Genomic DNA, 60,948 nt, shown 5'->3' on the forward strand with positions numbered 1-60,948 from the left:
ATTGTTTTGGGTTTTCCTTTTTTGCACATATAATTGCGATTGGAATGGCCTTGAGGGGTCCTTGCGCGAGTTATGGAATGATGAATTCGCCGATCAATTGCATAGTTATGTTCATTATTCAACCATTTCTTCTTGATATTGCATTTTCTATGTTGTTTTTCTTGTTTTGCATCCGAGATGTTTTCCTCAATTGTTTGAAAACGTGCGTGTACTCACTCCTGCAGCATCTTGCTAGGCAAGATGGCTGTATATGTAAATAAAGTGAAGGATATCTATCGCATATATATATATATCATCTCCGCGCATTGACTAATGACCGCCTTTTCCTTGGTTGTGAACGCGCCTTCGTAAATTTGGGTCTGGAAATGTTTTCACTTCTTCGGAGGCAGCACAGAGCATGCTCCTTCTCGCAGTGTTTCATATTCACCGCGAAGAGATGGAACCAGTGTATTTTGTTTATTGGGACGTATTTTGGAAGGTGACCACGTTGATCTACTTGAAACTTTCTCAAATCTTCTTAAACGGGAATGCACGAACATTTGGGACAAACGTCGTATCTGCGGTGTCTTATTATTAGGCAAGAAATTAAGTACACGGTGATCCGAAAAGCGGAGGCGCACGGAGATTTGTTTTCGAAGGCCACAGTACCTAGTGCGTTGAAAACACTTTTTTTTTTCATTTAGCTTAACCTGTAAGCTGACTTACACCTGCGCGTGCGTCCGCCGTTGAGATTAAGGGACCAGTGAGGGACCAATATGTTAAGATCGGACAACGATACAGGCTTGTGTGAGCGGAGTTCACCTTACAAAGAATATTCTCTTCTGTACAGCCTGCAACGGACTTCCAACTACGCACGCATGCAACTTCAGTTATTTCAAAGGGCTGGAGCCTTGAAGCTGTCACACATGTCTTTTTTTGCGTAAGTGTTTGAATTAACGCGTCTATTACATTACATACTTTTGCTCAATTTCGTAGCTTGCTCTATAGTTGACGTAGACCAATTATTTTTTGGCCGTGGTGCACTGTACCCCGGAAGCAGCTACCGAAGTTGTGTTTCTCCTGGCTTAGGTGCCTTATTTCGCAGTTGCACCAACCTGCACCGATGGCCTGGTATCACTCCAGGAATCCCGATTATATATTGCAAACTTTCGCCAAGCAGAAATTTCTTTGGAGTTCAAAAAAAAAACAATATTTACTTCTTCGTCACGTACGTATCCGGTCTGTGAATCCAACGGAGGGCTTTCATTATCTCCTGCTTTCACGTCACTGTGGCAGGAAGCATTGCCGCCTCACTAGACGTGACGTCTAGCGGCACCGGAAGCTACTTCAGGCGTCTCAACGCTACAGTTTCCTCGCGAATAGCTGGATTGCAACTGTAGCGCAGTCGGACGCGTACAGCATCAGAACAAGACACAAAGCTGAACGGAATCGCCTCGGTTTCTTTGCTGAAACAAGATGCGTGAGTACATGTAAATTGCCCACAGGTTTCATCGCATAAAGGTCAGCTTTAGTTGCGCAAAAATTAACGAAATGAAATTATGGGGTTTTACGTGCCAGAACCGCGATCTCGTTATGAGGCACGCCATAGTGGGGCAATCTGGGTTACTTTTGATCACCTAGGGTTCTTTAACGTGCAAACGTGCACCTAAGTCTAAGTATCCGGGTATTCTTTCGCATTCAGCCTCCACCGAAAGGGGGCCACCGTGGCTGGGATTGGATCCCTCGACGTCGTGCTTAGCAGCGCAACACCAAAGCCACTAAGCAACCACGGCGGATAAACATTAACATAAGAGTCACAAAAGAGCCAAGGTTATTTCAAATTATTTCACTATTGCCTGTAGCGTGAGAATCGTTTGCAGACCGCGGACGAGCCTTTGAGCATTTGCCCAACGTTTCCCCTCTGACGTGCCCTAGCGGAGCATCTACACTGCTCCCTGAACAACTTGTTGAGTCGGTTCGGAACGGTTCCTCAAATAAGTTCCGGCTCGTGTTCGGTTCCAAGACGTCGGAAAAAAATAACGGTTCGGTTCATTTCTGGTTCAGCTGAAACTAACGGTTGAGATACGATTTTCATTTCAGTTACGCTTAAGTTGGACACCTTCCGTGGAACGCACGAAATATATACAGAAAACGAACATTCAGTAATTATTTGCAACGACCATAACTAAACCAGAAACGTTAAAGTTATCTCGTACACCACCAATAAATGGACCCGATCTTCAGTGAATGGGGACTCGATTTCAAATATAGTTATCTAGCACACTGAGAAATGTATCGGACATCGGCCGACTCACGTTTTCAAGCACTTGCGTGAAGAAATTTTTCACAATGGTTGTAACTTATCCACGCACATTAAACTTCGCATGAGTATTGGCCGTAACGTTCCATTCCTTTTCACTACACTTATACTTGGCTGCAGTGACAGCGGCCCGTGGGCAGCCGGCTAAATTTAGCATTGTTCGTACAACGTACTCAATCAAAACGCCGCAGTCCGTTTGAATTCGTAATTTAATGCGACAGGCGTAAATTATACAAACAGTTTGTTCTTCGCCTACACATTACAGACAGCCTGCCCCTTACTTTAATCGAATATGAACAACGCGTATTGCTCAGTTAACCGATGACACGGGAGAAACCCAATACTAATATCTCATAACACATTGAAATAAGTTGAAAATGAATTTGTGTACGTAATTATTTCCAGAACCGGCCTAAAAAACGTATGTCAACGTAACGGCAGCTATCACTTTGAATGCATGGAGGACTGGAGGACTGAATGCATGGAGACATGGAGAACGCTACTCAAGGTTTCCATTGAGTCACGTGGTTAGTCTGAACCATGCGACTGCGCCGCAGAAGCCTTGTCGGCGCCCCATTGTTCAGACGGATAAGCGGCATCTCCACGACCTTGGCACGTGCCTGTGTAGTATACGGTCTAACTATTCGGTGAGGCTTTTTACACAAAAGAGCAGGCTTCGTCGTCGGGGACGGACAGGCCTCGAGAACAAAGAGATCGTCTTCCGTTTTTATTTTCCATCTCGTCCGCACGCACCGCGCACACGCTCTCCTGTACACCTCGTCTTCGTCGCCTGCCTCCATGCCCCGCCCCGCGTAGCAGACGGCGCTACTTCAGCGCTTAATACAAGCGTTTCAAACCATTGACAGGGATGACAAAATGTCGAGTTGGCCTATACGAAGTGATGAATCTTCTAGCATCATCTCAACTCGGCGTGCATTTTTCGAACACCCCTCTCAGTTTCCTTTGCTTGCTTTTAAATTGACGGCACCTGCGCAGTTGCAGTGAAGTTAATATTTTCTTGCAGTTCCTTGTTGGATTCGATGACAGCTATGTTTGCATTGGGAGTTTGTGTGATGTCGTCCTTCATTTAATGCGAAACCACTGCCCTGGTAAAAAAAAAAAAAGTTGCGGCCTGCAGCGTCCGGCGGTCTGCAATGTGAGCGAACCTTACCAGGGGGCGAAAACTCCCTATACCTCCCTTGGGAAACTCGGTCCCATTTCAATACGGGGCGGCAGCGCCGCTTCCACCACTGGAAGTTGCCGGATATCCAATAGAACATAGTTCAGAAAGAAAACAATGCCTCCATGACGTCACTGATGAGGTCAGAGAGTAGAGGGAGAGGGCGCGCCACCGGCAGGAGGAGGCTTGCCACAAAGCCCTCCTTTCCCACTTCGCATGTAAGCGGGCTCTGTTATTACACCTCGTCATTTCATTTAATTAGTCGCTTTGAAATTCCTAACTTGTGGTTAAGTTTAGGGCTGCAGTTCAACTAATCCACAGATATAGTGGTGGGTAGTATAAAGAAAATTACTTCCTGGCACCATCAATCGTAAATTTTGCTCGTGTGTTGTGAAGCGGATCAACTAAAGCTCGCCGGTTTCTCAGTCAGCCAAAACATAACACATGTAAAAGTTGAACGTCTTTGTTTTTATTTACGTATACCACACTGGAAAAAGACTGACCTCCACGCAGTGTGAAAGCGTCAAACTGCAGAAACAATTTTCATTTACAACTGAAATTTATCCACAATGAGCGAACGCAGATTCCAGAAGAGTCAAACCAATGCGCAAATTAACCATCACGGGCTGGTCACACGGAACTTGAATATCACGTATGTTATAACGGCGACACATTTTGTGGCTTACAGAAAGAAGGTAAAGTACAATACATGTATTTCATTGACGTTGTGAGAAGTAAAGACCCACAGAACTTTAAACTGGCTACATGCATCTGCATGAACAAGAAGTAGCCTATAATTGATCTCATTATTGGAACTACATGCCGAATGAGCAAGCATATTTCTATACCGCTTACTAGCGCATATAATCTGCCAGTCATCACGGTTTGCGTCATATTCATATATACAAAAAAGCACGGTGAATATTAGGACACTGTTTTGACACAACAGCTACGCAAGAAACCAACAATTCACAAAAGAAAAACTTAATAGCACTCTTTATCGCAAAGGGGATTACCAGTTCGCACTTAATTAGCATTAAATGCTCTATGCTTTTAACTGGTGTTGTTAAATACATTTTTGCCGGAAAAACAAATAAAATTGAGCCTCACCTACATTACAGGTCCTCAAAAACTTCCACACACCGAAGCTGTGCCTAAAGCACGGTAACGGAGCGTATGGCACCGTCTATGCTCCAAAATTCAGATAAAATAGAGAGCTTCAACCTTCTTCAGTACGATGTCTTAGTAATGGTGCCCAGGAAGACCTGGGGCAGAAGAAACTTAACTCACCCGGCCGAATATGCACAATGCTCTCTGGAGCTCCCTGCACGTCGATCGCCACATTAGCCTCTTCACAGTTGTAATTATCCGTGATCCCCCACGAAACCACTGCAGCTTCTGGATGTATGGATGGACGTTATGAGCGTCCCCTTTGGAACGGGGCAGTGTGTTGCGCCACCAAGCTGTTGCTATTATACTGCCTAATGTCCTACCTAGGTAAAAAAAGAAAAAAAGAAAAAAAATAATGGAGAAAGAAACGCACGACGAATTACCATAACCAACTTTTCTGACTCCCCGTTGTCAAATTTGCTTTTGTACGCCTTCGTTTTTTGTCGTTTCCCGACTTTTCTTCCATCAACCTTCCAATCTCTATTGCGGACACAGACGTTTACTTTTCCCCTGCTCTCGCTGAACCCAAAGGCTTCAAGGAGACCAGTGGTGCCTAAATCGACCATTGGGCCTAATAAAACATGCTCCATCGTTTCCCTAGCTTTACCACCGCAAGCGCATGCTTCTTCTTCATTCTTATATCTCGCTTCATAGGTGCATGTTCTAAGGCATCCTGATCTCGCTTCGAAAGGTAATCAGCTTTTCTTTGAGTTATCATAAATTGTTTATTTCCTCATTTCGTTTGTCCCTTTTAAGTAGTTACTTATGGCAGGTTTCTTTTTCATTGCCGCCACCCATGAGATTATTTCAGCCTCTCTGACTTTCCGCTCGGCGTTCTTTGTTGCTGTGATGCAAATCTTACAGGCCGCACACTTGCTGGTGAGTGCCCAGTGCGAGGCGTCCCACTGACCGTTGGTTTCCATCGAGTCCGGCTTGTACCCCGGATTTGAAGCAAGCAACCACATTTCCAAATGTAAGTCCTGGAACCATTACGCCTTTCCACATATCCTGGAGCACCTCGTACCTATTGTATCCCCATAGCGTTCTGCGCTGCATTGTGGCTCCATTTCTATTCCCCCTTACTGTTACTGTTTTTTCCCTCTGTTTCCATTTATCTATTGGCTTCGTTTATCCATATACCAAGGTATTTATATTCTCTTACCCGAGGTATTTCCTGGCCCTGTAATGCCACTGTCTGTTCACTGTTTTCATTGAATACCATAACACCTGATTTTCTAACAGTAAATTTCATACCTAAATTGTTGGCTTCCTGTCCAGAGTTATTCGCCAGGCGTTGCAAATCACTTTGCTTGTTAGCTAGAAACACAATGTCGTCGGCCTAAAATAAACCTGGAAGCTGCTACTCTAGTACTGTACCCACCTATTCGTATTAAATCCGATATTACTTCCTTCCAGCGCCCTCTCTATCCTCACCATGTACATCATAAACAGCAGTCGGGATAAAGGGCACCCCTGCCTCAATCCCTTGTTGATAACAACTTTCTCCTCGCTCCTCATCCCTTCCCATTCAACGCAAACGGTATTTTCTAGGTAAATCTCTCTCGAAAGTTGTAGACAATGGTCACCTAAGCCTTCTTCCAGAATATCTCACAAAATGTTGCGGTCTACGTTGTCGTAGACTCCTTTTCGGGGGAAGGTGGGGGGGGGGGGTTCAACCAACGCCACCTAGAGAAAATTCTTCCAGGCCGGGGTGCTCCTACATGTGGCCGCGTGACCATACGCCATGTGCACGGGGCCTTGGTTGCCTTGGTCCCCGGCGCGGCGGCGGCAGCAGTGGCATGCTTGAACGTGCGTCCACGGTGCCGTCAAACGCACGTGGTCGCTTCAAAACGTGGTTGTTTGCTTGAAACTTTATTTCTGTGCGTGAATCGGCAACGGCGACTGACATCGGTGTTGATCGCGTGTTATGTGTACCGAACAGGCTAGTGCAGAATTAGAGGAAACTGCGAAATGCCTGGGAAGTGTTGTGTGCGGCGGTGCAATGGCAATTACAAGACAGACCCCAAGGTGCACGTCTTCTCGTTCCCTAAAACCGACGAAGTAAGAAAAGCGTGGATACGTGCCATTCCGCGCGAAAGCGTGGTTGTGTCAGCTAACTCCAGGGTAAGAAATTTTGAATGCTTATTAGTTTCTGAGGAGGTTGCTACTACCGTTGGTTTGCAAGCCTTGCTTACGACTCCTTTGTAGCACGTAAAGGCTAATTGCGTCACACATAGCCCGCGATGCCAAGTAACCGCACTTTTGCTAGGATATATTTACTTTGTTTAGGTGTGCGAGCGTCACTTTAGAGCCGAAGACATCGTTCGAGAAACAAGCTATATTGACGAAGTCACCGGCCTCACAGTGACAGCGTCGCTCTCATGTTTACGGCTTCGACCTGGTGCCGTACCGACGGTATTTCCCGATTGCCCAAGCTACCTGTCCTCCAGAGAAGGGACTAGACGAGAGGACCCAGAGAGCAAGCGGATGCGCTTAGACTCCGGTACCCTTGAGAAAGTGCTTGCGGAGTCCATTATCACTGCCGAAAATGAGGTCGAAGCAGACAAGCTTTGTGATTTGAAAGAATTGGCAAACTTCGTTCGCGGCAAGCAGCTGACATTTTGGTATGACATCGAACGCAATGAACACGTCAGTTTGGCTCAGATTTGTAACGATAAGTCTTCTTGGATTAAATACTTTGTTGTTACAAAAGCAGACCCAACTCTAACAGTAAATATCGCAAAAGCACCAGTGAAGCGGCTCAGCTACAAACTGCTAGTTCCATCGGTGGTCGACAGCAAACGATGGCTGCTGGAGTTGCTTGACGGAGTCGAGGGGTTCGACAGTGCCGTGGGTTCAAGTTCTGAAAACTCAGATATGGACATCTGCGAGGCTGTCGTTTCTTTTCTGAGCAGAATATGTGCAACATAAGGAGACGTTAACTTCCCGGCCATTCAACTGCTCACCGAGCAAGGGCAGCTGATGTCAACAAGAAAAGAACGACGCCGCTAATATGTTGACTTCATGGTGTACTGCTGCATACTTTTTACAATATCGCCCTATTCATACAAGTACATGCGCAGTCACGGGAGCATCATCATGCCACAACCAAGGACCATTCGGTCAATATGTTCATAATTCATGATGAACCCGCAATTGGAGCATCAAGACGGTATATTCCTCCGCTACATGACCAAGAAGATATCCGAGTTGAATGAGCAGCAAAGTTACGTGAGCTAAAGGTCCAAAACCAGCGCCAAGTGGCCACGGAACTGACACTCCAACTGCTCAGCGATGAGGAGCCTTCAGACTTTGACGTCTGTGAAAAGGGACACACGAGTGGAGTGGTGCAGAAATATGTGCTGTTGTGCAGCACAAACATTCTCCTAAAAAATTTCTGATGGCGATTGAATGACAAGGTGTCTGACCCGGACAACAAGACTATAAAAGCGGAAGCTGCAAACTCTAACGAATAAGTTAATAGAACGCCGGTGCCTGTAGAAAACACCTGTCTCTCTACTTTCTATTTCTGCCTAATTTTATTCAGAGTACTACACGCGTAGCCGAAAGAAAGAAGTCAGCCAAGCGCCCAACTATTATGCGGACTTGTGCTGAAGCCTTCCTACCCTTCCGCCGTAGCCTGCCTCGTCCGGCTTACGTCACGGTGGCAGTCCTCCGCCTTGAGCCAGTGTAGGTGGCGTTGGTTCGCCCCCCCCCCCCCAAACCCCAGCCCTAGCTACGCCAATGTGACAGTTCTTCGCTTCTTCAAAGCGTGGGCACTCCTTTATAATGTCGTCGATGGTCAAGCACTCCATGTTGTCGAGAAATTTAAAGGCGTCATCAGTGATACCTTTAAAGGGGCCCTGAATCACTTTTTATCGAAATGGAGAAAGGATTTCGAGTGAAAATAGGCTCTTTCAGAAATACTTTGCCACAAACAGTACTTCAATGCGTACAGCAGAAGCGGAGATTTGCCAATAAAACATGGCCTCCGCTGTGCTCCCGTTCCTTCTTTATTGACTTGCACTGCGAAGGTTACGGCGCACTGGGGCGTGCCCACAACGTTCCGCCTTCTAAATGTCACCGTGACGCGCTGTTCAAATTTCATTTTGAAAAACTGGAGGACGCTTAAGCTTCGCCTTCAAGAGTGGGACGCGACAGCGTTCCCGTCGACCCGCCAAGGGGTATAAGACAATGCGCTACGGCACAGCGATCACTTACGATGCGCCCCGCATCGGACTTAGCGCCCACCTATCACGCGGTGAGCGTCGAGCAACGCAGCGTTCGGCGCGGCAACGAAACGTGCGCCTGAGCGAACGGAACGAACCAAAGAACTCGGTGTCTCGGAGGGGAAACGATCTACGCCAGCCAAACGTCGCGATCGGCACGGGCAGAGAGATAGATAGTAATCTAAAGAAAGGACCGGGAGCACGGCGAAGCGTCGTCAGGGGAGAGGGAGTCCCGCGACGCGCCTGGCAGCGGTCCCAATGCGCGCGCGGCGCGCCTCCTGTCGGGGCAGCGCCGTACATTGAGAGGAGGGGGTCTTCTGTGTTTGCCGCAAGATGGCTCTGCGTGTGCGGAAAGCGCAGAAGAAATGCAGCGGAAACGCACTTCGCAACTCGTGTAATTGTGACTTCTTTACGTTACATGTTCATAATTACCGATATACACCGCAGTATAACTTTCCACGGCTCGTTTCGAAGGCAACACCGCATTCACTAGAGGCGCGTTTGCACCGCTTGGAAGCATCGAACTCGTGGCTGAGTGGTAGCGTCTCCGCCTCACACTCCGGAGACCCTGGTTCGATTCCCACCGGGCCAATCTTGGAAGTTGCTTTTTATTTATGAAGCGCCTGCCGTGATTTATTGCTCACGGTCAACGCCGCAAACGCCGACACCGACGCCGACGACACCGGCTTTTCTGCGACACGAGCTCCTTAACGCTATCGCGTTAAAATTGACGTGGACTCCCCGACTTCCGCCTTTGGTGCGTGTACGGCGCGCTAAACATGAGCCAAACGCGATTGTCCTCAGTGAGCCGCAGTGCGCTTAGCCAGTGGACTCGTGGCGGCACCCCACGGTGACCGCGGTATCTACGCCATGTAGCCGACCGCAGCTTCATGTCAGATATCGGCCAATAGCAGCCGTCTAAGGCAATAACGAAATAGTGCGTCCGACGACGAAATAGTGCGACTAGAAGAGAGTGAGGACAGGACCTTCTTTTGAAATGAGAGCGTTTGAGGGAACGGTGGCTTCGCGATCCGCTTGCGAGCTACGCGCACCGCATACGACAGCAAAACTTGGCTGAGATGTTTACAGCAGCGTATGCTATTCGCGGAACACGTTATTTCACCAAGCCCGAGGGGTTGTTCAGAGCCTCTTAAAGAATGTGGCTGACTTTGTCAGCTCGGGGCGTCTTGTTGCCTACCCGCCGACAGACCTCGAATGTACACAACGTACACTTCAGTAGATGTTTGGGCACAGCACGAAAGTTCCTTCATGGCGGCTCACTGGCGCCCTACTGGCTTCCCGAAGAGCCCCTGCAGTTTCTGTCTGCAGGTGTCCCAACTGGTCGATTCCTCCTCATGTGTTTGGAACCAAGCACGGGCCGATGCCTTGGGCCAATAGGTAGCGTCAGCCGGCATGATAGCCGGGTCCCACCAGTTATTCTTGCTGGCTCGCTCGTACTTGCTTAACCAGTCATAGACGATGGCGTCTGTTATAACTCAACTGTTATGACTGCTACCGGGGGGAACGGCATCCCGCCGGACGGCCAGGAGCATAGTAACGCCCACACAAGAACGGGAACACTGAGCCCGTTTATTCAGTGACAGCCATTTGTTCCGACGTTCTCAAGCCGCTCCGGCACGTGCGATGACGTCCGTATCGCGCCACGGCGAACGCGGTTTCTACCGTCTTCGTTGTCGTTTTCACTTTGCAGCAGCGTCAGTAGCGGAGAAGGTGCCAGTCTTGGAGTTGGGTCAAGAAAACCGATGTTGTGGTAGCCGAGGCTAAGACAGCGGGCATCGTCGTATCGTCTACAAGATGTCCGCTGTGAATTTCCGTGGTGTAATTGTGCTGTACTCCGCTCATCCACCAAAATGTTACGGGCAGATCCGCAGTCAAGGGGCTTTATTTACACTATTTGCAAGGAAGCTAAAAGCTGGTCCACAACAACAAAAATAGTGAACAGCTAAGATGATGATGATGTTGATATTCCTAAAGTAGTATTCGTACCCACCCTGGGAGATTGGTCAAGAATTGGGCACCTGCAATTTTACATAATATTTTAGGAAACTACATGGGCAAGTTGCTAATCAAAACAAACAGATGAATAAATTTCCTAAACAGTACAATTTATCATAGCAATGCATTGATTTAACACTTGAATATCACTAAGAAAATTCTAAAACTAGGAAGTTAAAATTATATTCGTTTTCTTGACTGAATGAAACCACAAGCAGCATCAAAGACGTCCCATTGGCTAAAACCCAGTACTGAGGCACTGAAAGTTAGTAGCTTTTCTGATGTTAACATTACCCCTAATTTAGCAAGCGGAATTTTAATAATTATTTTTCATAGTAATTGATATCGGCGACATATTAAAAGATAGTGTTCTATGGATTCTATTTCTAGACAGAATTGAAACAAGGGCGATATCAGCAGATCAACCCTGTGTAAGTATATGTTTAACGGGGGGACACGGCAGCGTAATCTGGTCATCATTACTTCCGCTTTTCTTGATGGACACCACTGTATTTTCCACGTTAATTTTAGGTGCCGAAATTCAGTCCATGGTGTTTTTGTTTCATTGATATGTCAACAGAATAAATGTTTTCCATATCTAAGCTCTGTTATTTGTGACACTACTGTAAAAGCCGATATTATTGTTTCATTCATAAATGCTCGCGCTGATGAATCGGTCATTTCATTTATATGTAATCCACAGTGACCCAGCCTTTCTGAAGCACCTTATTCCTGTTTACAACCTATATCACTCACCAATATTAGTTTTACATGATGCAGTGGTGGAGGAGCTAATGTTAGGAACGTCTTTAGGGCTGGGGAATCGGATGAAGCTGTAAGCGAAGCACAGACGGACAAAGAATCTGTTATATTAACCACACTACACGTATTCAAAGGAAGTTTCCGCAGCGCTAGAATAATTGCCAAGAGCTCAGCTTCAAAGACAGGAGTGAAAAATGGCAGTCTCAAGGAAAGTGACCAGCCAAGCGAAAGCAAGAAAAGCCTGCGCCCGCTTTGTCGTCATTCACGGATGCGTATGTGGCTATCGTGCTGTTTTTGTGCATATGCAAGGTAATCTTTCAGCCGGTCATTTAAGAGCCTGACTGACTGAAACATAGGGTTCTTGGGGAAAATGCCAGTGAATTCAACCTTAACATTCTGATTTCAATCAGATGATGGAATTACGTCTCGAATGTTCACGTTTCGGCTATGTAATTGCTTTTGTACAATAACAATCTGTAGAGTGTGAAAATGTGATCAATGAGCAAGAAAGAAGGAATTTGTATCATTGATAAAGACGTATTCAGATCGTCTAAGCGAAGCGCTACAAAATTTTAGAAATGTTTGGCTCGTTGAGAAATCTGCAGGGCAATGTGGGCAGGCGCACTTCCTAATAAAAACATTGTTCATCACAATCCTTAAAAAAATAAATTGGTTTTACGTGCCAAAACCACAATCTGATTATGAGGCACGCCGTAGGGGGAGGCTCCGGAAGTACGGACCTCCTAGGGTTCTTTAACGTAAAGTTAAGTCTAAGTACACGGGTGTTTTTTGCATTTCGCCCCCATCGGAATGTGGCCGCCATGGCCGGGATTCGATCTCGCGACCTCGTGCTTAGCAGTCCAACACCATAGCAACTCAGCCACCACGGTGGGTACCCACAAATATAGGGAGTCCCAGACAAAGGCGCAAGGCTTCACGCTCCGAAAGAACCAGAGGCTTAGTTTTAAAATCAGGGCTGCCTGAGAACAATATACAGCTGAATTCCAATACTGGGCGCACGTACACTTTGTATATCTTTATCAGAGAGTCACTACGTAGCCCATATTTTCGGTTGCTCAGTCTGCACAATAAACCTAAAGCAAGTTGTGTCTTAGATGCTACATTTTCTGTGTGGACTGCAGTTGAGTTCTATATCATAAATGTTTCCCAAATATTTAAGAGATTCAAACAGACACCACTTTGTTTCCGCGTGTCCCCTATGCACCTCAGCATCTTCAGGACAACTGGCTAATAACAATATGCTCTTGAGATGATAAGTGAATATTCATTTCCCCTATATTTTCACGCTTTCTATGTGGTTGCTTCCTTAGTACGTGTCCTCAGAGAACTGAAAGTAGCACCCGCTTTATATTTTGTGGAAATATTAAAGACAGATTATACCTCGTGTATGTGCAATATTCAATGCGCATATTTAATTTCTCACGACGTTGCAGGAGCGTTATACGCACCCTTTTCGGGTGTCATGACGAAACGAACTGCGACACCGAGTTTAGAATTGACGTAATGAAGTCCACGCCATATGAGTCGTATGCAGGTGTATGATGGGCGGCATTTTAGAGTTTGTGATTTAACTGCATGGAATTGAAGTTCTTTTTATAAGTGGTCGAGATAAACTGCTGTGCTTGAAACTGAGATGAGATTCTGCAAGAGTCTTCAAGTCTACTATTCTTTCTTTGATTTTCTTTTTCTTCCTCTTGAGTGAAGGAAACGCATGCCAGCTGGAAGATTCCGGAAGTGAAGGCACAACAGACGTTTGGAGCTGACGTTGTGGCTGACAGAGAAAGGAGCGGCTTTTATTTATTAGGGCCTGGCAAGCAACAAATTATACAAAATGTCGTTGGTCGTCATAATAAAGCGAACATTTCATTGCCAGTTTTGCGGGTGCCATCTGCTGTCTTGTCGACTACTACCTGCCAACTGCTCCCTATGCATTACCTGTGTCGTGTGTGGCGCGGGGCAATCAGAGGCAGGAAATGAGAAAGAGGGCAACAGAAACAGCCGACTATGGAGGTCATTTGCAACATTCCAAACCACGACGTGTCCATCCCCTCGGTGAATGAACAGGCTCGCCACGCTCACACTCGCGAAACTGAAACTGACCACGCGATGTCCCAAACGGGCACCCTCTCACTGCCGAGGACGTGTAGTGCACATGTGGGTAGCGGGTTTCGAGCGTGTGTATCACTGGAGTCGATAGTATACATATGCCAGAAATACTGTTCTTATCTGAAAAATAACCTACATATCGACTTATTCAAAGAGCTTTACAGTAAATAAGAAATATTGTTTTTCTGCGCATCTGTTCTTGTTCAGATACCCTGAAGGCCCTTGCGGGCATTACAAAGGGGTGGGGGGGTTAACAACAAGATATTTCAAACACAATGGGGGGGGGGGGAGCAATATAGAACACCGTAGTGTAGATCACCGGACACAACAAAAAATAAAGAAGAAGAAAAAAAGAAAGAAATGCATACGTGATGAAAAAGAAAAATTCGGTACAAAGCTGTAAAGGCACTTACAATGGGTCAAAAGCACAAAATTCTGTTTTTACTCGACATGCATATTTAAACTTAAAACAAGTCATGATCATGTATAGAAGCAATTGCTTTTGGCAGCTTGTTCCAGTGATAAATAGCAAGAAAGAGCGGTGATTGTCGAAGGAGATTCGTGCGCGCAAACATGGGACGCGCTTTGAAGGTATGGTCGAGGCGGGCGAAAATTCGTTGCGGGGCTTTGATATGGGATGCAGTAAAGGATGACGGGGTATGATGCAATCTGGGCAAGCAGGAAAGCAGTGCTAACTGTCGTCATTTTTTCTAGAGAGGGTAATTGGAGGGACTCTTTGATAGCCGTGATGCTGGATGTTCTAGAGTAAGTCTCAGTTATGAAACGTGCTGCTTTATTTTGTAAAGATTCACGCTTGTTTATTAGGTATGTCTGATTTGATTCCATATTATAGAAGCGTATTCCATCTTTGAATGAACTAGAGCTGTGTAAGCTAATAGTTTAATTGACTGATTTGCTACACACAAATTTCGCCTAATGAATCCAAGTGTTTTATTTGCTTTCCAAACTATTTCATCAATGTGATCATTGCGTGGAAGGTTAGAAGTTAAATGGACGCCCAAATATTTTAACGTAGACAAATTCTCTATGCACATGTTCATAAAATATGAACTTAACTCAACGTTACTGGCTCTGGTAAATATCATTGTTTTTGTTTTAGAAACATTTATTCCCATTTGCCATTGCTCGCACCAAAGTGAAATTATGTTTTGCTCTGCCTGTAAGATATTAGTATCTTCAGAGGTAATAATTTTTCTGTAAAGAACGCAGTCATCTGCAGACAATCGAACTGTTGAGGTCAAGCTGTTACTGATGTCATTGATGTAAATTGAGAATAAAATTGACCCAAGTACGGAGCTTTGAAGAACGCCAGATTTAACTTGTGCTAAAGCGGACAATTGATCCCTTGCGGAAACAAATTGTTAGCGATTGGCCCAATAAATTGTGTGTCTTTAGCGAAGTACTGATTCAGTTTCGGTCTAGCGTACGTCTTGTCTTGCGTGCGGGTTGTTCTCGTGTAAGCACCTCTAGCGCTAGGCACAAATGTCTCAATCCTATAACTGCTTATGTCGTAAGCTGCAGAAAGGCATGATAATCTCCCCGGTTGTCTCCGGTCTACAGCTTGTCGGAGACCAGACACTCAGTGCTCGAAAACGTCGTACATGAGAACAAACAAAATATTGATGGAGAGAAACTGTGGCGCATTGAGAGAAGTCTGTAAATACTCGTGGGCTGGGATTACACTCACTTGGATAAATATTCAAAAACCCACTCGTGATTAGTAAAGATTCAGAAATTGCACAATGCGGAGCATAGGTACCGCTTGAGTGTTTCCATAATATGTGAACAGTCGCTGCGAAAAAAAGGGACAGTCTATCAAGGACCGGGCTGTAGCCGGTGTTCCATGTTGCGGTGAATTAAAACACACACCGGGGAAAGGACAGGAAATTGCGATGACAAGTGCTGTCCTTGTCCCGGCGTGCGCTGTAATTCACAGCAACAATATGTCAAGCTGAAACGAAAAATGTAGCTTGGTTTATATGTTTTGATTGTCGGGGTGATTTCAAAGTGTAGCAGATAAATGTACAGCATAACATATATTATGTGAAATGTGTAGGTTTCTTTATTTATAGTACGACGTGTCCATGGTAACGGGTCGTTTTATTTCTTCTCGTTTCGCAGAAATCACTGAACTAAGCACAGAAAGTCTGGAAAGTCAGTGAACTGAGAACACGTGTAGCGAAAACACCCTTTAGTCAAATACCCAAGTCGAGCGATGCTTAATATATATTCTTGAGAATTAAGGGTGCGGGTAAGATGCAGCAAGTGTGGTTCGAATTAGGCACCATATACAGGCCGATCAGTGACGCAACAACCGGGGGGAGGGAGAAAAATTGTGGGTTGCAACCCCACCCTCCTCCACCCCCTTTACGGAACTTACAGCCGGGGTTAAGCGAGCGAGAAGTAGCTACAGAAGCTTCCATTGATGTTTTCAGGTTGGGTTGCAGAAAATAGCATCTCTTCCTCTTCACAATCTCTCTCTCTCTCTCTTTTCATGGCAGCTTAAAGAAACGGTCTTGCTTAAACATAGCGTAGAGGAGAAAATTTGATGTAGAGGAGGTAAATTTTGATGTGGCATTTGTATGAAATTGCGTCGCGAAAACAATACAAAATATTCGCCGCTCTGCAGGGTGGTACAGCCTTAATGTGGCAACTCAGTTCTGCGCAAGCCTGCCAGGCGGAAGATGGTTCATGAAATATGAAATGGTCATCTACCCGACTATTGAAAAAAACCTGCCTTTGTAGTTAGACAAGCGGACAGGCCCGAAACCTCGGATTCAGTCCACCGGCCGGGTTAGGCCAGGTACAATTTTCGGACAGGTAAGATTACTAGCTAGCGCATTATGGGTCAGGGTTATACGTGGCGTTTCTGCTAAGACATGAAGTAATTATAGAAAATTGCCCGTGGCAGATAGCACAATTCTAGTCATTGAGTTCGTCAGCTCTAAGAAGCGGACATTTTTTGCCCAAGAAATGAAAATGCTTAATCAACTAACAAAAATGCAATAATTAAGTTTTTAACTAATTACCTGCAGTCACATATTCTAGTTTGCAAATTGTAGCTCATGAGGCTAAGGTATATCTACTTCAATATAATTATGTCCATGACATCATTTTCGAGATATGCACCATGAAAGTTGCTGTATAAATCCAATGTGGTTCCACTTATAGTTTCTAACAAAACTCCGGTTTATTCATTAAAGCACAAAAGTATCTGGGTCGCCAAAGTATTCCCACGCAAAGTTCTGTAATTATTATCTTGAAACTGGTGTCATCCTGACTATCCGTTCCAACTGTATCTACCTTACGATCTCCCAGGTTACAATTTGTAAATTGCGATATGTGCGATATATGCTATTCGTTGAAAACTTCATTAGTGAATTTTCGTTAATCAGTCGATTATGCATTTCGATTTCTCGTCAGAATAATGTCCGCCTGTTTGGGTCATCCAGCTCAAGGATTATAATTGTGCTATCTGCCACCCATGATTTTTAAAAGTTACTTAATATCTTCACAGGAACACACCGTACATGAACTCCTACAAGCGCACTTGATCGATCAGGCTGCGTACCGTTTCCTCCAAACTATCCTCGCCTTGAACCTTGCTTCCTCTAGCAGTAAATCATGAATGCAACAAGCAGCATAACTAACAGGTGTTACAAGAGTGTAGGTAAATTTTGTTAGCACCGGAGCAACCTCTTAATAAAGGCCGTTATTAGAAACGTATAACGATAACTGAGGACTCGCTTGCCTCATTTGCACGCAACTCATAATCGGATCACCCCTGCTCTAAACCATCCATCTTCCTGCTCAAGCTGCACTTTCAACGTCCCAAATGAGAGGGGGGGGGGGGGAATTAAAAATGAAGTGCCATTCTACTCTATGAAGCTGGATGACCAGCGGAGCTGTACAAGTTGTAATAAATATGTTGAGTAAAAATGAGACACATAGCACAATAAATTTCGTTTTTTCACGATTTTTTGCTGTTTTAATAAATTGCATACTCAATGCTTTTTTGAAAGAGATAAGTTGGCATCCATCTGAATTGTAGCACGAATCCACAACGGATACCTGTACGGGTTTCTCAGAAAGAGAGCCTCGTAGTTGAAGTAAAACTCGTCCTGGTCCGGAAGTTTTTCTTCAACTACGAGGCTTTCTCAGAAGCCCGTATGAGTTTTCTTTGTAGCTTCGGGCTACAATTCAGGTGGATGCCAACTTTTCCCTTTGGTATACTTTACTCCACCTTGTGGGCTTCCACAGAACTGATTTGCCTCGATGCTTTTTTTTTATTTCAATCTTCTTTTGTTTGCTTTTTTTTCGCATTGAATATTTGGTCACCGATGTCTGTATCGCTTTATGATCGCTATGATATGCGGCCAGTGGCTCTGTGACGACACTATAAAGGGTATAGGCCAATGTGAGCTCTATACACGACCGATGACGGATCGTGGCGACACTGAGGTTTGTGTAACATTGAATGCCGAATCTTTCCAAGAGAAATGCCACGAACCACTTCCCGACAGGAAGAGACACGTCAATGTTGAAACCACCTACAATTACGATGGAAGTGGAGTCGGTAGTGGTGATCCAACCAAAGGTTCATACGCTTGGCGTTTGCGGCATGATCTTCGTCCGTATTACGGGCCGCCCGCCATCGCCGCGCACATACCCGCTTCTGTTCATGACGGTGTTCTTGGTAGGAGCGCCTTATTCCGCAGTCCTCACAGCACGCGGCCTACGCGTTGCACGGGTGGAAGGTAACTGAGATAAGGTGACGTGGTTTGCCTATCACGACATGACGTCAAATTGCAATCCATACTAAACAGTGTCTATTCAGGTTTTACTTTTTTATTACGATATTTTTTATCACGATACGTTTTGACACTTCTCGCGATTAGACGCAGCTGGGGCACACCCGGTCATGCGCTTTTGCTTTATGCTTTATCTCTTCTAGCTCTGGAGTGGCTGCTATCTTTTTTGCCACGCACACCACCCGAACCTATACATATAACAGCTCCGCTGCAAAATAAAATTCTGGAGTTATACGCACCGAAAGAAAACTTTAATTATGAGGCACGTCGTTATGGAGGGCTCCAGAGTAATCTCGACCACCTAGAGGTCTCTAACGTGCACCTATAAATCTGAGTACACTAGCGTTTTTGCATATCGCCTGCGACGGAATGCCGCCGCCGCGGCAGGGAATCGAACCAGCGACCTCCTGTCTACCACCGCGGCGGTAAAGAGGGAGGGGGAATGAAAGGCTTGTCGCGGTGTCCGTCGTTGTGTATTAATTCCATTCCTCAAATATTTCGCCGAATAAATGCGTGAACGATTTGTAAAGCACAAGGGCGTACGTGCACAACTTCAAGTTTCACTACCCTCATCGCCAGCCCAGTTGTCGAGGCAAGACTATATGGAGACGATACGCCAACTCTGCGACCATTAATTACAATGTTAATGTTGCGCACTCCATCTCCTGTGTAGTTGGAGAACTACACCTTCGATAAGAGAAAGGTCAATGGCTATATCAAGGTTCTCCACCCCTCAGGCGCTTAAGAGAAGCCCGTCCTCTGTTGGCGTTTTCTTTTTTTTATGAGCATTCAAAATCTGCTTCAAAGAATGGTGACCCTCCCAATGATACACCTACAGTGAGAAGCCTTTTTAATTACTGAGGAAGTTGAAAACCTACATCCCAGAACGACACAGGCGTTGAGATAGAATCGTCCTGCGTCGTTAAACGTGCACAGAGAGTTTTCTGTATCTGCAAACGAGATTTAGGATGAATTGATGGAAAATGTGTGGGAACTGGGCTTCAAGCTCAATACTTAGCTCATACCCACGGGGAGGATGGCCAGACTGTAGTTAATAGAAAGTACACACAACAAAATACTAAGAAGGGTAAAAGGCAAACAATCAAAACGAAACATTAGGCAACAAAAGGATAACAAAAATTGTGTGAGGGCTCATTCACAAACATAAAAGAAACAGAATAAAGCACACTACGGTTGGCACCCTGAGCAGCGTAACCTTCCGGATGCTTGAATGAACTTATGCAGAGCAGTAATAATAGACCCTTGTCTTATGCCTCCTGACAGGCACCAAAGTACAATATGTTCGGTGTTTAAGTGCTAAACCCAGATTACAAGTGAGAAATAAATGACACGTTCTGCGAAGGGAGGAGCAGCGGCAGCAATCAAGAAAGAAATGATCGATAGTTTCTGGTTCGTTACAAAAAGAGCACAAGCCATTTATGGGTAAACCAGATCTATGAAGGTAAAGATTGAGGCGGGGAACTCTACAACGGAAGCTTAATGACCTCACCGCCCACTGTCCTGAAAGGCCTTGTGTTCCGTGGAAATTTGAGGTGTCCAATATCATCAGAGGAAAGTAGTGATGATTCTTTACAATTCCGAAATACAAGGCGCTTAAATCTGACTCCCGTTCTAAAAGAAAAATTGGAGAGACCAATTAATACCGGAGCATTTAATGAGGACGACGCGAGCAAGCCAGCGGATTCATTTAATGAGACCGCACCGCATCCAGGGACTCAGACAAAGCGGACTTCAAACAAAGACAGGGTCAAGTATCGAACATATACTCAGCAAGTGTGACCGCTTATTAGAAGATAAGACACTCGCTCGAGCCAAGAGCCGAGTCACTTCGCTGTCTTTCTCACGGCGGCTTTCTTCAGCATGTGTCGATGATATCGTAATAATATATTTAAGATTTCGAGCAAGATTTTCAGAACACCCCACTCCCTAAACGTAAATCCTGGATTCCCCAATGAATCTGATACAAAGCTAATAGAAAACTATATGACGTCAGTGTGTACCTGCGCAGTCGGCAGAGGTTAGGTGAAACGGACACCAAAACGCGCGTGTGATGCAAATGAGAAAGTTCTGCTTTAAAAAATGTTTCGCACATGCATGAGAATCGTATAACCTAATATATCGAATACAACGAAGTCGTATAATTGAGTTATCGCACCATTGGAGTACTTGGGGGACAAATGGTGGCTCTTCTCAGTGATGATTCATCACCGACGCCCTGGTCATACGGCAGATTCCGGGCTCCCACGAAGACTGCGGTTGCGTTTGTTATTTACCAGTGCAGCTGTACAAATTCCTAGTCGACCTTTTATGGGGAGCCGGTATAACGCGAAAGGATAAACAAGAGTTGCTCATTATTAGCTAAAAATAAAAGTGCAGTGACTGCGTTACCTATTTATGCAACTTACAGACACGGTGATTTTATTTTGTAGTCATTGATAATTACGTTCCAAAGTAAATTTCCTGGACCAACAGGCAGGTTGCGTTGTTCATTCATACCAAGCACGCCATCGCACGCCGGCCTTCCCCACACGAAAATAGGCGTCATGCTTCTCTTCAGAGCTCTGCTTTAACAAATGGCCCATTTTGCCCATCGCAGCGCTTTACTACACCACACCTTACATGTACCTACAGACGTCCCTATAGATGTGGGGGCTTCTGGGGAAGCACACTTTTTTCATCAAAGCTTCCAACAAGCCTATGGAACGATCATCAACTATCATGTTACGAAAGAATTAGTGTGTGAGCACCTAGGTCTTAGGCGGACTGACGCGGGAGGCCTGCTAGCAATAATAACGCGTCGCTGCAAAGCCTGCACGAAGCACAAAAACACTCCGGTTATATTTAGCTACCCTCTGGTTAGTGGCGATAAAAACTGTAACCCATGTCTACAACTTTGTCTCAAGGCAGCTCTTTCCAGAGATCTCTTGCTGTCAAAAACCAACGTCTTGCCAGCCTATATTTCCCGGAGCAAACAAACGAACGCGGTTCGGCGCTAACGCAGATAAAGGCGGACTGCTGACACGTGCACGTCAAGCGAAGGCGAACAGAGCTGTTGTGTCGGGTAAGCTCTGCAATCGCAGATCTTCGAACGTGGTAGCAATGCGGCAGAATAACAAATCTGTCCGGGAAAACAGAGGTCACCACGAGCGCTTTATAAAGAACCGTCACCGCAGCCAGAAGTCAGACGCAGCCGGACGTTCGTAGAAGAGGCACGATGCTCACGAAGATTGTCTTTCTCGCTGCGATGCTCGTCGTAGTCACCTGCGAAGATGACGACGACACGCTGCTTGCCAAAGCTCACAACCAGTTCGCCGTGAATCTGCTGAAGCACCTTGCGAATCGGGATCCCCCAACCAATGTCTTCTTCTCTCCGACTAGCATCGCCGCTGCCTTTGGCATGGCCTACGCTGGTGCCCGGGGAAGCTCAGAGGACGAGCTGGGGTCTGTGCTCGGTCACACCGCGGTTGGCCTCACAGACCGAGCAAGAGTGCTCTCTGCCTACAAGAACCTGCTGCAGCTCGCGACCTCGCCCAATGTGACGCTGGATGTGGCCAACATGGTCCTCGCGCAGAAGGGCCTCCCTGTAACCGACCACTACAAGCAGCAGCTGCGCGAGGTCTTCGACGCGGAGCTCCGGTCAGCCGACTTCGCCAACGAAGGTCCCAGGGTCGCGGCTGAAGTCAACGCCTGGGTGCGCGACAAGACCAGGGGCAAGATTAGCGGCATATTGCCGGTAGAACAACCGCTGAACATCATCATGTTCATCCTGAACGCCGTCTTCTTCAAGGGTACCTGGGTGACCAAGTTCGACGTCGCCGACACCGTGAACAAGCCCTTCTTCAACCTCGGAACTACTGAGGTGAGCAAACCGGCGATGCACCTCAGCACACGTTTGTCGCACACCCGTATCGACGCCTTGCGCGCGTCCGCTGTGGAGATACCGTACCAGGGGGGCAAGTTCAGCATGGTGGTCATGCTCCCGGACACCCCTACTGGTCTTCAGGAACTCAGGGATGGCCTGTCGGTCGCCACTCTCGAAGAACTCGGCAGCAATTTGTACAGAAAGGACGTCGTACTCAGGCTGCCCAAGTTCGAGATGAGTCTCGCCTACAACTTGGTGCCCGCGATGCAGGCGCTCGGGCTGAACACCGTGTTTGAACGCTCGGCTAACTTCAGCGGCATCACCGAGGGTCCGCCCGTCTACATATCGGACGCCGTGCACAAAGCAGCTGTCGAGGTCAACGAGGAGGGAACCATCGCGGCCGCCGTTACAGGACTGCAGTCCGTCAGGCCTGCCCCGGCTGCCCCACTTCTGCCGATTTTGTTCACCGTTGATCGCCCTTTCCTGTACTACATCAGGGACAAGAACACCGACCGCATCCTCTTTATCGGTGAAGTCCACGGCCTTTGACGTGGGCAATTTTTTTTTGCGTTGGTTGGTTAAGGAAGAGTTTTGAAGGACTGCAAAGTGTCTACTCGTATCCGGAAACCCATAGTCAAATACCTGTGCTTCATTTTCTTTTTTCTTTGAACGCCTATGTGCCGCTCCAAATAACGTTACTAGACAATTACGATGCACAGACCGTAAAGCGGTCGCGTCAAGGCTCTGTTTTACTTCTGGTTGGCTGTGAATTGGCGTTGGTGTGGGACGGAAGAAAAGTTGTTTGTCATACCAGTCGCAGCGTGCTCGGCACCGCCTGTTGTACATTGCGCATTTCAATATTCCGTGAGGTCACCAAGAACATTCCATTAACTAGTCATCGGCTGACCTCTAGCTCCATCTTTATTTCTTTCCCCTTTTTTTTTCGTCGACGAAAACAAACGACTGCACGGGTATGTACTGATGTCTTATCACAGCACTGCGACAACAGAACGCAGCCGTGTCTCCAGTAGACAAAAAGCGTCTGCAAGTGCCGAACCATTTCCAGCGTGTGTTCTATTTCTCATTCTGTAAAAGTGCGCGGTGTTTCGGGTGCCTAATTCGTACTGAATAAAAAAAACGTTGACTGGACGGTTGGCAGGGTGGTTCCCGAGCATAAGTTCAGTGACGTTCTCAATTCTTTCAATTACCGCCCCATTTCATTACCCTGCGCACATATTGCGCACCAGACTTATTGACCAGTTGAAGTCTAATATGATGTTTTTTAAGTGTCAAAATGGTTTCCATAAAAAGAGTTTCTGCAACCTAATAAATCAAATTTGCTAATAACTCGTTTTCCAATATACTGCACCATGCTTCAATCGTTTACAGCATTTTCGTCGCTTTTGGTAAAGCTTTTCGCGAGTACTCTTTCACATGCACTGTTGTTGAAACAATTGTTGACAGGAGAACAGTGTAGAGCAACAGCTCCACGACTCGCGTCACGGTCCTGAAATATCTGGTGTACCGTAAGGATCCGTACTGTGGCCCCTCCTTTCTTCTTATATACTTAATATTCGTAACGAAATGTCTCAAACGAAGCTTTTCGTTGACGATTGTGTCATATAGAGAGAAAAGGATAGCCATTAATACTGTCGTGACCTTAAATTTGATATCAATAACATCGGTAAATGGTGTAGAACGCGGCACACGAATCTTATTGTTAATAAATGTAAAGCCATGAGAACACCGAAAAATCAATCGCCCTAATGTATACAATTCTCTGCCTAATGGCTTCCAATCAGTACATGTTAACATAGATAAATATGTATGTGTTCGTATATCGAGTGATCTATCCAAGGATGCACGGGCACCATTTGTTACCAACAGTGCCAACTACACGCTTAGTTTTCTTCGTCGCATTTTTTCTCTCGCACCCATACGGTTACAACTACTGCTATACAAAACACTTCATCGCTCAAAACTCGAATATGCCTCTTTCGTTTAGTACACTAACAACGAGTCACTTAGCAGTCGGATCAGTTCAGAACCGCTCCACGCGCTTCCTACTTTTTAAGGGCTCTCGCCTAGCCAGAGTTTTGAAAATTGAGATTAATTAGGACATGCGGAAGGTTGACTTATCACTGAACGTGACCGATGCGCGGGATTTGCTGATGTTCGTTCTCACAGGTCGCAATTTATGACTCGTTGTTTTGTAGTGGATGGAAATGAAAGTGGTTGGCCACGTCTGACATGGCGGCAACTCCCGCCTGAGTGAAATCATCGCCGCTGGACGACGATGATGGCGAGGACATCGCAAAGCAGGCGTATATAGCAGACGAACTGGCAAGGCGAGTCGCGCGCGCACCTCCCAGTTTTGTGCAGTCACGTGCCCAGCTGTGTTGACAAATATAATGACCCATCTCGTTGCTCTCTGAAGCCGAAACTTGGACTGGCCACTGCAAACAAGACTCCAAATAATTACCATGGTGTTAACAGCGCAAAACGTACACGGGATACGAGACGAGAAGACGACACCACAAGCGCTGCGCCTTCTCGTCTCGTGTCCCGTCTACGTATTGCGTTGTTAACACGACGATGGAAAACCAACAAGCCAAAGCTGCTATTCTAGTGAAATAATTACCTGTCACGCGCTGACGCAAATTAGGCTTCGTGCCGTGATTAATGGGTAATTCGCTTCGCTTAACTCGAACGCGAGCGCTAACAAGCGTCTTCTTCTTCCGTCTTCTGCTGGCGCCCGTATTTGTCACTATATATATATATATATATATATATATATATATATATATATATATATATATATATATATATATATATATATATATATATATATATATATATATATATATATATATCTTGCTTTTCTGTGTAGGAACCGATGAACGGAAGGTCAGCGGTTATACGTAGAAACAACTAGCGAACACTGCCGACATAGGGCGATTTAACGAAAATTGCCGTTTCAAGAAATTCTGTTTTTTGTTGGCTTACGTCAAGAAAACTCAAAACAGCACAGATACCGATGCGTTGTGATCGCTTCTCCATCGCAACGATACGGTACAACGAGGAAAAGCAGTGCAGCCTTAGAAACGGCGGTTTTAGCAGGTTGCGCGCCACGTGGAAGAACGCTAACCTCACGGTGGATAACGCCGATACAGTCGCCCGTGCGCATACGCGGCAAATTCTCATTTTTCCGGGAAGGGGGTGGGGGGGTCGACGAACTTACCTAACCCCATATATATATATATATATATATATATATTTTCCTGCACTTGCAGAACCTTCGTGTCAGTTCGGCGAATTGTCCACAGAAGTGACGGCCTTATGTGAGAATTCACAATACCTCATAGTGAACAGACTATTCAATTGCGTGCAATTGAACTATCTGTTGCGTGCAAATGTTGCGTGCAAATCACGTGCAATTTCTTCAGACTGGCAAACAAACCTCACGAAATATGAAAAATACCACGTGACTCCGCTCCGAGCCGCATCATAAAGCAGCGCCCTCAAATAAGTTCATTGAAAGCAACTGCACTGCCTGTCGCAAACCCGAAGGGACAGCGCGTCACTTTTATAATGATACGGAAGGGGAACTTACAGCAGGTTTTGCGGCTTTGCAGCTATTCCTCCCTCTGTACGTGAGACTTATTATCCGTCTCTCAAGAGCGACTGATCGCATTGATAACAAGAACCCCTTGATAAACGTCCGAAGCACCACTCTGACCGCGCACGAAACGCGAAAAGCAATGTAATAGGCATAGCATATTTCAAAAGCCCGGCTTTGCTCGCACCGCATCGACAGAGTGCGCGCGCAGCTATATTTCGCGCCAGAAACTTGCTCCGGAGCAAAGCCAAATTAAAGTGACGGTTTTAGTTTTCATGGGAGTGTATACATGCTGCAAAAACAGGTTCATGGCATAAAATAAAAGCGAAATAAACAGACTGGGAAGGAACCAACGTGTTCAGAAAAGGCAAAACCGATGCGTTCAAGAAAGTAAATAACCACTTCTAAGTGAGCCGAATTGGAAATCATGACTCCTGCACAAGAAACAAACAAGAAAATACATCAGATTTCCGTCCGCCCTTATTACCCATGAATTCGTAAGGGCCGTTGAACACCAGTTACTGCTATAAATGACGTGTTCTAATTGGTCTCCTTCTGCAGCTACGCAGTAGTGAGTCCGCTTTATCACATCTTCAGTGGCTTTCTTATGACCGACGCTCAAATTCTACTACAGACATCCGTTATCCTTGCCTTGAGCTAAACTGACATCCATCTCGATCATTTAATCACGATCTTTCCCATCGATCTTTCAATCCAGTGGAGAGAGGTCAGGTGACCTAGCCGGTCAAATTATAGGTCCATGCCTTCCAATCCATTGCGCATGAAAAGTCGCTACCAGCCAGTTTGTGCTGGGCTGCTGTTGTGGGCTGGTGCTCCATCTTGCTGATACCACAGAAATGGAAGATGTGAGAGCGGTGCTTTGCTGAGAAACTCGTTCACCACTCCTGCACGACTTTCGTTCACGTAACGCTGTCCATTTAGTGTGGGATCGAAGGTGGGACTCATTATAGCACTGGCATAAATTGCGCACCCCACATTGAACGACCACTGGTACTGGTACCGATTGCGCTTTACTCAGTGGGCACTGTAGCCACTCCAATAGTGTGCATTACGCAAATTTACCTGTGCGTTTCTGTGAAAATTGGCGTCCTCTGTGCACATGATGTTGCTCAAAAAGTCCGGTGACTCGTCGTCTTTTGTGAGGACCCAATTGGAGAAATCTGATCGATTCTACAGGTCCCTATCTTTCAAGCATTGGTGCTGGTTAAGGTGGTACGGCTGAAAGGACGTCGTTTCGAATCCTCCAAACTGATGACGTGGAAATTAGCACCTGGGCGGCCACGTCCCACACGCTAGCCTGAGGGTTTGGGGCCATAAATGCTAGAACATCCGTGCGTTGGCTAGGACTCAGAAATGAAGTCCTACCCCGTTGTTTCTTGAAGCTGCCGGTATGTCTCAGGTTTTCATCATTTCTGATGATAGTCGACGCGTTTGGTCTACCACCGCACTTCCATGACTGATATGTATTTGCGGCCTTCCTCTTGTTGTCATTTGCAGCTCCCAAGGCAAGGATCATTTTTACCTTCTGCTCATTAGAGAAAGACATGGCGGCTGGGACGAAACAAAATGCACCTCTGAACATTTGCACTGACGTTCTCAGTTCGCTTTTGTGGTGACAGGTTCCGTGGCAAAAAAAAAAAGAACCATCCATGGCACTTTACGCTAAGACAACACCTATCACACCTTCTTTGCAACTAACACCACACGCAACGTGTTACTTCGGCCGATACGCGGCAGGTAAGGCACTAGCTCGATCACGATGGTTTACAGCGAAGCTGTATATGGCTTGCCGATGTGACCGTCCGTCATTCTGTCGCCTGTACGCCCGAAACTCCTCCGGCGTAACCTCATGTGAATGCACAAAAAAAAAGCAAAAGAGAGGTTCGCGATTGGCTGCGCAAGTAGTGACGTCTTTGCTCTCCGTCGCAGCCGAGCGGGAACGCAGTAGTTTCTCTCCTACTAAGAAATTCTTCGTCCACGCGTCATACGTACTCCTTAGGAGCATGCATCCTTCGATCAGCAGCGCCGCGAGCAGAACCGGGAACGAGCTTGTCTATGCCGTGCCGATGCTGCAGCCCGGGCCTAAGAACAGGCCCCGCCGCAGTCGTGGCAGAACTTATACAACTCGACGTGACCAAATGCGCAAACTAGCCTTTGATTGAGTAGGACTGGAGCAAAAAAGAGTAACAAATGAAAAGTTGCGCGTTTATGCTATACACTGGGCTGAAATGGTGTAGCTAACAGTTTCTCTAGGGGAAGTTCAAAAGGATAGACGGGAAAGCACATTTAAGAGTACCGCGCATAATTTCAGTTTTGCTCTGACAGTCAAAGGTGGCGCCACCGTGCCAGAAAGGTTTTTTTTTTTTAATGAATTTGTTTGCCGGCCGGTTGAACGCTTGTGTGTTTTTGTCCGTATTTTACTCCACGCGCTACTTCCGTGACAGATTTTTGACCCGCTCCCGAGGAAATTGTGTTTGGCAAATCAGACCGAGCACGAAATGTCATCTCAGTGCCGACTTTGATCACAAGCAAGCTTAGCCAAAGGAGCCCGTTTTTTTACTGAGCGACGCACGTACTAAACGAGTGGCTGGTGTGGTGTGGTGATCCAAGCAACGAGACATGTTCGTCGTTGTCCGCTATCGCAACTTTCACGTACGGTGGCGGCGTCATGCGGCGGCGGCCGGAAATAATCGAAAGATTATACTCGCCGCTGGCTGCTGCCCGTTCGTGTAGCGTATTGGTGTTGTCTACGCTTTTCCTTCCCTTTGGTTGATGTTTTAACGCGTTCAAAGCTCCCGTGGGATCCTGAAGGACACTTAACATGCTCAGAATGAGCAAACATAGAAGTAACCGTATATGCTGCGTGCCGCAATGGGTGCCGAGCGGTAGTTATGCGGTTGGTGATGTGAGCCTTCACTCATTCCCACCGGCTGCGTCTATGAAGAAGAAATTGATTATTAAGCTGCGGATCGGCAAAGGTTTCACAGAAGCGATGTAGGTTTGCAGTGCGCACTTCATGCCGGAGGACTTTTTTTTTTTAATACGACACATGAGTGACAATTCCGAGCACTTGAAATCACGAATAGACGCACGTCCATAAAGACGCAGGCATAGCACTATATTATGTGCAGAGAAAGAAATAACGCGCAATTTTAACTCATATGTGTTGTAGGATGATTGATGCTTGCGTTCTTGCCACTCATGCCCTTGCGGCTACGTTGGAGCGCAAACATTCTCCCTGAAGCCTTGTACCTGCTTCAAAATTTCTTGTTCTCGTTCATACATTCGTGCTGTGCATTGCCGGCTTGACATTCCACCATTTTCGAACAGAGAGACGAGTTTCTCATTTGTGCATCGAAGCAAAGTGACGCAGGCGTAGAGGGACCTGGAATTCGTACCTCGTCTGCCACTTCAATGCGCGGTTGCAACGTGTGCACAGGTGCGCATGACTGCACTCGTAAAGTAACAATCCTAATCCAACAAGCGTTAAACTACTGTGCAGTGTTTGCGTAGCGAACCCTCAGCTGATCTGCGTGTATATCATTTTATAAAGATAACTGGAAGAATGAAGCGAGCATTACCGCGGACCAGTCAATGTCGGCAATGTATCGCTTGATCTGTCTATAGGCAAGACGCGGTAGGACTCACGCAGGCTGTAAAACTACCGTAAGACTGTCGCTGGCACAGTATGCATAAAGCGCAATAACTAAATTGCAAGGGTGAACGGTTATCGTATTAGCTCGCGAAAGCAGTCAGATATGGTTTTTGTTTACTTCTGGCGTTAAACATACAGCTTTGTGAACACAGGCAGGGATAACTAGACAAAAAATTTTCGCACACAAAACGCTGCTTTAGGGCTGCTTTTCACGCCGTCGATGTAAATGACTTCGGTCGCGCGACACCAGGAAGGTTTTTTTTTCTCGACACGGCGGCTTATTCAAGCGGCCTAAGTAACAACTTGCAGAGAGCACCACACCGTATAAAAGTTCATGGTACCCACTCAAAGAGGTCAAATTAATAGAATAGCAAATAAAAAGCACGGTCACTTCTCTTAATAACACCGTCGCGGTAAAACTGAAACCACAGCTCATGTGGCTTGCTTCGAAGTCGCGAAGTTTTTATGCAAAGGCCTTAAACAGTCACAGACGTCGACGTGCACGCTTTTATGCCGCAACACACAAGATGATCAGCGAAGCTGGCTTCGAATCCCGGGTTCTGCTCGCCCAATATGAGCCATTACGCAGGCTAACCACAGCGGGCGTGTAAATTGAAGAGGCATTTCAGCATGACGACGCGAAACAACATGCCACTGAGCAAGACGACCGCAGCACTGCACCGACTGCTCTAGTTCTTAATCTCTCGGACAGCCATGTTGGATTTAAGGTGGCGCCCCCTATAGGCCGTGAAAGTTGCGAAGTGTTGTGTCGACCGTATGCTTCTTTTATATATATTTGTATGTATTGTGCCATTTGGTGCCTTGGAGTGTAATTAGTGGCGGAAAAAATCTTCCGATTCGCTCCGTCCGTTTCATTCGATATGTGTGTTCGCGCGGTGATTCGCGCACGGCGTTATTTCGCTGCCGCAACACCGTTCCGCAACGATTGTCACCGCCGGTAACGTGCGCTCCCGTGAAAGTGTTAGTGCCAAGCGGAGCCCATCAACACATCCCAGCGACTTGCTGCGTTCCTCGCATTTCTGTGCACACCGTACCTTCAGGAAATGCCAGCGTTACACCACGGTAATACCCCAGTTACGCGGAACATTTTCGATCGTGATCGAACCGATTTCACGATTGCGATTGGTTGCCTTCCGGAGCTTGCTCAAAAGCAGTTTCTCTATCGGACTCGATCGCGAAAGAAAGTGCCTCGTGTGACCAGCTCATGACAACTGAACAAACTATGCAATGCATATGCTGTAGGCATAGTTTGGCCCAAAAAGAACTATTTTAGTGATATTGCTAAGCTCTGGTGAAGCCAATCTGCCACTGGAAGCTTCCCTTTTCAACAAAGAATCTGCCAAACTTGTTTCCACATGCACGTGCTTAATCAGTGGGAGATGCTTCTACACAGGTGGTTTCCAGATTATTGGCATCCTTACATGTTCGCCTTACCCGCAGACCACAGCAACCTGGACTTTCCTTTCCTTTCACTTTCCTAAATGTCGCCAAATCCGTTCTTTATTGGGTAAAAACAGTCTATAACCAATTGTCATTTGTGACACAAAGAAATAAGGTGCCTGTGGTCAGACACCATTCAGGCGGTTGAGTTTCCCCAGCAGCTGGAGGTCTGGATTTGTTGAAACCCTTAAATGCCAGATGTAACCTTTGCCAAGCAGCTTCAAATGACAGATTCAGCAGCAAAGCTTTCTGTGCTCACCGTCCTGAGGTGCCACTCCTATGTGATTGATGCCACTCCTATGTGATTAGTTGCATCCTTGAGGCATGCTTGATCAAAGAGTGACTTGCTGTACACTGTGTCCTAGTTTACAACATAAACCTGCTACACTGATATGTATAGGCAATGTCACAGAAAAAAACTAACAGTCATGCAATGCTGAAGACTGCTATTGCAACAGTACTGCCCAACATCAGCATGCACTAGCTGATGCAAGCATGCAGCTCTTATCCAAGCATTAAGCTCTTATAGAATCTGAATGCAGTCACTAAGTCAGGCTGAAGATGGTCTTATTCAACAGACTTGGAAAACAGCTGTAAAAGAAACTGCGTAAAACTTGGAACAAATATTCCAGTTGTTGTCTCAAATATTGTTGTTATTTGTCATCATTATATTCTGAAACATCTCGCGTGCCTGGTATAGGCATAGATGTAAAGAAGTAGTCAAGACCTAATACCGTGTGTTGTCTTCTTTCTGGCTGTGTCTTCAGTGTTCCACAGCTTTAACACATAGCACTGACTAGCCTGAACATACACCCAGATATTTTCTGCTTTCATTTAGTTTTTCCCAATTGCATATTTCTGTCTTTCATATGCTTAGTTGTTTTTATATCTCCACATATTTTTCATGTGCTGTTGCCTTCAGCTGCACCAGTTTCTTGTTTCCTTCCTCCATTGTGAACATTCACTTCTGTTTATCAGCTACATCCAGTGATAAAAACTTCAATTCGTCAGGCCTTTGGCATTGCATCAAGCACCTTTGCCTCATGGCCTTGCTCACAGCACTTCTTTCGCATTTCATCTTGCTTGTGCTGAGCGCCAAATGAATTGCATTTAGGTTTCACTCTGACCAAGGTTAGATAAGCTAGTTTCTTAATCTGGTGATAAATATTTAAGTTGGAATACAGTTGTCTAGTAGCCAATTTGGCCAAAGTGATATTTTGTTGTAGTTGGCCTTTAACCGAAACCATCGCACCATTACAAATGCTGCAGAGAAACCAATTGTTTTGTCTTCATTCTTTGCCTTGTAACCATATGCACTTCTCCACATTGCCAACTCCAACACGTGGCACAGGCCTCTTCCGATGAGAATTCCATTCTCCATTCCATTCCATTCTTCTCTTCTATTTCTCTCTCTCTTCTCGAGCACTTCGTGAAGATATTTTGGATGCTATCTGACTTGTAGTCTGATAGCTCTGCCTAATAGTTACCTACTTTGCCCATTTGGTTAACAGTGTTTTGTAGATGCATTGCTCCATACCACATTAAATAGTATATCGTGCAGCTCTTTCACTCAGTCTGAAAAGGCCATCAAAAAGGGCGTTCAGTCCATGTAAACAGCATACGTGTTAAGGCATGCAATAAGCATATTTATTTTTTCGCAGTTTACAGTGTGCAAAAACGTGATGTTCCTGTTCAAAAGTGTTGCACATTAGCATCTGAGTGTGACATGCCCAAATGATGGCAGCTTGCATGTAGAAGTGCTCGTGTGTTTTTACTTTTCAACAGTTTCTTTACTTGTGTAATACAACAGAAAACACTGCGGCATGCTTTCATTTACTTAAGGACATTTATTTGCCTGGAGAGATTTATTATTACAGCAGTAAATATTACACTGTCCATCACTTGAAAACCATGCGCCGCAATACTACGACTAGAAACATGGCTTGTGTTGTGAAACAGAATGAGTAAGGAAAAGCTGACCAAGCAACAGTTTATATTTGTTACACTTGCTGAGACCGACCATGTGGTTAACAATGTAGATGCTCACAGCTCTTGAATGTCTGAGCATCATCTAGCATTGCTTGATTTCATCCCTGCACAACTTACTGAATGATACTGCTAAATCTTCGCTACAGGGGAAGAATCTCTTGTGGCAGGTATTAATGGAAACCATGCCCACTGCAACATGTTCTGTGTCTCCATTGCGTAAATGTTTAGAAAACGTACAGAGAGCTGAACTCCTCCAGGTATTTCCAAAACAATAACTTCTTGCTTGTCCTTTTACTTGCCTCTGTTAATACTCGCTTACAATTCTTGTGGCCAGCTTTTGTCTTCCTAAACGGTTTAAAAAAGTAACTATATTTTTGTTGGTGCCTTTATTGTGTTACTCAGACTCACAACTGGTTCATTCTATCGTATACCATGGTGGTGCACCAATGAAAACCTGAAGTGCACCAGACAGTTTCCCGTCCTCTGCATTTTATGTTTATGTTTTGACCTTCCTTAGTGCTGCAACCATGATTCGTAATGCTAGTGACCAACTAGCCCAGCTTTCAGTAATAGTAACTGCGCTTATCGAGCGTTTTATTCAAAGCATACAGTGGCCTAGTGGTAAAGCACCTGCCTCGTATGTGAGAGGTGCTGGGTTCAAACTGCATTGCCACCGGAAACTCGCCATTTTCTTGTTTTGAGTAGCCGAGAAGTCCCTCGGCTTAGTGCTTTGCCGCTTGTAGGAGTTCGCATCTCGAAAGGGGGCCTGCAGAGATTTCTAGGTGGGGTCTCTGGGCATTCCTTGTCCAACCGTGGACAGCCTTGTTGTAAAGCATCCGCCGTGGCTGCCGGAGCAGACAAGAGCTGTTGCAGGGTGCTTCCTGGTATAAAGGTACAAGCATGCTCCCTGCCATGTGCCTCGAAAGGGGTGTATGTCCACAACTTAGAGGCATCCCTACGTAGTAGGTGCTGTGGGATGCCACATGGGAAAATGGCTGCTGTGCCAGTGACCTAGATTCCTTGTAGACAAAATGCAGTGTTTAGCAAAAATTTTAACATGCACTGATCGGCAAGGGGACTGTTTGCATTTGCAATCGAAATGCTATGGAGTTGTGTCTACACCCACAAACTGTCTGCCACAAGATGGCTGCCTGCTGTTCTCTACCAATCCACTGTGGTGGCTTACTTTGCCCCTCTATGACAGTCCGGGAAGCAAGTACCCCTTGCGTCCCCTGTGAATATGGCTATGACGGTGAACCCTTACTTTATGATGCATTTCTACTACGGTGTATCTTGCGCGTTTGTGCGATGTACTTTGCTCACCCCTCCAATAATCCCCATTGCGTTGCGCTGTCCATTTGATTCTTGATTAAAATGTAGCGTTCGAAAGCCAATGCATACAATACGATCAGCAGTATGATGCATAACTTAGAAGAGTATGGGTGTAGGCCAGTTGGTGAAGCATGATTTGGGAAGTTACCACAAAGAACACACAGGATGAAGAGAGAGACAACACGAAGTGCTGCATAACACTTGTTTACATTATAGCACACCACATTTCAATTCCTGACTTTTCTTTTCGTGAAATTAATAGTAAAAACAATTTTTTTTAATTCTTCCCACTGATCATTATTTAGAATGTGTGATGCACAAGTACCTTACGCTTATGTTGGTTTTAGCCCCTTCCATGCCACACTATTATCCCAAATCCTAACCATAAAAGGCCCAATTTCTTTACTGCATAATCATTTATAATAAACAATGTAAACAATATTTTAAGTGCTTATTTATGCGTTTCAACCATTTATTGCAAAATTGAAGGTTAACAGTGGTATAAAGAAATATTAACTGTAGTCGACTAGAAATTAAGAATTGCATAAAAATTGAAAGTATTGTCACGCTGAGCTCTTCGTTGAGAATTTTTACATAACCATGCAGATGAGCCCAGCTCACCTGTGGCACTGATACCTGTGCCACAAGGGCACGAAAAATGACAGTCATTCGTTTAATGCCTTAAGCTCCCTCATGATCATCATCATCAGCCTATTTTAGGTCCACTGCAGGATGAAAGCCTCTCCCTGCGATTTCCAATCACCCCTGTCCTGTGCCAACCGATTCCTTGACATAAAAACTGTTTACAGCGCAAACACATGCAACCACAAAGTATAAGGGACAGGACACAAGCGCTGACTGTCAACTAACTTTTATTAAGGGAAGACGGGTGCCTTATATATCCCTCGCCTTTTGTTAGTATTTGTCTAGTTTTTTCGTTTTCTTGTTTCTTCGCACCTGAATGCGTTGACTGCTGGCACGTTCGTTCATCGATGCGTATCGCCATTTTCCCCGATTGTATCACTCCCTTCCCCCTTCACTTCTGCCTTTCCCCTTATATAAGGCACCCGTCTTCCGTTAATAAAAGTTAGTTGACAGTCAGCGCTTGTGTCCTGTCCCTTATACTTTGTGGTTGCATGTGTTTGCACTGTAAACAGTTTTTATGTCAAGTATGCACCAACTCGCCCAGAAAGAAGTTTTAATCAACCGATTCCTACTTGTGCCTGTGAATTGCTTAATGTCACCACCCCACCAAGTCTTCTGCTGTCCTTGGCTGCGTTTCCCTTCTCTTGGCACCCATTCTGTAACCCACTAGATATCTAACCTGTGCATTACATGACCTGCCCAGCTCCAATTCTTTCCCTTCATGTCAATTAGAATATCGGCTATCCCCGTCTGCTCTCTGATCCACACCGCTCGCTTCCTGTCTCTTAATGTTACGCCTGTCATTCTTCGTTCCATCGCTCTTTGTGTGGTCCTTAACTTGTTTTCGAGCTCCTGTGTCAGTCTCCAAGTTTCTGCCCCATATGTTAGCACCAGTAGAATGCATTGATTGTACACCTTTCTTTTTACTGATAATGGTAAGCTTCCAGTAAGGATCTGAGTATGTGTGCTGTATGCGCTCCAACCCAATTTTATTCTTCTGTAAATTTCCTTCTCATGATCAGGGTCCCCTGTGAGTAATTGTCATAGGTACACATATTCCTTCGTGTACTCTAGAGGCTGACTGGCGATCCTGAACTCTTTTTCCCTTGCCAGGCTATTGATCATTGTCTTTCTTTTCTGCATATTAATTTTCAACCCGACTCTTACACTCTCTCTGTTAGGGACCTCAATCATTTGTCGTAACTCATCCCCAGTGTTACTGAACAGGACATTGTCATCTGCAAACCGAAGGCTGCTGAGATATTCGCCCTTAATCCTTACCCCTAAGTCGTCCCAATTTAATAGCTTGAATGCTTCTTCCAAGCATGTAGTGAATAACATTGAAGAGATTGTCTCTTCTTGTCTGACCCCTTCCTTTTTAGGTATCTTCCTACTTTTCTTGTGGAGAATTAAGGTGGCTGTGGAATCTTTGTAGATATTTTCAAAAAAATTTATGTAGGCCTCCTCTACTTCTTGATTATGTACTGCCTCTACTGAATCAAATGCCTTTTCATAATCTATGAAAGCCATATAGAGAGGCTGATTGTACTCTAGAGATTTCTCAATTACCTGATTGATTACATGGATGTGATCCATTGTACAGTATCCTTTCTGAAGCCAGCCTGTTCCTCTGATTGGTTGAAGTCAAGTGTTGCCCTTATTGTATTGGAAATTGTCTTGGTGAATATTTTATACCGTGCTGGAGGTAAGCTAATGGGCCTATAATTTTTCAATCCTTTAATGTCTTCCTTTTTGTGGATTAGTATAATGTCAGCATTCTTGCAGTTCTCTGGGACCCTTGAAGTTGTGAGACATTTCGTATAAGAGGCTGCAAGCTTTTCAAGCACAATGTCTCCTCTATCTTCGATTAAATTGACTGTTATTCCATCTTCTTTGGCCGCTTTTATTCATTTCATGTCTTCTAAGACCCTTCTAACTTCATTGCAAACTATTGAAGGAGCCTCTGTAACCTGTTGATTACTGTTTGTAATGGAGGTATCCCGACTCCTCTGGGTATTGTACAGGTCAGTATAGAATTCTTCTGCTTCTATTACTATATCTTTGAGATTGCTGATGATATTACCATGCTTATCTTTCAGTGCATACGTCTTGGTTTGTCCTATGCCAAGTTTATTTCTCACTGATTTCAGGCTGCGTCCATTTGTTATGGCTTCTTCAGTCTTTCTCATGTTATAGTTTCGAATATCACTTATTTTCGCTTTGTTGATCAGTTTTGACAGTTTCGCGAATTCTGTCTTATCTCTTGAGTTGGACACTTTCATTATTTGTCGTTTCTTTATTAGGTCCTTTGTTACTTGGGAGAGCTTGCCTACTGATTGCTTTGGTGCCTTGCCTCCCACTTCAATTGCTGCCTCTGAAGGCAGCCTAGTTATGGTTTCATTCATTAGCTCTATGTCATCATCATCTCTCTGTTCTAAGCCTGCATATTTGTTTACCAGTACCAGCCTGAATTTGTCTGCTTTCACCCTTACTGCGTCTAGTTTGGCCTAATGACATTTTTCTCAGCAGAGCGGCCGCACTTCCAAATTTAGTGACATTTGATGCAATGATGTCGGTGACAGCATCTTCTGAAGTAAGCAAATTAAAGTGCTAAATAAAAAAAGAAATATCCATTCACAAGTTTACTTTGTGCCTTCGTGAACAGTGAATTATAGTAGCAGGCATGCTATCGTGGCCTGAGCTTGAGTTTGTTGCCGTCTTTTACAATGCTGCAACCGACCGCAGCAGCTTTGGCCATTCCACGGCAAATCTGAAACCAAAAATAGAAATTTCGCTCGGTTTGTCAAAGCCGTGCTGACAAATGCTGACATGAGGAATGCTTCCAATGCTGACATGAGGAAGTTCACCAAGTACAACTCCTTGCAGGAGCATTGTGGTTGAAAGTTATGTATAAATTATTTTTCACATACTAGAAACTGTTTCCAATACTTCAGTTATATTGGAGTGCGCAAGCTATAGAGTCGAGGGCACGCATTTCTCGGTCAAATGAGTTCTGGTGAGCACATTAGATAACGAATGACATTAAAGCAAATAGTATTAGGTTTGTCCATGTGCAATCATGCAAATGGCATTAAAATTTAAGGCGTTGGCAAGTTGATGTCATATTCTGTGCCCATGTGGCACGGGTGTAAGATATTAAAATGTGTGGCTTTCATAGCATATCCCATGACAACTGATTAGTTTTTATTCATTTAGTGGAAAAAGTTTATTATCAATAAACATAATAAAGGCCAAACGTCCTTTTCCTTGACTTTTGTACCGAAACCTTGCCGTCGGTACGTCAGTGTGGCATCATTCATTTCAAGTTGTTTTCCAGGGTCCTGGCCAGCTTGGCACAAAAAAAGTTCTCAATATTTGCTAAGTTAAGTCTGGTAAATTTAGACACCAGTCTCGTCCTTCTTTGCTGATTTACAATTGAGTAGACCCGTGCATATTTCGCGAAAATCTGTGATGCCCCAGCAACCTCGCCACCCATCTTTCAGTGCTCTCTGCATTTTGGAGTCTCTATTAATTTACCAGGGCTCCTCTCGCAGTAAGAGCAGCTGTTTTGTTATTGCAGGAGTAAAATTTACTAATACAGCTCAAGTTAAGCTCTCTTTAGTTTTGCTGTGGGCACATAATTGAAAGTGGCGTAACGTTCTGCATGTTATGTGAACCCTTACTGAATGTTTGTTTCGCAAGAACATTGGGAAGAGGAAAGACAAGACGGAGCACTACTAAAAACAGTAAACGCCAAACATCTGTTTTGTTGCTTGGTGTGCTTCCTTGTGTTTCCTTCTTCAGTCCCATGTACTTAGGCTAGAAATATCTTGTATATCAATCAGCAAGGCAAAATGTTCACGACAATGTACGTACACCCACCACAGTGGCATTCTATGCCATTCTGCTGCTCAGCACAAAGTCACAGGCTTGATTTCCACTCACAGAGGGGGCATTTCACAGGGGACAAAATGCAAAAATGATCAAGCACTTAGATTTAGGCACAAGTAAGACAAACCTCAGGTGGTCGGAATTAATCCCGGGCCCGCTGCTGTAGTGTCCCTGATAACACGGTGTGCAGCTTCAGGACGTTGAACACCCCAATTTAATTTTCTGTATTACGTGCACGTTAAGGGAAAAGTGGCTGTGAACATTGATGCTGTCATTTTTGTTTGTTTGCAGGATAAGACAACCGCAGCACATCACTGCTTCAGCAAGACGGCCTTTCTTGTGCTGCAAATTTGCTACCGTTGCATTACTGAATAGATCTTTCTTGCCGATGCTTTTGTATTTGTGCATACTGTCACTGACACTAGGACGAAAAGAGTCAAGGTGTAGGCAGGGTGGCCTTAACAGTCGTCTCATGTTGATAAGCATTGTATTTTTTTGATAATTATAAAAGGAGTATTGACAACACATTTTGGACTTTTCATCTTTTGTGTTATGTAAAGGTCCAGGATCTCGAAATCAATTAATATATATACTGGCAAGCTTCAGAGTGCACTAAGTAATTTAATATAATAGCTTTCTGTGAACCAATATCTAGTTCACTTCCCAAGATATGCTGTACTCATTGCATAGCTCAATGTAGCAGCATAATAGGCCACCTAGCCATCTGGAGCAAGTACGAAAACGTTACGGTGTCTTGCTTCCGTGGGACTGCTTTCTGTGTCACGTGTCTCGGCACATGCACCTACTGGGAAATGCAACAGACGCTGGGTTGTAGAAAGCCGTTCTAGTAAATTATTTAGGGCGCTGTGACGCTTTAAAGTATTTTTGTTTGGTTTCAAGGTATAGGATCTTAACTTAACACAAAAGAATGATAAGTCATAAATGCAATGTCATGATTTTAGAGGTGATAGCTGCCCATCTACAGTGAAATTTTCTACGTATAATTCGAGGCTGTTGTAAATAATCCCGTGGTGCTTTGACACTGATATTCAAAGGTGATTGTTACGTTACAAATGGCTTCCTATCAATCTTTATCCGCTGTTCCCAGTGCTTTCCTGTTTTCCATTCTTGGTGCTCGTTAACCTTTTATATATAGAATGCAGAATTTGTAAGATTATTCACCCCACATTTCCATGATTATCATCTCGGATTATTAATAGGAGACCAAAAACAAAACAATTATTGATGACCAAGTTTTGTGGCAATGGTGGATGTCAAAACATGTGTAATAATCACCAATGCAATTATTAACCAACAGTATGTTTCCATATTGCTGAGAAATGCAGTACAGAAATGTGTCAACATAAACAGCAGTGCCTTTTGCAGCACATTTTTAGTACCCAAGTCTCGAAACTGGCACAACGCACAGATTTCTAGCAAATACGCTACGCTTTGTGTCATACAATTCTGCAACAGAGTGTATGCAAAATACTGGAAGAAGGCTTTTCTAGACGATTTGGATGCCTTGCACAAGACGGCCCACTGCCCACTTATAGCATCATTGCCAAGGGTAGGCTTGTGAACAGCAGGGATGCTGTAAAGAAGAAGTCATGCACTCGTGCTTTATTCACATTAACATATGCCTTCTTGTGCAGGTCAAACCTGATGTGCGGGAATGCGCTCTTTCAGAATCGTATATTTCAAGGTGCCCTATAGAGATGACAATTAAAGGATAAATTAGTAAACTATTGTTGGGTGATAATTGCATTAGTGATTGTCACGCACATTTTGATGTGCGCCTCTGGCGTGATGCTTGGTCAGCAGAAATGGTCACTTTGTCCCGGGTCCCCTATTTTAATAACTTCAGGCAGTCGTCATAAATATGTGTGGTATACTGTCGTATTCCAAAAAGGACAAAGGGGTCGCAAGAAGATTGAGACTCGATAAGCAGTGGGCAGATAAGCAAAGCCTCGGCCAAAAGCCAATGCTTAAACAAGAGGCTGGTTTTCTTTGCCCCGACAAGGACAATTACCCTTGTTGAAATGTTTTCACCAGACTGAGAGGGATTGCTTGTCACCCGCTATTAATTATTCTTTCTTTTTCTTTCTTTATTCAATACTGCAAACCTTGTACAGGTCCAAGCAGGGTGGGTCAAATGACAACAAAACAATAAACAATAATAACAAGGTAAAAAAAAAACCATCAAAGTGTGGCGAAAGGCAATAAGGAATCATTCCAGTCGGTTACCGTGCGAGGGAAAAATGAAAACTTGAATAAATCTGTTCGCGCAAAATATGGTGTCAGGGAATTAGGATGATGGTGGCGTGTATGCCTTGACGTTGAAAGCGACAGATATGGAGAAGGGTTAATAGCTAGATAGTTATTCCAAAGCAAGAAAAGAAATTGCAAATGTAAATTTTTTCTTCGTTGTTCAAGACATTGTATACCGTTAATCTGCATTAATTCAGAGGGTGAGTCATACGGGGCAAATTTAGAGTAAATAAACCTTACAGCTTTTCTCTGTACCTTTTCTAGGCGGGTGATATTGTGTTTATTAAATGGGTCCCAGACAACACATGCATATTCAAGTTTAGGTCTAATTAGTGAATTGTAAGCAAGTAATTTTACGCTAGTGGGGAGAACTTCTTAGCTTATGTCTTAAAAAGTACAGTTTACGGAATGCGGAAGAACAGATGTTATCTATATGTAAATTCCATGATAAAGTATTACTTAGTGTGACACCCAAATACTTATATTTAGTCTCTTCCAGCAAAGGTGACGAACCAAGTCTGTAGTTAAAAGAAAGCGGAGCTTTTTTGCGAGAGAAGCGAAGAAAGACGGTCTTATCTGTGTTAAGTTTCATGTCCCACGTTTCACACCATTCAAAAATCTTAGCAAGAGAGGAGTTAAGATGGATTTGGTCGTTAATAGAAGTTATTTCTTGAAAAAGCACACAATCATCCGCAAACAATCTGATTTGGACATTCGGATCAAGTTCAGCAGCAATGTCATTAATATATAATAAGAACAATAATGGCCCCAGCACACTTCCTTGGGGCATGCCAGAGCCGACCGGAAGGCAACCTGATTGCTGCTCATTACCTGTTACAAATTGGTAGCGATTGGTTAAATAGTTTTAAATCCATATGATTAAAATTTCCGGGAGTCCAATACGTCTGAGTTTTAAAATTAGTTTGTCATGGAGATTAATTAAGATATGCCACTCTTTAAATTTTGTTGAAGGAGTCCGACAAATAATTTCTCGTTTCCATTTCTATATTGAAACACTGCTGAACCAGTAATTACGCTATAAACCCTCAACTCTTCAAAAGCACAAAAAGTACTTGCATAACCTTTTATTGCGACCAGTTTGAAACGAGCTTACGAGCACAGTGGGGCTTCAGACGTGCTATTCACGACACGCCACAAGCCTTACGTGCCACTCTCCTGGTACCAGACACTACTGATGCATATGCATAGACACTGTGTCTTTCGCTGCCAAAAGCTCACCCCATTCAGCACTTGACAGGGCACAAGGGTAGGGCAACTCACTGTGCATTTTTGAAAGAAGGGCACAATTGCATGGAACAATTTTAGGAAAGGAGAAAAATTGGCATTCACCTAGAATGTATCACGAAGAAAACTCATGAAGGTTTCTCAGAAGAAATGCTTTGAAGACTAAAAATTAGAGCCAATTTGGCAGCTTTTGGCAGTAGAGTAATTGTATGGCCTTCAACCATCGGAACAAACCGAGTGGCAGGTTCTTGAGTTTTTTTGTTGTATACTGTGGTCATTACTTGTTTTTAGTGACATGAATAGTATATTTTTCATGTCCGAAGCCACGATTCACTTGGCATATATATTATGCGAAATTATCTGTGGCACTGTCAGTGATTATGGTATAAAGGTAACCAGTAATTATGGTATGAAGGTAACCGTCAAGTATTTTAGGTACCAACAGCTACCTTAAAAGCAAGAAATGCGGGGGAAAAAAACATGTTAGTGAACCTGTATTGTTAGCGAACTCTTTGAACCTTTATTTTTAGAAGGTACGACTGCACGAGTTTTGCTTACATGAATGCTGAAGCCAAGGGCAGTTGGTAAAATACTAGATGAACAGCGCTGCAAAGGAAACAATTTGTTGTGTGTGTGTGTGTTATCTTCTGTTATGACGTTTTTTCACATCATTGTTTCTAACGTGTTTCCAAATGCCTGTAACAGTTGTTCAAACCAGCGAGGTTCTTGCATAATATAGCAGGAACAGCTTGCTTTTCTGTTGAAATGAATTGGTGCATCTTTGGAACAAAACACAGCATGTATTATCTCTCCTTTTGATCTCGAGGTTCTCCACTGTAGCATGTCTGTAACGGCCTTGCAAAGAATCACATGTGTGCTTCTTTCATACGCAAACATCTTGCAGATGAATGCATCTGCTCACAACATGCACTATGGAACGTCCTACAGAACGAATTCGTATTATAAACAGCTAAAAGTTGTTCAGTAGAAACAGCTTGTTGAATGCCGACCTCAGTGGTTATTACATCTTAAAACATGTGGTGCATTCCAGTGAGGGAGCCGAAGCATCCTTCAGAACTGCTCTGAAAGCAGTACATTGTAAATGCTCGCACCAGTCTTAGTGGTGCCGTCAATACTGGAGTGAGCCATCATGAAAGCACTTTTCTAGGGGTGTGCGAAAACCTTCAAATAACAAGTCGAATATTGCCCTATCCAAATAGGTTCTTTAAATCAAATGGTCACTATTCATAAGAATGAATATATGTAAAATAGTTTTCGAATACTTCAAATTGTAAAGAGTGCGCAATCTAGCATGAAATTGTAGCATAAATGGGGTAACTTCCATTCCAGGGGTCAGAGTAAAAATGAGAAGTTACATAGTAGAACACGCTACATTGCTCAGAAAGCCAGACTTTTCCACCAAGACTGCTGCCACCTGCACTTGCCAATATGCGAAGAAATGGCTTGTCATCTCTATGCTCAACTGGTGCTTTTAATAAATGATGCTTTATAGTACACACTGAGGGGATGGAAACTTGGCAATGTAGTGAATAAATTACAGTGTGAATATTGTTTTATGTTAGTGGCAAATATGGCAGGCCACTGTATTGAATAGTCTTCTAGTAATAGTATTGAATAGTCTTCTGGCACATTCTATTTGGATTTAATAATTATTATTCATGCACTTCTAAACATTTCAAAGCAGTTTTCACTACTGTTCATGTTATTAACCACTGGAAAGTGGCATTGTATATTTGCATTAGTATAATGGTTCATATTCACTGCAGCTCTTGAGTATCCTTTTTTTTTTCTTCGTACTGTGTCATGCTGTTGCTTGTCATTTTGAAGCATGTCTCAGATGCAGTAATGTTTACTACTGTCTTCAGTTGAACTGCTTTCTGCATTCATTGTTCATTGATGCATTTAAAATTTTCATCCATTTCTGCCTCTTCCTATTTGGTTCACACAGATCTAGCCCATCCTTTTCTTTTGAATTACCTTTAGCTGTGCTTCATATGCTTACAACTGTTTTGGGGAACGTCAGGTCAAACCTTAGCAGTTGTGAGCAGTTTTCACTGGTATTGAGTATGCTTATAAAAAGAGGTGCTGATGCTTATTGGTGACAGTGCCAGTGTAACTTTCCGTCAGTTATTCATTCGCCTAGTCCTTTTTAATTAACCTGTGCAAACATCTGCACATTTCTCTGTGTAAGATTGAGGTGTATAGAAACGCAACAGAATACACAGTGTAACAGTGTCACTGCTTGCACAATCAATCAGCTTTTACGTGTTGAATACTCTTTGTCAAACATGCCTTGTGCATAGTGCAGAAGTGCAGTGTTTGTGAAAAGTGTACAGGCTATTCTGCGCCTTCGTCATACATCTCGTTTTGCCGCATGGTGTGGTTGCTGTGGTGCTACTGACACTCCAGACCTCTGGGTGATGAGTGAAAGATTTTTCAATCACCAGGGCATTGGAACTTATGGCATACCACAGAAACTTCCCTACACAGCTTGTAGATAATCTGGCAGTTGCAGGCAATACTTTTGACAAGGAGTGTACCTTGTCACTGTTGTTGCAGCGTTGATACAATGGAAACCTCTTGCTATTTCCAGGCACAGCTGGGCCCTCTACAAGCTTGGAAACTTGCATCACTGAAGACGGAGCTTCAAGAGAGAAAAAAGGGCACCACTGCAGCCTTTGCCCCTATGTCGCGAGGAATTCACCAACTTTGAGACAACACCTGCTGACTCATACTGGAGAGAGGCCCTTTGAGTGCACCATCTGCTTGGCTAGGTTTGCACAAGTGACAACACTTTCAAATCACATGCGCAGACACAGTGGAGAAAAACCGTACCAGTGTGCTGTCTGCCCGTATAGATCAGCTAACAGGAGTTCCATGTTGTACCACATCAAAAACCACACTGGTGACAAGCCCTTTGCATGTAACGAGTGCTCTTATGTCACCGCAAACAGAACGGATCTGGTAAAACATATTCGCGTCCATACAGGTGAAAAGCCATACAAGTGTAAGGAGTGCCCATACGCTTGCGCCCAAAAAACACACCTGTACCGGCACATGTGGCGGCATACTAAACTGCAGGATCAATTTCAGGGCCGTACTTCATCTGGAATGTGACGGAGTACAGCAATGGGAGTGAGAAGAAATCAAATTTCCCATCAGTCATTAAAGGTGCCCCAGAACACTTTTTGACTGGGGTAAATAAATAAACCTGCTTCTTTGCTGGGCAGTGCTGTCCTCATGAACATCTCAACCTGATAATATTTCTTCATGTACACCCGTCATGCTGGCTCAGTAGCTATGGCGTTCTGCTACCAAGCGCGAGTTTGCAAGTTTGGCTCCAGGGGCAGAATGCAAAAGTGCTCATGCAGTGTGCTTTTAGTGCACTTTTGCCCCTTCCGTGCTATGCTATTATCCCAAATTTCAACCAAAAATAGCCAAATTATTTTTAAGGGCCCCAGTTGCCAAAATTTCTTTACCTCCACAGAATAAATTCATTCCTGCTTGCACAGTCCCATGGCTCTTGTGCTGCCATCTATCGAAAGCATTACTAAGCACTGAGACAAAACTAGGCTCATCCATGGCATTGCTAGAAAATGCAAGGTACTGCTGACAAGCCAGGCTCATCCTTTGCTGTTTTTACCAGAAATGCCTGGACAAACCCACCTCGTCTAAGGCGCAGAAAGGTCTAAAGATTAATGGTGAAGATTAATCCCTCGTAGCCAACTGTGCAGATTCGGGACGTTAAAGCCCATAATTTAGTTTTCAACCTTCTGCTTTTAGCAGGCCTCAATTTTGTTCAAGAGAAAGGCTACTCTTCTTTTTCCTTCAGCTTCTTAATATTCCTGTTCCATTTCACACACATAGCTAAACATTTATGGACATGACGGCCGTGTTTAGGTAGGATGGACGAAGCAGTGCCTTCAGCAGATGCAAAACAGACCTCCTCACTGACATGGCAGTGGCGCCACCTAATGGTGGAGAGCAACGTCACTGCGCTGACACTAACTCGGGACTCTATTTGCCATTATTGCCTCCGAGACAAGGCACTGTGACAGTGTCACACCACCTAATCTTAAAGCCTTACTAATGCAATATACTCAGCATGATCGGTAGAGTATAGGGACGAATTGTTCTTCACGAGAATACCAGCAAGAGGCTTGAGCACACTTCTCAACAAGAAAAATAATGCGAGGGTGTAAGAATGTGGCAGTAGCTGCTTCTCATTGAAAGGTGCATTGAAAGACCTTTTATTTGAAAGCATACAGATGCTGATGCATTCCACACCTTTCATAAAAGTTGTTACAAAGCTCATATAAATGGGTCCCTGTGACCCCTGAAGCACTGCTTCTGCTCGTGTGTTGTGATTTTCACTAGTTGGACATTCCTGTCTATCTACAGGGTTTTCCAGCCAACACTCTTAAAAATCCTTAAAAGTTGCCTGTGGCAGATATCACATTTCTAGTTCGTGAGCTGGTCTACTTGAAACTAACTAATTACATAATGACCCATATTGCAATTTACAAATTCTAGCCATGGAGTTCGCAAGGCGGATCCACTTGGAATAAATTTTCAAGATGACACCAATTTCGAGATATAAATTCACGAAGTTTGGGAATAAATGCATTGGCGTTCCAGTGAATTTGTTAACGAAACGTCGTTTCCTGCAGTGAAGCACACACGTAAATAGAATGCCAATGCATTTCTCCACAAAGTTCGGGAATTTATATCTCGAAACTGGCGTCCTCCTGAGAATTCACTCTAAGTGGATCTGCCTTGCGAAGTCCACTGCTAGAATTTGCAAATTACAATATGGGTCATAAGATAATTAGCTAAAATTTAATTAGTGATTTTTATTAATTAGTCACTTTTGGATTTGGATTTTTTGTGCAAATGTTGTTCGCCCCTTCGAGTAGACCAGCTCATGAACTAGCATTGAGCTATGTGCCAAAGGCAACCTTTAAGAAATTTTGAAAGTGTTCGCTAGAACATCCTGTATATTTGTATTTATGTACCTAATTGTTTTCTCAGGTGCCTGTGTCACTGGGTGGCCCATGGTCGAATGGGTAGTGCATCGGGCTGCTATGCTGAGGGAGCAGTGTTCTAAAGCAACTGCTTGACCGACTTGGGTCACTTGAGGACCAACTTGGGCCAATGTGGACATAGGTGCTGCTCTTCAATGAACCTTATTCACACCGACATGGGTCACTGTAAATCCAGGACTGGGTGCCACTGGGAATGTGCTGATATACAATGATGAAAATGATATATGCTTCAAATTTCCCTACTGCGGGCGGAATCAAATACATGTCACAAGCATTCCTCAATAACGCCAACCCAGCACTTTAGCAGGTTGTGCCACAAATGTGCTGAGTATGTACCACTCTTCAATAAACGTATTTCAAGCCAGTGCTTTAGCAAGCTGCACCGTGAATGCACTGGTTATATGCAACTGTTTAATGAACGTCTCACCAACTTGTGTCACGGAGTATGTGCCACTGAGTGTGCGGCAAACGAGGGAACAATTCGCGGCATTCGCAGGCGCGCTACGCTTCTCGTCTCGGTGGCCACGCGCGGACTTCTCGGCAGCGGCACTAGATGGCGCAGCGTGCCTAGAGAGAATCCCAGTTTCCGCATGACTCATTTCTCAGCGTTCGCGCGCACCGGCGTGCCATGCATTTCGGAGGCCACATATGCACGCTTTGCGGCGGCGCCGCATGGTGTTGCCGACTGTTATTAGGGAAGCGCGAAACTGTGCCAGTACGTTTTGTCGCTGGATTGATTCAATGCTAAACGCGTCACCGTCAAAAATCATCGTGTGATGGGTTCTGCCGATGTTCTTTTTCAGTTTCGGTAACAAAAACGGCTGTTTTGTTTTCTCTTTTTTTTATAGCTTTTTGTGACGCTCGCGCTCGTATTTCTAACGTCAAATTTTGCACAGAAGTTGCTCTATGTCTGCACTATCTGAAACTAGGCTTTTTACGCGGTCCAAGATTTCGTTGCAGTTTTCCTTTATGCTTAGGCCTATGTTTTGTTTTGTTTTTTGTCGAAGTCGCTGCACTGCTCGATGTGCCAGCTTAGCTGATGGGGTGAGCCAACAAACAAATGGTTCGACAGTCACGTTCACGCAAACGAAACCAAAACTTGCAAATAATTTGGGGTGTTCTAGATTTGAATTTTTAGGGGATAAGTTTGGAATTGTAATTTAGTGCAACACATGATGATTAACATGCCAGTAAAGATGCCAGTACTCATTTGACCGCGGTTAGCCGCTAGTCGTCGTTGGCTGTAAATCAAGCTTGGCCAATTGGCTTGGCAACCTCGATTTCTCAAGCGATTGGCGAACGTAATGTAAACAAAGTGGAACGTGGATATTGTGGTTCCTTCGTATGTCTCCCAAAAACATCTGAACTGACCTGATGCGACTACAGAGTTTGTGATTAGCAATTGCAGAGGATTTGAGCGCGCCTTGATCAATCTCTCGCGCCTCTGCACCGATATGACACCAAGACTCAACGACTGTGTTCCCCCTGACGACAACCGTACCACCGTACAGAAAGAAGCAAGTGTGGCATGAAGCTCGATAATACCAGCATAAGCTACTGATAAATGCATATACTGGCATATACCCATTGAATCGTGAGCGCGCGACGCTTTATAGGGAACCTGCATGTTTGACGAATTATTATATCTGCGATGCTATCCAGAGAATTGGCACTGCTGTTCGGAAGTCTTTGTCGGCTGCATTCCGTTCCGACTTAAGCCGCTGCAAAGACAGCAAAACGCAGGCGAGTTGTACGGCGAATTGCGCCTACGCACGTCTCGCTTTTTACGCCGTGCTCATGTCGCGTTCCGACTTGTTAAAATTGCGGACGAGGGTGTTCATGCAGTGCAACGCCCGTGCGACTGCTGTTGGCGTTAGCCTTGGTTAACTCCTGTTAAGCCACCTTGATATGACTAGATATGTGTGAATGGAACAAAAAAAAACTGAATTTATAGCACAACGAGATATGAGAACCTGAAACTAAACGTGTGCAGATTGCATATATATATGTGTGTGTGTGTGTGTGTGTGTGTGTGTGTGTGTGTGTGTGTGTGTGTGTGTGTGTGAAAATTTTAAAGGTATTTTTTTGTTATTGAAGGGTGCCACGTACACATTAACACATGCCCAATTAAAACTTTTGCGTGGGCTAGTTGATTGATACTTGAATGAGTAAAGGCAAGGCACAAAAGACCAGGACTGAAGAAGGACCCATGACCCATGTTAGTGGGAAAAATGTGCATTCAAGAGCGGCACATACCTGATGTGCAATATCCAGTGATCCAAGTTGGTGGGAAAACAGATAGAGACAAAGATAAACAGGACACTGAAAAGTGTGTAAAGTATCCTAAGAATGCTATCACATTTAAAAAAAAAAGAATTTGGGCATCAAGTGAAATGTGATGTAGCCAGGAAGGAAGAGCAAGACGGCCAAACAAGGAGTCACATATGCAGTCGTTTAATGGTCTCTCAGACGTGTTCTATCTCAAGAAGATAAGCAGGCACTGCCAGATTGCCAACCACGCGTAGTCATGGGGAACTATGTCTTCCCACTTTCACTGGATGGCAGCATATACAACAACTCCCCAACAGAGCAAGCGAAGTTCATTGCAGCAAGCAGCTTCACGCACCTCCGACTTCTAGTATGCATGTGGGAAGTCTCTTGGCAACACGAATGGGCGTCTGCTACACCGTCACTGATACAAACACTTTCTGCATTGGTTTTAGCAGGGGAATAGTGAACTAGCTGGGTCCTGTTCCTGCTTACAGCACCAGTATTGGTGTTAACCCACTAGGACCGAGGCTCATCGGCTGGGGCTTGTACTGTCGCTTTGCACTTGAGGTCTGTTAACCAGACGTCGTTTCCGTAGAATAGCTCCGGCAGGTCGCGAACTCCGTGACGTCTGTCGAAGTCTTTCCTTTGATGTTTCCGGTACTGTTCCTCAAACTTCCGAAGGCTCTCTTGATCTAGCATTTGGGGTGTCAGCTTGGTGGAACTAAGAGGAAGCTTGGTTCTTAGCCGACGACCCATCAGTAGTTCCACAGGGCTGTACCCATTATTCAAACGAGTTGACCTGTAAGCTAGAAGCATCAAGTAAGGGTCTTTCATCTTTGTCGTAGAAGTCTTGATGATTTTTACCGCAGCCTCAGCAAGTCCATTGCTCCGAACACAGTGAGGGCTAGAGGTAATGTGTTTGAAGGCATAGTCCTGAGCGAAGAGTGAAAACTCAGTCAATGAAAACTGCAGGTCGTTGTTGGAAACCACTTCCTCAGGAATCCCGCGGTGTGTAAAAAATGACTCGCAGTGGTTGACTACAGCTGCAGATATAAGCTTCTCGAGCCGAGCCAGTTCAGGGTATCTTGAATAATAATCTCTTGCTATCAACCACCACTGGCTCTTACAGTGAAACAAGACTATTGTAATGCATTGCTAGGGTCTTTCTGGAAATTCAGAACTTTTTAGTGGCATTTTCCTGACTTGTTGTTTCGACGCGTTGCTGACATTGCCTCACCAGGGACATGACATCAACTCCTATAGTGGGCCACCGGACACAATCTCTGGCTCGAGCAAGTGTCTTTGTTATGCCGAAGTGTCCTTCATGTAAGAGTCGTAGGACTTCGTTTTGTCAAGAGGCAGGGGCAACAACTCAAGCAGCATAGAGGAGTAAATCGTTCTCCAGAGTGAGTTGGTGTCGATGCTCGTAGAAGGGTTTTAGGTCCACTGGTAAATCTCGCCTGAAGGGCCACTCTTTTTTTCTTGCTCCACCGGCGAAGTTGTGCACAAACAGGGTTTGTTTGTTGGGTTGCCTTTAACCATTGAAGGCAGTGCTCCTTTATGGAAAAAGAGGTTGTCAACGAGCATACGAAAGCTTCCACGTTTTCTTGGAGCTCTGTCCCTTCTATTTTTGGAGAGGCACTCTGGAAAGAGTGTCTGCGGCTAGGTCTTTGCCTGGAACGTATGCAATCTCATACTAGTATCGCATCATTCTCATCTTTAGCCTCTGTAATCTGGGTGTCAGGCCGTAAAGGTTCTTCGAAGTGAAGATGGGAACCAACGACTTATGGTCCGTCTCCAGCTTGAACAGTTTGCCGACAAGATAATCGCCGAACTTGTCACATGCCCAGACTAAAGCAAGCACCTCTTTCTCGATTTGAGCGTAATGCTTTCGGTCTCTGAGAGTAATCGTGAAGCATAAGCGATGACAGAAACTTGCCATTCATTTGCTTCTGCCAGATTAATGCACCAAGTCCGAAGGACGATGCATCTGCAGTGATGATCGTTTCTCTTGATGGATCGTAAACTCCAAGGACAGGGCGAGACAAGAGCGCCAACTTCCATCGGTTGAACGCCTGCTGTTGTGGAGCATCCAAAGCAAACTCTTGCTTCTTTGACAGCAAAAGATTAAGTGGTTGCAGGACTTCAGAGAGATTGGGAACAAATCTGGCGAGGTATATTGCCATTCCGAGAATTCTCTGCAGCTCGTTGCCTGTTTCTTGGGCTCTGCGTTTTCATAATGGCTTTAACTTTCTTTTCGTCCGGTCGTATTCCGTCTTGGTTAAGCCAGTGCACAAGGAACGTGAGGCGCTGGACATTAAACAAGCATTTGGTTTCATTCAATGTCACTCCAGCTTTGACGAGTAGCTGCAGCACATTTGCGAGTGTCTCATTGTGCTCATGCTCATTCAAACCCCAGATAAGGATGTCGTCCATGTGACAGACAACCCTACTGACGCCTTGTAAAGTGCGACATCTGTTTCTGGTAGTGTTCAGGAGCAGACGCAATTCCAAACGGTAACCAGTTGAAATAGAAGCCTCCAAAAGGTGAGATGAACGTGGTAAGCTTTTTAGAACCGTCGCAATGTGGAATTTGCCAGAATCCAGAGTTAGCGTCCAGTTTGGAGAATACTTTAGCTCCATGAAGTTCGAGAGTGCCCCACAGGAGGGATAGGATGCCATTCTCTCAGAACGTGGCGGTTCAGTTCGGTGAAGTCCACGCAGATTATCACGTCTCCGGAGGGCTTTGGGACGACTACCATTGGTGCACGCCACTCAGTTGGCTCGTCAACAGGTGATATGACGCCGAGTTTCTGCATTCTTTGTAGTTCCAATTTTGTCCTTTCGTATAAAGGAATTGAGATGCACCTTGGAGAGCTGAGCACGAAAGGTTTCGCTCCTGCTTGCAGCTGAATTCGGTGTTCCTTGTGCAGCTTGCCGAGTCACTGGAGTAATGCTGGAAATTCTTTTGGATTCACTTTCTCAGCAATGGCGTTTACAAATGTCAACATCTGGAGTTCTTTGATCACTGGCTTGCCTAGCAACAGAGTGTGGACCTCATCTAGGACGTGGACATCCTGAGTAGTCGTACAGTGATGGTAGATGAGCTTGAGTTGTGCCACTCTTGCGGCTGGAAGAAGCTTTCCATTTGGACCATGTAGCTGGCGAGGAGGAGCTGAGAGAAAAGGTCTGTCTGGAATACTTGCTTCGGGTGCACTATTTCGTTGGCGCCAGTGTCAATTTTGAAATCTACTGGCTGACCTCGAACCAAGACTTGCTTCCCATGTTCCAGCATCCGACGCCTTGATTACTCCGAGGAATCCTGCTTCTAAATTGACTTGTCGCATTTCGACACAAATGAGGTGCCGTGATGTGCACACGGAGGCATAAGGACCCTTTTTCTGGCAATTCCTGCAGACTTCCGAGCGTGCTGGGTACAGAGTACGAGGGTGACACTCTTGACCACACCAATGGCATGGTTTGTGCATGCTTGCATGCATGGTTTGTGCAATGGCATGTTTTTACCGGAGGATGTAGATGGCTTGTTTGCCCCACGTGAATAGCTGCCACTTTTGTCCTGTTTCAAAGTACCCCAAGTGGATTGGGAAGCGAATGCAACTTTGTTCACACATGGCACTTCCTGACAGAGCTCGACTTATTGCTGACGGACGCTCTCAATCTGGCGGACAGACTCAAAAGCCTTATGAAGAGTGTGGTCTGCGTGTAGCTGTAGCCTGGCGGATAGCTACTTATCTTTTATCCCAACTACAAGTTGGTCGCGCACAAACTCTTCTCGAAGAGCGCCGAACTCGCAGTCTTTCGAAAGTGTGGGAAGTGCAGTGATGAAATCTTCGGCTGACTCACCGTCTGATTGCACTGTGGTATTGAATCTGGCTCGTTCAAAGATTATGTTGCGTCACAGGATGAAGTATTTGTTGAACTGCTCCACGACTGCATCGAATTTCTTGGAGTTCTCTTCAGAGAGAGCAAAAGTGGCATAGATTTCCTTGGCTCGCTTGGCAATAATGTAGAGTAGCGCATCTACTTGATGCTTCTCTGACTTAACGCACAACCCTGAAGAGGTTCGGAAACGTTCAAATCTTTGTTTCCTCTTCGGCCTCTCGTTCGGCGACGAAAAGTTGAAGGCGTCCGCTGGTTGAATTACGAATGAAGCCATGGCCTCGAACGTTAAAGGGTTGCGTTGCTTGAGTACCAAGATGTGCGTATAGGGAGCAGCTCACCGGCGTTTCGTCCCTGGCATCGTCCGTCGCACGTAAAAGGACTAGGAGCCGATGTCCGCTGGTAGAACCTGTTCTTCTGAGACCGTGTTGTAGGCAGGAAGGAAGAGCGAGACAGCCAGACAAGTAGTCGCATATGCACTTGTTTAAATCTCAGACGTGTTCTATCTCAAGAAGAAGAAAGAGCATGCGCTGCCAGATCGCCGACCACGTGCAGTCACAGGGAACTATGTCTCCCCGCTTTCACTAGATGGCAGCATATATAACAAAATGAGTGATAGAAATGTTGAATGCCAGCTTCCTTAAGCTACAGTGTGAGCAGGGGCGTAGCCAGGGAGGGGGGGGCTTATGGGGCTTCAGCCCCCCCGAAATTTTTTCGTGCTGTCCGTGCACCGCCGACCAAAGCGACCCCCGGCGCCGGAAATCACTCTGGATTTTGTCTAGAATGTCCTTTTGACGCTCGAAAAGACATTTAACCGCGAAGATTGCGAACTCCGGCTGGTTTTCGTGGCAACGCCCATACACCGGCAGTCACATAACGCCAAGCAGTCCCATCCGAGCACAAAGTTTCAAGGGCGCTTTGATGGTGAGCGGGCTCACTGCGGCATCTCACCGAGGCCACGGAATCTATGGAGCGCATGGATATCAATTGCGAAACTTTATGGGTATAAATCCCATAAGCTCTTGATGGGAAACGTGCATTGACATTTGCAAAGTGGTGCTTTAAATGTTCAATTGCGGAACTTTGTGGCTTTAATGTTGTTATAAACATTTGACGCCAAAGGTCCATTGACTTTTCTAAAGTCTTCCATCGGAACATACAACGAGACAAGCCAAATCAACACACTAGCAGACGAGTTGACAAAGCACGCAGCGAGGTCCAATGAGACGATGTGTTCGGGTGGTTCATTTGTGCCGTCATGTCACATAAAAAAATATCAACACTTTTTTAACCTACGCCAGAACATCCATGTCAAGACACTAAAGCCAGCCAAAGTAACTACGTTCTTATTTATTCTTTGTACTTTGACTTTTATTCGCTGAGGACACATTGAGCCTCTTCAATTTTTTTTTGTTCTCGCTACCCTACCCGCGGGCTGCCAGAGCGAGCCAGAGCGCATATGTTTTTCTCGTATGGCCCCGACCACCGCGCGGTGCACTTCGGTGGGCGTTCGGTTTGCTCTGGCCGAGTGGATTTTCACCTGACAGAGTTTTGGAAGCTTTCTGGCTAGCAGATTCTGGAAGCTTTCTGGCTAGCTCGGGCCCAATCCGACGCGGCCTATTCAAATACTTGTAAAACGCAGAAACGCTTTTCTTAGATAATCCTGCTAATCGCTTTTATTGAAATTTGTTGCATTTGAGAGAGAGAGTTAAATCCTAGTTCTGTTGGAAACACAACTTCGATTTAGGGCCTGAATTTTGTTTAAAATATTTTGAAAAATTCGAAAGTTTGAAGAAATAGAAGCACGACGTTTACAAACTAATAGCTATGCATGAAGAACAGACATTGTGGTTCTGTAAACGGCATCTACCATAATAGTCAAAGCGGACAAGTTTGCTATGTCAATTTCTATCTTACGTGAATTGGTTACGTTGTGTACAAGGGTTCTGCACAAGCCGTATTTCCACAATACTAATTTTTTTGAGATTCATGTATGACATATCCATTTTGTCCGCTGTAGATGTACTATTAGGTGCAATTCACAGAATTGTGATATCATGTTTCATTGTTGAGTCACGGAGTTTTAAACTTGACAGTTTCGTTTTCTGAAAATTTTCGATTTGGCCAATTTTTAATAAATAATTGACCACCTAAATGAAAAATTCGATACCAGTAGTCACTAGAAATAAACTTTTTCTTTTAAATGCAACAAACCTCCTCAAATTTGGTGAAGTGGTTGGAGGGAAAAACGAATTCCCCTTTTACATGTATTTAAATAGGAGCACCCGAGCTAAAGCTTCCTCGAACAAAATTACTGGCTACGCCACTGGCCCCACACACACACACATATATATATATATATATATATATATATACTGGGGCAGTGGCGTAGCCCCCCCCCGAACAAAATTTCTGGCTACGCCACTGATTGTGACGACTAATCATTACCTGAGTGGTGTACCTAGGAGGGTGGTGCCAGTGTTGGTAAAAGTCTACATTGGCGAATACTGCTGTACAGACTGCGACATGGAGCCAGAAATGCAGAGTAGATAGAATTAAAACACCTTCACCTAAGCGCTCATTCTGTTCAAAACTGCGAAACCTGTTTAATAATGCCTTTAGATAAAGTGAGAGCACATAAACTGCAGATGATACACTGTGATTACATTCTGTGCGAATATGTACAGCCTTTGTCAAAAGTATGCAGGCCACTTCGTGCCATCACCATGTATGTCATGCAGCTGTGTGGTGAGGTTCCTGGGGCACTCCTGACATTCCAGACCTCTGGATAACGAGAACAAGACATTGGGCATTGGAACTTAAGGTGTAACACAGGAACTACCTTAAACAGCCTGGCAGTTGCACATAACGTAGCCTGTGTACTTTTGACAAACAGTATACATGAGTTGCCAGTGTCATTTCGGTTGCTTTAAATACTGTGTTCTCTTTCTTGTGTTTAAGAATTCAAATAAGCAATTTTGCATTGCAGATCATGATGATGACAACAATGTGACATACAAATGCATCTTGCTTTTGTTACTTCCTGTCAATTGCAATGTTCTGGTGTCTACAGCAGTAAACAATCTGCAAGTAACAGAAGGTATAAAACGCCTTGTACACTGCATGCATTCCAAATAGTTTAGAAAATTGGTGGTGCTTAATAATGTTAACTATAGGATGAACTTACCTTTAACTGATGAACGGATATACAATGAACTTGCCTTCAACTGCTTGTGGTAAGCTACTCGTGATGGCAGGCCAACATAAAATTAATAGGCTTGGAAGTGCAGAATGACTGCTAAAATTTAATAAAAATGTGTTCTCTTGTCCATCGTAGCACTGCACAGCAAACATATGCATAAAGAGAAAGTTGGGCAATTGCTTCTGACAACTGAAACTTTAGAAGAAATGTGACGTGTACTTTAAAGAACAGAAGAACAGATTGGAAAAAAAGGGGGAAAAAAAGAAAGAGAAGAAGACTACAGTGATGCATTGGTGAACTTTCGAAACATAAACATGTTCAAGAAGTGGTGACAGAAAATTATTTGCTTGTTTTTCTATTTCTTTATTGGACAGCTGTCAAGCCATTATAATTACACTGTAGGGTATCGATTTTTTGAGAGTGTAATTAACATTTAATTTTTTAGTGCAATAAGTTTAAAAATGCATGCCATGTGCAGCAGGCCTTTACATCTGAAAAACCAAAGTATTCGCTTCAATGAAACGATGTGGAAGTCTCGTACAGGACACCACCGACACTTACGCACACACTATGACTGTGCTGCTGAAAACCCAGTCCATTCAGCCCCCAATGGGTCAAGAGAGAAAAGCAAGTCCTGTGCTTCCAATAAAAGTGCACAATTGGAGTGGTCAGTTTGGCAGCTTCCAGTGACATGGACATTGCATGGCCATCAGCCACCACACTGGGCAGACTGATACGTTCTTGAGTTGCTTGTGATGCCTCATGAAACTTCGCCTCCAGTTTCGGGGACGTAAATAGCCTCATTTTTCACTATAATGCCGCTGTTTTGCTCATGCTTTGAATGGGTGTATAAAAAGTGTTGTAAATATAATTATTTATTGCACTCTCAAGGAATTAAGTCTTTGTGCCATAATTATGACTGACTTAGTGTAAAGCACAATTGAACAAACATGAAGTGAACAACAACTCTCTTGGAAGTTTTCTTGAGTTGCTCTCGACATACCTAATCAGTGGCGTCACTAGGAGAGTGCTTTGCTGAAGAAGTGAAAAGGCGCCAGGCGCCTTTCACTGAGTGAAACAGTGGCACTATGTGCTGACTGTTTAGTGTTTATGTTACAAAGTATTGCCTGTTATTGCACTGTTATCTACAGCGCTTCCAGGGTTCAATCAAGCTGCCTATGGCAGCTTTTAGCCCAGGAGGATGTTTCTACTGTATACTAGAAAAATTTATAAAGTTGAAATTTGACAACAGAAAGAAAAACGAATGGAAACTTGTAGGAGGGTGTCCATAGCAAAGCTTAATTAAAGTGCTTTAGAACATGGAGTTAGAATAAAATATACACTAGTGACTTTGCCCCTGAGCAATACATAACATTCTTGGAGATACACCTGTGCAGCGCTTGTAAGAAATACTTCCCCAGTGGAGCTGACTGCACTAACGGATATTGCAAGGTTAGCATAAATTAGGGTTTGAATTTTGTCACGAAAGCTCCTTTAAATACCGCACATTCTACTGAGACTGCCTAGTCACCTACGGTACTATTTCTGACTCGTCTTCATTTTCCTATACTTTCAAGTTTCCCCCTTCCACGGTGCTTTCAACTTGGCTTCTGCCACTGTTCCTAAGCGGGACGACACCTTCAGAAGGCCAAAACATACTTGAAGACGTTTGGTGGTGCCTTAAGTTTTCTTTTGCTTGTGGGAGACAATTTTTTGCTAGAATATTTCTAGAACCTGTACTAAGTCTAGCTTTGGGCAGGCTGTCGAAAGCATATCTATCTTGATTCGTGCTAAGGTGTTGCCAATTATGCCGCGAACATACCACTCTGGACACTGTCACCACTGGAGATCGTACCACATATCCCTAAAATCAGCGTAATGAAGAACATGCCTCAAGCAGTGACCCATAAGACTACTCTGGAATAAATGTTAATATGCAGCGACAACATACATTTTCATGGATGGCTCTAAAACTCAACTTTGCTCATCATGCAGAATTTTTGTGCCCTCTACAGGACAGTGATTCTCGTTTCATCTTGAGCGAGATGCATCATATACGTCCGCTGAGCTGTATGGCACTAAGGTGGCCCTCATGCATGTACTTCGAGAGCAGCCGCCAAGGAGCTGGCTGGTATTCATGGATTCGAAAGCAGCCCTACAAAGTATGTGGAGCAAGCACAAGCGATGTAACAACCAACCTGCAGCCTGTGACATTGCGTATCTTCACAACAAGGCCAACATTGCTGGGCATTATGTCACCTTCGTATGGCAACCTGGCCACGGCTACATTTTGTGAAACAAAAAAAGCTGATGAAACTGCCCGAAATTTACTTGAGTACCCATACGAGGCAGCAGGTCACCGCCTCAGATGCCGCTGACCCTAGTGATTTTACTGTACCTAATGTCATTTGTTTAATGGGACGATGAACTCTATTTGCAGAAGCAGAGCATGTGTATTGGTTCTTCTGTTGCCCCGATACTGAGTCACTTGCACTTGGCAAGCCAGAACAGAAAGCTGCAAACCAGGCTAGAGGGATCATGCATTGGGAGAACCTTTAGTTTCCTAGACAATTATCTTGTGTTTTGCAGCCAAGGTGCCAGCTGTGAGGATTTAGCTGATAGCGTTTCATTGGTTTTCGTGGACTGTTGAAGCCCCTCGTAATAATGCGTGAAGTCCAACAAGAGTATGGCGTTATGTTCCTAGACCTGAAGATAAGGTTTTCAGAGAGAGAGAGAGAGCTGAATATAGGAAGGCAGGGATGTTAACCAGTCAAGGGTCTGGTTGGCTACCCTATGCTGGGGGAAGGGTATGGGGAAGAGAGAGAAGGGAGAGAGCTGTAGATACGTGTACAGACAGTACTTGAGTTAAAGCAAGAGAGCGTGTGATGGTTGTATGAGCCACAGGGAAAGAAAATGCTTTTTCTTTACCCATCTACACATAGTAAGTTGATCAAAAGCGGCATAGTGAAGTCCTGTTTGGTGAGTTCCCTGACCAAATTTGTGATTCCATTCGATGGCAGATGGCCTCCAGGCACCACAAATTGGCAGATTGCAGCAGCAGGTTGCTTCATAAGCATGATCACTAGTGTTGCTGACACAATTCAGCATAGTAATGAGATAGTTATCCCCTACATTAAAGAACTGTCGCATAACCTTAAGAAAGTAGGAGAGAAAGTATATGTTGAGGTTGCGCCAGAAATACCTTCATAACTGTGCTAGGAAACATTGTCCATCAAGAATATAAAAAAGGTTCTACAAAGCATGGAAACCAGCTTGTCTAATGCACAGAAATAGGGGTGTACACCATTCCATTACCTTGCAGAAGCAGGTGCGCAGGTGAAACGGGGCACTGTCTCAGTGAGTAGTTAGACAAACATGACAATGTGTCTGATGATAAACACTGACAAATTACTCAAAGGCCATTTGCCTGTGGTTTGTTGTAAGTCTGGTTGCAAACAAGACATGCAAAACTGCACACTGGCTGACTGTGATATAATAGAACTCTGCAAGTTTGCAAGCGTAGGACGAAGTTAACTAACACGAGAGTACAGACACTCAGATCAGGGCACTCGAGAGATTTGAGATTAGGGAGGTGGTGGAAATGGCACGTGGAGCAGAATAATGTGCTGGTGGCCCATCATTATCGCTGTGAAAGAAGGAATTGGGAATAGAGCGAAGTAATAACTGAATGGGTGCATGGCTTGATAAAGTATGGCTTTCTTCTACAGCTTCATAGCTGCTAAAAATGTATTTTTGATCCCTTTAGTCCATCTTTCTTTTTGCTGTGTGTATTTATTTTCTCTTTTGCTTTTTTCTTTGGGTTTTGATATTTATGTTTGCATAGGTGACATCAGGTGAAAGTTGGCGCTCATCTTTGTTGCT

The 60,948-nt window shown here is 44.6% G+C and overlaps 1 protein-coding gene and 1 long non-coding RNA gene across 2 annotated transcripts; both read left to right on the forward strand.

The window, feature by feature from the left end:
* The first annotated feature begins 21,793 nt into the window (after positions 1-21,793).
* On the forward strand, positions 21,794-23,702 carry LOC135902805 (iripin-2-like). Its single transcript, XM_065433072.2, has one exon. The coding sequence runs from the start codon at positions 21,851-21,853 to the stop codon at positions 23,045-23,047; it is 1,197 nt and encodes a 398-aa protein (XP_065289144.1). The 5' UTR covers positions 21,794-21,850; the 3' UTR covers positions 23,048-23,702.
* Positions 23,703-29,955: 6,253 nt separating this feature from the next.
* On the forward strand, positions 29,956-46,997 carry LOC135902803 (uncharacterized). Its single transcript, XR_010564606.2, has 2 exons — positions 29,956-30,876; positions 45,242-46,997. It is a non-coding gene; the product is annotated as an uncharacterized lncRNA (long non-coding RNA).
* Positions 46,998-60,948: the final 13,951 nt, after the last annotated feature.

This window comes from Dermacentor albipictus, chromosome 1 (assembly GCF_038994185.2).
Source record: "Dermacentor albipictus isolate Rhodes 1998 colony chromosome 1, USDA_Dalb.pri_finalv2, whole genome shotgun sequence".
NCBI classification, from domain to species: domain Eukaryota; kingdom Metazoa; phylum Arthropoda; class Arachnida; order Ixodida; family Ixodidae; genus Dermacentor; species Dermacentor albipictus.

Bases quoted from the DNA above. Each gene is read 5' to 3' on its own strand.
- LOC135902805 (XM_065433072.2), top strand. From the start codon at position 21,851: ATGCTCACGAAGATTGTCTTTCTCGCTGCGATGCTCGTCGTAGTCACC.